The 72,089-nt window shown below is 31.8% G+C and overlaps 4 protein-coding genes and 1 non-coding gene across 7 annotated transcripts; 4 read left to right on the top strand and 1 right to left on the bottom strand.

The window, feature by feature from the left end:
* Positions 1-275: 275 nt before the first annotated feature.
* Positions 276-346, top strand: TRNAG-GCC. Its single transcript has one exon. It is a non-coding gene; the product is annotated as a tRNA-Gly (tRNA).
* Positions 347-463: 117 nt separating this feature from the next.
* LOC106416617 (putative hydrolase C777.06c) lies at positions 464-2,913 on the top strand. Of its 2 annotated transcripts, none has more exons than XM_048750291.1 (10): positions 464-831; positions 1,135-1,270; positions 1,378-1,505; positions 1,595-1,742; positions 1,831-1,936; positions 2,023-2,081; positions 2,186-2,221; positions 2,297-2,406; positions 2,510-2,571; positions 2,662-2,913. In XM_048750291.1, the coding sequence occupies exons 1-9, from the start codon at positions 644-646 to the stop codon at positions 2,565-2,567; spliced, it is 969 nt and encodes a 322-aa protein (XP_048606248.1). In that variant the 5' UTR covers positions 464-643; the 3' UTR covers positions 2,568-2,571; positions 2,662-2,913. The 2 variants fall into 2 exon arrangements, with proteins under 2 accessions (XP_048606248.1, XP_013712995.1); XM_013857541.3 differs by having other exon boundaries at positions 471-831; positions 2,510-2,581.
* An 8,455-nt stretch (positions 2,914-11,368) lies between these two features.
* On the top strand, positions 11,369-14,550 carry LOC106416557 (nucleolar and coiled-body phosphoprotein 1-like). Its single transcript, XM_013857486.3, has 6 exons — positions 11,369-11,608; positions 11,866-12,052; positions 12,547-13,128; positions 13,513-13,921; positions 14,033-14,114; positions 14,192-14,550. The coding sequence occupies exons 1-6, from the start codon at positions 11,576-11,578 to the stop codon at positions 14,399-14,401; spliced, it is 1,503 nt and encodes a 500-aa protein (XP_013712940.1). The 5' UTR covers positions 11,369-11,575; the 3' UTR covers positions 14,402-14,550.
* Positions 14,551-22,511: 7,961 nt separating this feature from the next.
* Positions 22,512-27,703, bottom strand: LOC106418427 (auxin response factor 6). Of its 2 annotated transcripts, none has more exons than XM_048750292.1 (13): positions 26,824-27,703; positions 26,600-26,712; positions 26,409-26,507; positions 26,274-26,330; positions 26,028-26,183; positions 25,861-25,945; positions 25,256-25,346; positions 24,894-25,181; positions 24,745-24,820; positions 24,529-24,676; positions 23,277-24,247; positions 23,020-23,210; positions 22,512-22,947 (listed from the first exon to the last, which is right to left on the bottom strand). In XM_048750292.1, the coding sequence occupies exons 1-13, from the start codon at positions 26,864-26,866 to the stop codon at positions 22,731-22,733; spliced, it is 2,535 nt and encodes an 844-aa protein (XP_048606249.1). In that variant the 5' UTR covers positions 26,867-27,703; the 3' UTR covers positions 22,512-22,730. The 2 variants fall into 2 exon arrangements, with proteins under 2 accessions (XP_048606249.1, XP_013714592.1); XM_013859138.3 differs by having other exon boundaries at positions 26,600-26,718; positions 26,824-27,702.
* Positions 27,704-59,330: 31,627 nt separating this feature from the next.
* LOC125583195 lies at positions 59,331-61,473 on the top strand. The gene has a single exon (XM_048749821.1). The coding sequence runs from the start codon at positions 59,331-59,333 to the stop codon at positions 61,287-61,289; it is 1,959 nt and encodes a 652-aa protein (XP_048605778.1). The 3' UTR covers positions 61,290-61,473.
* The last annotated feature ends 10,616 nt before the right edge of the window (positions 61,474-72,089 follow it).

Consider the following 72,089-nt stretch of genomic DNA (forward strand, 5'->3'; position numbering starts at 1 on the left):
ATTGTGAAGGCAGCAAACAACAAAACACTAAAGTCTATAATGAAATTATTAAGAATAATCAAAAGTGGTCAATACACAGTGAGGCATGCTGAGCATTGTCTGAGCTGTGAAGTTTCAAGTCTTGCTATAAAGTAAATTAAATACAAGTCAAGAGGCAACTTGGTTTAGGCCAATCTTTAACGCAGAGAAACAAACCTGCCTTAGTCAAAGTAGGGAATAGAGGCTGAGTCTGTAACTTATTTGAAAACTTATTTTAAATAAACAAGTTCAACGAAGCACCAGTGGTCTAGTGGTAGAATAGTACCCTGCCACGGTACAGACCCGGGTTCGATTCCCGGCTGGTGCATTCTGAGAGCTATGAAGACATTGGCTTAGCGTTGGTTGGGTCCTTCGCACACATCTGAATTGAGATGATATTGCCGCATCCTGAGCTCTCTTTTTTTCTTCACCTTTTCAACTAATTTTGTGTGTTTTTTTTTTTAAATAATCAATTTGTTTGTCTATTTATTTAATTATATTTTAAAAAGCTATATGTAATTATTTTTTTTCTCCTCGCTTCGTTCTGTTAACTGCGTTTTTTTACTCGAGGTTCCTCCTTCGCCGGAATATTCCAGATTTAAACGGCGACACTCGTATATCTCCGATGATGGAAGACGGTTCGATTCCGGCTGAGAACGGCTCGGATCGCGATGGATCGGCTCTGATATTCCTGGGAACGGGATGCTCGAGCGCGGTCCCTAACGCAATGTGCTTGATCCAGAAATCGGATTCTCCCTGCCACGTCTGCTCTCAGTCTCTTTCGATCCCTCCCGAGAGAAACCCTAACTACAGGTACATACACTCCCCCTGTTCTCCGGTGATTTACAGGTTGCGATCTTCGTCAGATTCGAGATTCGGAATTTTCATCTTTAATCGGAGCTCCGATGTTTATCGGGTTTGAGCTCACTTCCTTCCGTTCATTTGATCTGTGTAGCACATTCAGTTAGTCGTAAGCTCTACTTTGTTCAGTTGAATCATATTATGAAGGCTTTATGATTGTGTGTGGGCGCTTCGATCCGATCCATCGTCTGTTTCCTTTAGAGAGTTGGAGATATTATTCTCACTGCTAGAGATCTCGTTCTTCTTTGTTGGCAGGGGAAACACTTCACTGCTCATTGATTACTGCCAGAGTGATGGCAATCATAAGTACATTCAAATCGACGTTGGCAAGACGTTCAGGGAACAAGTCCTTCGTTGGTTCACTCTTCACAGCATTCCTCAAGTTGACTCTGTAAGTTAACATGCCTGAGATTATTATGCATGAAGAAAGCTATCTTTAACCAAAGTCGAAGTCTTTGATCGTAACTTTTGAGGTTTTCAATTTTCTATGTACTGCAGATCATTTTGACCCATGAGCATGCTGATGCGGTACTCGGCCTCGATGATATACGTTCCGTGCAGCCGTTTAGTCCCACCAATGATATAGATCCTACTCCCATTTTTGTTAGTCGTTATGCTATGGACAGGTAGTAAAAACATTTATCTTTATGATCTTGTCGAGACTTTGAAGCTCTAGTTTCAACTATCACATGCTTCTTTTATGTACTGAAAACAGCCTTGCTGTGAAGTTCCCGTATTTGGTTCAGAAGAAACTTAAAGAAGGCCAAGAAGTTAGGCGAGTGGCGCAGCTGGACTGGAGAGTCATCGAGGAAGATTGTGAGAAGCCTTTTGTAGCTTCAGGCTTATCATTCACGCCACTTCCAGTAAGTTTTTCAAAGCTTCTGTACAAGTAGTGAATCATGTCTTCTTGCTTATCTATGTGGAGACTCAAAAATCTTATTTATGTTGTAGGTGATGCATGGAGAAGACTATGTCTGTCTTGGTTTCCTTTTTGGAGAAAAATCAAGAGTGGCGTATATATCCGATGTCTCACGCTTTCTTCCAAGCACCGAGTATGGTAGGTGTAACGCTTTTCTTAGTGCGTGTGTGTTTTGATATTCTGAAACAAGATATCTTAGACTCTGTTGGTTTTGGATTATACAGTTATATCAAAAACTGGCAGTGGACAGCTAGATCTCCTTATCTTGGATACACTATATAAGGTGACACAGATCATCCTTATGCCTAAAAGGTCAAACATTTTATGAATACTGTATGCTGATGCTTCCAACACTCTTTCTCCATCTTTCTTTTATTTTGCCTGCAGACAGGATCCCACAACACCCATTTGTGTTTCCCGCAGGTTAGCTTAATTTGAAGGTGTTTTTTTATCTTTTCTTTTCATATGTCTATGTATGCTTACTTTTGTTTTATGTAGACACTAGAGACAATCAAAAGACTGAGTCCGAAAAGGGCTCTTTTGATCGGAATGACTCACGAGTTTGATCACCACAAAGACAACGAGTTTCTTGAGGAATGGTCTAAAAGGTAGAGAACTCTCAATTACACCATCATCTATCTGAAGAAACCATACACAGAAGAGAGGATTTATCTTATTGTATTTGTTGCAAATTTTTTTTGGTTTTGTTAGGGAAGGGATTTCAGTAAAACTTGCGCATGATGGCTTGAGAGTCCCTATTGATCTATGAAGAGGTAAAAAAAAGTAAGTATTACTTGGCCTTCTCATTTATAGAACTAAAATTATTTGCATTTGATTCACCTATGTTCATTAAATCTCTTTAGGCTGAACATCTAAATTTGAAGATGAGGATGCTTATGTGGGTCTTCTTTTCTTAAGATACAGAGAGAGCTTCATATCAAGATTATCACTAAAAGGTTTTTGTTTTGTTATTTGTTATCTTAAGTTGGATTTTTTTGTGTATTCTTTAAGTTATAGTTTAGGATTTAAACTTTGATTATTATCTTGATGATTTTGTTTCAGATATACCTGTTAAAATAATAAGTAAAGAAAGAACACAGTTCATCTTAAAATTACTTTATGCTTGAAATGTTTTGATTCATCAATCATATTTCTAAATAGAAAACTGCAGAAAAGATTAGCACAGCTACTTAACTTCTGTGGAAGTTCAAAACTGGTTATTGATTTGACTGTATGAAACATGATTGAAAGTTTATGTCCGAAGATCAAGGAATAAAACAAGAATATTTCACAGGTCACTCTCAGGGACAAAGTCTTATTAAGCGTACGAGATCACGGGACCGTTAAGACATGTCAAACAAGTTTGAATATGGAAAACATGTATCGGCTTCTTAATATTCAAACCCTTTATAAAGATATATGAAATTCCCGATTACTACATTATCAAGTCAAAATTATAAGAGAAACTCAAGGTATAGTACGATGATTCCACTTCTTAGAAAACAGAAAAGTGTCTGATATATAGGTGTGGAGACCAAAATCATTTAGTCTTCATAATCTTTTCATTTTTGACTTGAGAGAAAGCAAACAAAATCCGGATCACACAACCTTCAATGAGTTTCCTTCGTGCTTACAAGCTTTGGCCTACATCTAATCCTCACAACAGAAAGCTAATCTAGGTTCCACCAACTACCTAATTAATCAATATCTTTTTGGGTAGTAACTTCATGGACCCACTGGTGGGGAATGGTTTGTGTCTCCACATCTGTTTTCAACTCTGGTAGTCAAACTCATGGGTTTGAACCTTTGCAAATTAGATAAACGTTCTAAATTATTTGATTAAATAATATTAGCAATGTGAAATGGAAAAAATGTCATAAAGTGTGCGAGGAAATGAACTAGTGGCTTCTTTGACGACTTATCTCGTACACCGACCACTAAAATGAGATTGGCGCACAAGTTCAACAAGGCCATTATGAAAGTATCGACATTTTACGTTTATATATGTTTGTTTGAACTTTCTTTTAGTGAGTACAAATCTTTTCGCTGTTGACCAAAAAAATGGCTACAAGCTTTTCGTTATTTATTCAATTCAGAAAATCAAATAAATTAGCGACTAGTATGTACATCACGATCACATCAACGTTGATATGGAACAATATATCTAAATATGTTCATGTCACTATTTGTGAGAAGAAAATAATCTTCTATTTATGAACGTAGAAAAGAATGTTGGATGCGTGTAAATTAGGCAAAAAATCTCCACAGTCCAACCAGTATCATTTTCTCTGAAATTCATACATAGACAAACGACAAAAATCAACCATATGGCTCAAGTTTGTCATCAACTAGAGCCAAGAACCATATATATATTTATTTTCCTTTAAAGGTTTTCATATTTAAATTTCTAATTTTTTTACAAGAGACAACTTAAAAAAATTATATAAAAAGAAATAAACTAAACCACAAAATCGGTCCTATCTAGACCGGGATGGTCCGACTCCTAAACCAACTAAAACTGAGGACAAAAAAAGACCCAACGCTGAAACATATTATTAAAACCAAGAACCAAATAACTATCACAAAAACATATTATAAAGTTACGATTTATATTATAAATTAATGTAATGTTCTTTTGCATTTGTAATGACACTAAATCTATAGCACAGCCACAAGAGTAAATGATTAAATGTGTTACATCTTAGTCTCGTACTTAATTACTATTATTATAGACCTAAAAAAACTTAAATTTATCTTAATCACACCATTGTAGTTTAGTGGTAGACGAGCTTTTATTAACTGAGTTTGAAGATATTCTACTACACTTCATCGTGTGGTTACGTAGATATAAATCTATTGATTAAAGTTTATTTATATATCCGAAGAGATGGTTTGTTCGTGGACTTTACTTCCATTTGAGTATTAGTATGGATCATCCCATAGGCATGTAATATCATCATGTTAAACAAAACAAGAAAACATAATTTAATTTTGTTTATCTTACAAACTCATATGTTTTTCTTTCCGCTGTGAGAAAAATGTACACTAATATATTTTCTGTGTAAAAGCATGTCATTGAGAAAATACTAATTAAAAAAGATATCTTTTGAGGAAAACAAGGTTAGTCTATAGGAATCTAGCCGAGCTTGAGCCTCACAATACGTGCACGGTGCACCCTCGCCAATTGTTTATATCATTCGCATGTTTTGAATTTTATAAGCCGATAAAAACTATAACGTACCTAAAGTTCTAATTAAAGTTCACAGATTGTTTATACTCCATTCCACATAGGTCAAGCCTCTAATAGATTGTTCACGTGAAACGCAGTGCCGGTCCAACATTTTCTTTTTTTTCTTGATGCTTTATGCTCAATTTAAATTTTGTACCCTTGTTATTTTGTAATTTTTTTGTATTTTATATACAACTAAAATTTTCACTTGAAATTGGCATGCCCTAAACGGTCGATTTCTTTGCCTATGCTCTGGACCTGCCATGCCAAGTTAATATATAATGAGTTGTGGCATTGGCATGCTCGGTAGGGCACAGATCCTCCTCAAATTTACGTTGCTAAAACAATGTTATTTAATTTTGTTTTCGTGGTAAAACTTTTAGATACAATTGAATTTTGAACCTAAGTTAAATGTAGTATGAGAGACGTAGTCAACGGAAAATTTTGATTCTGGTTACATGTATAATTGGAACTTTTATCCATAAACGAAGATTTTCCATGATGAAAATATGTACAGTAATACTATTAAATACAAATTTAAGAGAACGAAGAAGAAGAGAGCTAGTCAACGGTCAAAGTGACAGAGAAACGTAATGCCCTAAAGTGGAGAAAGTGTCAGTTCGATTGCTTACGTTTCAGTACTGATTTACATTTGCATTGCGAATCTACACACCTTCGCTTCTTCGGTTTCTTCTTTAAACAAAACAAAATAAAGTTGGGGTTTTTGCCAAAACTAACCCACAACTTGATTTTAACCCCAAACCTATACCCAAACTTGAATCAAATGCAAAACTAACCTAAAAGCCTAGTGAAATTACATCTCAGCCCCTTGTGACCAAACAAAAAAACAGAAGTCATTTTTACGAATATAGCCCTAGTAAATCGTCTGAGTCGTCTGAGATGTTGGAAGTCGTCTGGACGACTGAAGTGTAAGTCGTCTGGTACCGGTTTATTTTAAAAATAATTTATAAATCTTGTAAAAAAAATTTTGATGCGTGAAAAATAAAAATCAAGTAATTATAAACAGTTTTAAGTGATATAAATTAAGATATGATAAAATTGATTTGTTTTGAAGATAGATGAGTGGAAGTAGTGAATCATGAAATACTTTGGTTTAGGAGTTTGGCAAACATATGTTGTAGTATTGTATGTATTGTTAGGGTTAGATTTTGGAAAACTAAAATGTTTTTTTCAAAAATTAGTTTTCACCTATATGTGTTTATTTATGTGTATAGTAAACACTTTTCAAGTTTGATTTGATTTTATGAAGTCTTTAATTAGATAATTAAGTTTAGGGGTTATGTTTAGGGTGTGGACGACTTATATTTCAGTCGTCTGTTGAATAATTTACTTGGACAACGTATATTTTAGTCGTCTGTTGAATAATTTACTAGGACGACTTACATTTCAGTCGTCTGGTGAAGAAATTAAAACAGATGACTTACATGTAAGTCGTCCAAATATTCCCGCCTAAAATTTTTTTAAAAAATTATTTTCCCGCTTAAATAATTTAAACCAGACGACTTACTTGTAAGTCGTCTGGAAAGTCTTCTATTTTAGTTTCCCGCTAAAAATATTTAATTTCCCGCTAAAAATATTAAACTCTTCTGGACGACTTAGATGTAAGTCGTCTATTTTAATTTTTTCACCAGACGACTGAAATGTAAGTCGTCCAGGAAGTCGTCTGAGTCAAAAATATTTAACCTAATTGGATTTTTTGTCTCCCTATATAAAGAAAAATTTACACATTCTCTCTCCTCCTCTCAAATGGCTGCAACAAAAATGTAATGTTCATCATTCTAAAACTCTCCAACCTCTCTCTAATCTCTTTGACTTGAAAACACCAAACTTTATATGAATTTTTCAGTTTTGTCTCATGTATTTCTTACTAATCCATCTCTTTTGCAGGTTTTTAATCAAATGGTACTCATCTTCCATTAATTTAAAGGTAAATCTATTAATTTTAGATATGTATTTTTGTGTATTCTATAAATGTAGATTTATCTAATCTTCCAATCATTTTCTCTATTTTTAAGTCATTTGAACGTTTTTGGATATGCAGGTTTTTCATATCTGGATTTGATATGCAGGTTTTTCAGATCTGGAAGACTTCTTGGACGACTTACCTGTTAGTCGTCTGGAAGTCGTCTGGAAGTCGTCTGGACTTCTTGGAAGTCTTCTGACAAAGTCGTCTGGACTTCCAGGAAGTCGTCTGGACTTCCAGGAAGTCGTCTGGACTTCCAGGAAGTCGTCTGGACTTCCAGGAAGTCGTCTGAACTTCATGGAAGTCTTCTGACGAAGTCTCCCTTTCATAATAGATCTGAGCGTTTTGGTAAGTTCTTATGTCTGATTTTTCTTCATTTGGTAACTTCTTGTTGTATAAAGTTCTTACTTTTTTCCCAAACTAAAACTCTTCAAACCCACTCTAATCTCTTTGACTTGAAAACACCAAAATTTATATGAATTTTCCAGTTTTGTCTCATGTCTTTCTTACTAATCTATCTTTTTTGCAAGTTTTTAATTAGATGGTACTCATCTTCCACTAATTTAAAGGTAGATCTATTATTTTTATATATGTATTTTTGTGTGTTCTGTAAAGGTAGATCTATCTAATCTTTCACTCATTTTTTCTGTTTTTAAGCCATTTGAACGTTTTTGGATATGCAAGTTTTTCAGATCTGGATTTAATATGCAGGTTTTTTTCAGATCTGGAAGACTTCTGGGACGACTTACCTGTTAGTCGTCTGGAAGTCGTCTGGAAGTCATCTGGACTTCTTGGAAGTCATCTGGACTTCTTGGAAGTCATCTGGACTTCTTGGAAGTCATCTGACAAAGTCGTCTGGACTTCCTGTAAAGTCGTCTGGACTTCCTGTAAAGTCGTCTGGACTTCCTGTAAAGTCGTCTGGACTTCCTGTAAAGTCGTCTGGAAGTCGTCTGAACTTCCTAAAAGTCTTCTGACAAAGTCATCTGAACTTCCTGAAAGTCGTCTGGACTCCTTAGAAGTCGTCTGGACTTCTTAAAAGTCGTGTGGTCTTGTCTACTCAAGTGGAATCCAAGCTTGTCTTTGTAGAGGAATGATCTATAATAGTTTTGTTTGTGGTCTGTTTTGTGAATTGCATGTCTACTCTTTTAGTTGTGAATTTTTTGTAAAATCAGTAATAATGTTTTCCAAGATGTATTAAATGTGCTAACAATGTGTTTACACATTTACAAATTAAGAAGCATTTTAACCCTTCTTCCAACTCATAACAATAGTCATCATTATTGTCTATAACAATAATACTTAAGAGATGAAAATAAACAATAGTAACTAGTCAAAGCATATCATATTTTATTATAAGTTTACGTTGAAAAACTTAGTCAAATTTAGTAAAACTAAGGGAGAGAATATATTTTGTAAATATGAGTTTTACATATCTTGAAGTTACTTATCACTCTTAAAAATACAAGTTATTCAAAAACTAACGTAGAAGACTTAAAAACTAGCGGAGAAGACGCGGATGACTTCAATCTAAGTTGTCCAGACGACTAAACTATACGTCGTCTGGTCAACGCAGAGGTTATTTTTGCAATTGACTTTGAAATCTGTTATTTCGGACGACTGAAAAATAAGTCATCTACTATTGTTTGGCTAAAAAAAAACTCCAAAAAAGCTAGACGACTTACATTTCAGTCGTCATAGGTTAGTTTTGCATTTGACTGGATTATTTCAGAAGTTTGACTTTTCTGGACGACTTACATTTCAGTCGTCTAGTGAAAATTAAAATAATAATATTTTTTTAAAAGTAGACGACTTACAGTTAAGTCATCATAGGTTAGTTTTGCAATTGAAAAAAAAAACTTCAAGATTTAATTATATACAGACGACTTATAATCCAGTCGTCCACGAGACGACTGAAATGTAAGTCGTCCAGGATTTACGAGGTTTGACCAGAATCTCGGAAAAAAATCCTGGACGACTTACAAGTAAGTCGTCTCGTGGACGACTGAATTATTAGTCGTCTGTGTATAATTAAATTTTGAAGTTTTTTTTCAATTGCAAAACTAACCTATGACGACTTAACTGTAAGTCGTCTACTTTTAAAAAAATATTATTATTTTAATTTTCGCCAGACGACTGAAATGTAAGTCGTCTGGGGAAGTCAAACTTCTGAAATTATCCAGTCAAATGCAAAACTAACCTATGACGACTGAAATGTAAGTCGTCTAGGTTCTTTGGAAATTTTTTTGAAACCAAACAAAAACAGACGACTTAACTTTCAGTCGTCTCAGGTTACAGATTTCAAAGTCAATTGCAAAAATAACCTCTGCGTTGACCAGACGACTTCCAGGTAAGTTGTCTACAGCCAGACGACTTCCCAAGTAAGTCGTCTGACGAACAGATCTGGAAAAAAACTCGATGTCATACCTTAAATTGGTGAGATAAGTTCCTTAGCATACATAAGGCTTCTCCAAGCACACAGAATCACAAACGAAAGTAACCCACCCAGAATCGTTAGCTTCTATGACTCTATGAACCATAAAAAATTTAGAATCAAAATCTTGGGTTTTTTAGCTCATTGTGGAGAAAAAAGTGAGAGATATGTTGTGTTTAGTTCACAAGAATGGAAAAAGAAGAAGGGTAAATCGATTTTGGGAGCATTAAGAGCTTCAAATTGGTTGTTCATGGTGGTTGTGGTATTGATGACAATGGCAATCTTGTAATTACTTGAAAATGACGAGGGTGAGAGAGTAAAAATGTTATTTTCGAAAAAAAAAAGAAAAAAAAAATTGATGGCATTTTCGTAAATTATATGAACTTGTGGGGTGAATAGGGCAAAACCAATTTTCAAAAAAAAAGAAGGTTAGTTTTGTGTTTGACTTTAAGTTATATGTCATTTCTGCAAAAAACCCAATAAAGTTTCTCTATTTTTTTGTCACTGTCATAATTTTTTTTTTTTTTTTGGTAATCCAGGGTTCCCCGCTTCGCGGATCATTCCCTGGGCCCGGTCAGACAGCGGACCGGCTTCACCCGGGAGGGTATGTTCTGAGCCCGAAGGCCCAGTACCCGCTTCGTGACATGGATGAGCAGTTCGCCTCCGGTTGGCGTCGAACCCGGAAGCATGACAATTAGCCCCCAAGGCTCTAACCAGTAGAGTTGACTCATCCCGTCTGTCATAATTACTAGGTCGATAAAACACATGAGATGTAGTCTATATACTGTTTACCAGTTAACAAAAAGAATATCATTTACCTTTCATTATATTTTGTTTTTTATGAACCTTTTTTGAATGAAAATTATCAAACTGATTAAGTTCATTATGGCGAGTGTCGAGATTCGAAAGACGTAAATAAAAGATCGATTTTCACAAATGTACTTATAGACTTTTCAGATATCAGGTAAACAAATATAATTAGTATCTTAATTTTTCTTTTTGGCATGTAGTATTTCAAGTATATTATATTTTGTTAATTTTGTAAAAATCAAAACATTTTTCTTTTAACATCTCTAAAAGCAAAATCATTGCAACAGGAACTTCACTCAAAAATCATAATCATTGCAATGATTTTCTTACTTAGATGAAATAGTGTTGTTATGTACAATGCCAACTCTATACATCATTTTTACTTTATGGCTCCACCATATATTTGTTTTTATTCTATTTTTCAGTATTGCTCAATACAAATAAAGTGAAGTTTTTCTGAGTTTATTAATTCTATGGAAATAAAAAATATTCATTACGCAAATACAAAAAAAACCAGATCGATTCCAGATATATGTATAAAAATCAGTATTTTTAAAAGAGTTCTATACAACCACTTAAACGATTCTAAATACTAAGACACCAGTTGATCAAAAAAAAAAAAAACAAGATACCTTAAACCATTGTAATAATCTTCTAAACCATACAAAAATAACTTATTCCGGTCTAAAATAAATGACGTTTTGAAGAGTTTTAATGTTTCAATAATGAAAATTATGTCCATTGATGTTTTATAGTTTTTGATGATTTGTCTAATTAGTTTTACTTTACATTTTGAATGCTACTTTTTAGATAAAGTAAAAATATATGTTTTAATTTTTGTTGATTCAACCAAAATATTAACTATTTTGAAAAATAAAAAGTATAATAATAAAATAATAAATAATTATTCATAAAAAACTAATATATTACTTTTTAAATTTCATGAAAATATTTTTATTTATTTTATTATGTATAAATATACTGTTTAATATAGTGTATTATAAAATTAGTATATTACTAGTAATCTACGTAGTCTATTAAATATTTTAGGCGTTAGTCATTTAATGCCTATGCACTTTCTTGACAACGGATAAAAAATACAAAAAAAAAATCCCTCTTTGTTCAATCATTATCTAAAAATTCCCAAAAACTCTAATAAAGATAAAGCAGCTACAAAACATCCATTTGTCTCTCATCTTCTTCTCGAGAGGAGAGAGGATTAGCGAGACAAAGCTGGTCTTGTCTTACTTCAACCTCATTCATTTATATAATCTGTAGAAATATATATATACATAAACAGATAGAGAGGACTTGGCATTGGCCATGGAGTACGAGAGGATTGAGAAGGTGCAGCAGGTAATTAACTCTTCTCTCTCTCTCTCTCTCAAGTACAACATCCATTACCTTAACAGTGAGTTTCCTCTGTTGAAGAATTTTTGGGAGGAAGATATGAACTTTTTCTTTCTAAATCTATGTTCACTGTTAATTTTCATCCTTTTCCTCCTCCCTTCAATCAAACAGTTTTGCTTTATCTGAAAAAGGTTTATTTGTTCGTCCTTTAAACTATTGACGCCATGAAAAATGCAACACAAGTTTCGGTTTATATCTTGCAGAAGAGCATACTCTCGCCGACTAAGCTGAGAATGAAGCTAATGGGTCCGCACAATAACAAAAAGAGAGAAGGATCTAACAATAACTCTTCAAGAACATCTCCTGTTCGTCTTGAAGTTTCGGACGGCACTGAATTCTCCAAGAACAGCTTGCTTGCTTCTAAATCTGATTCATACGAAGATGATAATGGTTTTGTCTCTCGTCTTTAGTCTCTCAATTTGTCTTAGAATCGCTAACTTCTCTGTTTTTGCTCTGTTCTTTGCTAAAGTCTCTGTCTACTCTTTGCTCTGCCCTTGGCTAAAGTCTCTGTTTTTGCTCTGTTCTTGACTAAAGTCTCTGTATTTGCTCTGTTCTTGGCTAAAGTCTCTGTATTTGCTCTGTTCTTGGCTAAAGTCTCTGTATTTGCTCTGTTCTCGGCTGAAGTCTCTGTCTTCCTCTGTTCTGGGCTAAAGTCTCTGTCTTTGCTCTGTTCTTTGCTAAAGTCTCTGTCTTTGCTCTGTTCTCGGTCAAAGTCTCTGTCTTTGCTCTGTTCTTAGCTAAAGCTTTTCTCTTTTTGCTCTGTTCTTGATTTATCTCTCTGCTCCATGTTACAATTGAAGCCTTTAATTCAATTTAACTTGGCTAGAGTTTGTCTTTGCTCTGCTCTTGGCTAAAGTTTGTCTCTTTTGCTCTGTTCTTGTTAGTGGCGGCTTCAAAAACGGACAAAGGAGTAGCTAAACTGTCGGTTTTGGACCTAAGCGATACTCAAGCCTCGAGACATCGGTCTGAAGGTCTTACGAGAGAAACCAATCAACCGAAACCTCAGCAACTGAAAAAGGCTGACTTGAGTATGGCTCTGAGACCACAAGAAGATGAAAATGTTGATTATGACAGTAACGCCAGCTCATCAAGCTTCGAGTTTCACGGTGGTGTTCGTGGAGAGCGTTCGAATCAGAATCATGTCTCAAGAGCATACCCTTCGAGACAGATGCCATCCAAGTGGAATGATGCTGAGAAGTGGATAATGAGCAGACAGAACATGGTGATGAGGAAGAACGGTCAAGGGAACCGATTGCCTGCTAGAGTTGTGACCGATAATACAGTTTACGAGCATAACAAATCTAGGATGCAAACTGATGGGTTCGAGAAGTTCCCTAGGTATGTTCCCACGGTGCCACATCCAATTCCAACTCAAGGTTATGGAGGAAACTTGTTGATCGAACAATCAACACAAAGCAATGGTCTTGTGGACACAACAAAGGATTCATCACGTGACGAAACACCAGGTAAAAATGGTGATTAATTGTTTTTTTTTTTGAAAAATGCCCTCACATATCATTAAATCATATTTTATGACAATTGTATCATATAAGCTGATTTAGAAAAATAGCATCTATTAAAAATAAAAAAAATAGCAAATATATATTTTCTATTTGAGTTTAAGGTTTTGTGATTAGGGTTTATAGTTTTGTATTTATGGGTGGAGGTGAGACTAGAGTTTAGGAGTTAGAGTAATTTAGCATTCAAATGACCGAGTGTTATTTTTAGCAAATTTTATCAATGGATGCTATTTTTAGGATAAACCTTTAAATGTACTAGTTTGAAGAGTTGCCCTTGTTTTTTAGTAGAGTTTTGAATATTGAATCAGCTTGATTTTTTTTTGTGTGAAGCTGGTCCTGTGATACGCTCTGTATGTATGAGAGATATGGGAACTGATATGACACCAATACCGAGTCAAGAACCGTCAAGATCTGTAACACCATTTGGTGCAACAACTCCTCTTCGCAGCCCGACTTCGTCTCTGCCTTCTACTCCTAGAGGAGGCCAACAAGCAGAGTCACAAGACCTGTCAGCAAACACAAAAAGAGAACTATCTGAGGAGGAAATGAAAGCGAAGACGAGAAGAGAGATAGTAACCCTCGGGGTTCGGTTAGGGAAGATGAACATCGCGGCTTGGGCAAGTAAAGAAGAAGAGGAGAACAATAAAAACAATGTAGACGCAGAGGAGACACAGAGGATTGAGTTTGATAAACGAGCGATTGCTTGGGAAGAAGCAGAAAAATCAAAACATAATGCAAGGTTTGTGTTCTTTAACCAAATAGTACTAAACTTGTCAGTGAAGAAACATAAAGCAGAATACCTAAAAAAACTTGTTTTCATTTCTTTTTTAACACTCAAAATTTTCTTTAGGTATAAGCGTGAGGAGATCAGAATCCAAGCTTGGGAAAGCCAGGAGAAAGCCAAACTCGAAGCAGAAATGCAACGTATTGAGGTATGTACGTGAGGCGTTTTTTGGATACTTTTGCTTGATCACTTACATAAAAGTCACTGATAAAGCATTGTTGGTAGGCTAAAGTTGAGCAGATGAAGGCTGAAGCTGAAGCAAAGATAGTGAATAAAATAGCAATGGCTAAGCAAAGGTCTGAAGAGAAACGGGCTTCCGCGGAAGCTAGAAAAGCCCGTGATGCCGAGAAGGCAGTGGCTGAAGCCGAATTTATCAGGGAAACTGGTCAAATACCGGCGTCAGGATACAAGATATGTTGTGGTTGGTTCTCATGAGGCATTGGAATGACTTTTTGTCTTTTGAGTTAATCAGGATTTGCTTCTCAAATCCCTTTGTGTAATATATTAATCGAATGCATCTTTTTTTTTTGGAATGCATCTTTTGTTGCTTGGGTTCAAAAGAGAATGGCAAAGATTGTGTCTTACGTTGGGGCTTGCTATTGCCTAAGGCCCTAAAGGAACAATTTAAACCTGAACCGATAAAAACAGAAACCACTTGTAGGCCGTATAAACCACTGGGAGTAAAAGCTTGGCGTTATGGTTACATGTTCACATAATGTTTACTTGCTCACCAAATAACTGTCACTAGTGGCCCTTTACACTGATATATTTGGGCTTTGAGCTATGGGTCCAATGGTTAGAAAGTTCATGAGTACTTTTGGTCCAGTTAGCTAATGATCAATCATCATATTTGGGGCTTGAGTGTGTTTTCTTTGATGAATGGTAAATATCAAATAACTAAATGAAAATTAGGAGTTAAAACTTGTGATTACAACTTGGTTACCCTAAAGCATCAGATAAATGTAAAAGATTGGTAAACTTAGATCAGTTTATTTCTTACATCTAATTATTCTTGATACCCAGATTAGTTAAAACTTCGTTACACTTTCCAATCTCTGGTACACAGCTTACGGAGAGAACGAAATGCTCGACGCCAAAGAGAGAAGCCAAGGGATGTGAAGGTTCTGATCAAATGTGTGGACAAAACTATTGGCCTGAAACTGTTACCCGTCAAAGGAAAGGCGATTGAAATCTTGGGGAGGGGTTTGTTACCATGTCCTAACTCTATATTATCCGATTAGTACGATATTGTTCATTTTGGGCCTAAGAGGCTGGCCCGCGTGTATTTATTTTTGGGCTCATTCCCAAAAGGTCTCGTACTATTAGAATTGGATAGCTCTTTATATATTAGATTTTTTCTTTGTCTAATTTCCAATGTGCGACTTAACTTGTTATTTCATATTCTCCCCCCAAGCTAAGGACCACATTTATCTCATATGTTTCCTTCGGCGAATTATCTTCGGTACCACCGTGTACCAGTAATCGCAGGGCTTCCTTTGAGGATGTTTCTCCCACTGCATCACAGGTTTCATGATTTTCTGACTAATCTATGCCAAACTTAAGGATCTCATTTTTATTTAAAGGGTATTTTGGTCTTCTTGCAGATCTTCGTCAACCTGGCTCTGATACAAATTGTTGGGATTGTGAAATCCCATGTCCAAATCTATATTATCCGATTAGTACGATATTGTCCACTTTGGACCTAAGAGGCTGGCCCGCATGGATTTATTTTTGGACTCGTACTATTAGAGTTGGATATCTCTTTATATATTAAACTTTTTTTTGTTTAATTTCCAATGTGAGACTTAACTTGTTATCTCACATGTGGATCAAGAACGCAAGATTCCTCTCATATTTGAAGTTCAAAAGAATTGAATTATTTGTTTAATTTATTGATTATGTTCTCTAATCAACAATAAAAGCATTTGATGTAAAAAAAAGTTTGATTGAATAATATTTTACATTCATTCGAAAATAATAATATTAACTAATTAGTAGGTCCATGGCATAAAAAACAACGAAGGTTGATTGGTTCTTTCCTTTATATAAGTCCTTTTTTTACTTTGCCTCAGAAAAGTATTTCGACGACCATCATTAATATCTCATTTGACGTTTTCTGTTCGTCGTTTCAAATGAAGATAAATGAGAAAAACTAGTCGTACGGTAACAACTTACATATCCACTCAAAACCCTTATCTCTAAAAGCTTATTTTGGTTATATTCATTTGTAATATTGTATCATGAATCATGATACTTCAATTTGACTACGGTAGTACCGCTCTTTTATCAACTTTGATTTATCAATTTCTGAAATCTTCTTTATCTCATACATTTAACATAAAATCAAACCATGATCTAATTCTAGTTCACTTAGTCAACAAAATAAATAGAAGATATATACAATCAGGATTGGTCTTTGATAAAAAGACAAGTAAAATATTAACGTAAAATTCCCCGTTTTTTAAAGTAAAATTCCCGGTTTTAAGTAATTTTTTTAATATCATTACTTTTTAACTAAATTGTCTATATTTCACAAAAGTTCAGAGTAATCATGTATATAACTAAAGTTCAAAAAAATCATGTATACAACTAAGGGAATTTGCATCCAGTAGCACAAAAAAAAATATAATTTACCGACTATTTGCCCTAATTTCCACCAATACGTGTTGTATAATGTGTAATAATGTAGTTTTGCCCTTTTAATCAACCGGGATAACCCGTAAAAAAAATTAAATATATATTAGATATTATTTATTTGAATAGATGGACGTAGCTATTTGTCTGTCACAAACTTTTCACTGTATTAAGTTTTTAACATATAATAACTGAGGAAGCTTAACAATTTTTTTCTCCTTCTTCAGCGATTACGAAGCTTTCAAGTACATCCGTCGACGGATTTTGGAAGAGCAGGCCAATTATGAGGACTCTTTCTAAGAAGAGAGTCAAAGAATTCGCCGATTCTGAAATCTAAAGTTGCGACGACAGTATTGCGGCTCTGTGCATCCATTTTATGTTGCATGTGAGATTAGATATGGCGAATACGAAAAAAAATTGAGGAAAGAGACTTGAATACATGATTGTAGAATTGCGTGTAACAAAGAAGAGGAAGGAGTTGAACACAAGATGTATTTCTATACTATTTTATGAAATGGAATAGATTGTCTTCCTTTCAAATTCGACACTTCTCTTTTTGCCATGTTTATTAATATATAATGTACTATTTATCATGTTATATATTTCATTCGATGCTTGAAAAAGAAGATTCAATCTTGTTTGCAACTGTAGTTTACAAATTTTATGTATTGGTTGTTGTTCCATGTTTCATTGATATTAGTTTTGTATCAGTATGTATATGAGTTTTATTGGTGTGTATATGATTTGTAAAGAAAAATAATATAGTTAACATAAATGGAATAAAATTTATTATACCATCAAATAACATAAAATACAATGTGATGTCGAATGGAATAATAATCATAAGTTATATTTGGGTTTATAGTGTAATGATTAGAGTTTAGATTTACTAATTAGGGATTTAGGTGTAATATTTAGTGGTTGTGTGAGAGTTTACTATGTAAAGGTTAAAGGTTAGATTGAGCTCATATACTATTTCAACAGTTATATATATGTTATATTTGGGTTTATAGTTTACCGATTAGGGTTTAGATTTACTAATTAGGGGTTTGGGTGTAGTATTTAATGGTTGTGGGACGGTATACTATATAGGGGTTAGAGGGCAAGTTGAGATCCTATACTATTTCAATGATATGGAATAGAACACGCACAACCTTTCAAACTAAGAGAATATGCATTCCTGGTTGTTTCTGGAACAATTTAGTAATTAGGAATTTGTCTTCGGCTGTAGTATTTAAGCTGGTGTATAATGTTTAAAATTTATGGTCCATACTATAGATGATACATTAAAAAAAATATAGGCAAAACATTTAATTATATTTGGGTTTATATTTTACTAATTAGGGTTTAGCTTTAATAACTAGGGGTTTGAGTATACTATTTATCTGATATGTGAGAGTCTAATCTGTAGGAGTTAGATGTTAGGCTGGTGTCCTATACTATTTCGTCAAATTGGAATAATACACCTGTGAGCTTTCAAACCCAAGAATGTAAACCGTATGTAGTTATTATGAATATAACGTAGCTTACTTATATTTTTTCATATGTAAATATTAGCCATACTTCACTTTATCTACATCATCTATATATTTCTCCTCCACCTACTACTTATAAGAGATAAGGTTAAAACCGGATCAATAGAAGCATAACTGTTACTTCCCTAATTATGTCAAAATCAATTTCATACACTAAATTTTCTTTGCAAGCTTAGACATTTGGCAAATTGTCCATACAACTAATTGATACAGATTCTCTGAACTTCTTGTTGAAATAAATTTGATTTTTTTACATGTATCATTTAATTATTTATAATTTATCTACTATATGAAGTTAAGGTCTTCAACAGCAAACTTAAAAGAATTTTTTTGCATTCCTTTAGAGTTTGAAAAGTTTGTATTGAAGATCGAATTCCGGCTTAGGTTTCTTCCAAATTTATGTTGATTGATAAAATAAGTACAATCAGTTATGGATTGATGCATGTTTTAAATCAAATGAATTTCATATGTCACTTTCTGCTTCTAAAACTTAAAATAAAAATGAGAAAATTATTATATCATGAACTAACGTCATGAGAAAAAAATCAATAAGTTTGAAAGAATAGTTTTACGACATCTATCTAGAAAAGACATATGATTCCATGTGTAGTAGACAAAAGCTAAGTTATTACATCTTCATTTTAATCTATTCTTTACCTTGTAATGAATGGCTGCGACATCATATGAACAATTAAAAAAATATTAAAATAACAATTGATTTTCCAACAGGATGAAACAATTTTTTTTTTAAACAAGAAAACTAATTTTAATAGGTAAAAAAGAAAAAGAAAAAAAAGGTGAGAACTTTCAAAATGATGGGTCACCATGCACTGTTTAACTAGGGCTCATGAAAGTGCCCCAACTTGTGTCATCTATAAATGTTCCTATCACATGCACCCAACATTATTTTAAACAATTCCCAATTTTCTTACTTAGAATTCATAGTCCCACCACTAAAGATATATGTGAATCACATTCATACACCACAAATCAAACCATATACTTACAAATATCTCTTTATCAGATTTGTTATTTATTTGACTTGTGTTTTTTATTAACCGATCACTATATCTACTAATAATAGCAATCCTAATTAATTATAAGATATATGTTTTTTCATTATAGTTTTATTCATGGCTGTCTATTGTACATTTTTGTTCGTAATAGTTTTTGGTACCTTTTAGTTTATAACTGCTATTATTTTTAAAAGTGTATTTCAATTAATTCTAAAGAATATGTCTTTTCATTATAGTTTTATTCATGACTGACTGTTCATTGTATCTTTTTGTTCATAACAGTTTTTAATGTCTTTTAGTTTATAACTACTTTCATTTTTTAAAGTTTTTTTTCACAACAATATTTCTTTTTAATCATGTTTTTTTTTTCAATTCTATTAATTTTGTTTTTGTGTGTTTACTTGCGTCACCTAAAACATTACACAAACACAATGTTGATGTGTATAATTGTATTTGTCATACGTAAGTACGACTTAACTTTTCCACAAGTATTATATCAAACATAAAAAGGGTAGAATTGTGTATAATTGTGTATTATACCTTTTCGCTTATAATTATTTTTGTTAATTAAATCTGTATTTTCTTTGTTTTTATATATATATAATGTTTTTAGAGATTTAAGTGAACTGATGCTATTATTTTTAAAAGTGTATTTCAATTAATTCTAAAGAATATGTCTTTTCATTATAGTTTTACTCATGACTGACTGTTCATTGTATCTTTTTGTTCATAACAGTTTTTAATGTCTTTTAGTTTATAACTACTTTCATTTTTTAAAGTTTTTTTTCACAACAATATTTCTTTTTAATCATGTTTTTTTTTTCAATTCTATTAATTTTGTTTTTGTGTGTTTACTTGCGTCACCTAAAACATTACACAAACACAATGTTGATGTGTATAATTGTATTTGTCATACGTAAGTACGACTTAACTTTTCCACAAGTATTATATCAAACATAAAAAGGGTAGAATTGTGTATAATTGTGTATTATACCTTTTCGCTTATAATTATTTTTGTTAATTAAATCTGTATTTTCTTTGTTTTTATATATATATAATGTTTTTAGAGATTTAAGTGAACTGATGCAACCATTTAAATGAATGGTTGCAATTGTTTGGATGAATATTTGCAACTGTTTAAATGAACCATTATAATCCTTAATGGTTAACCATTGCAAGTTTTGGTGTTCAACCATTGCAACATTTGGTGATCAACCATTGCAATCTTTGGTTGTTAACCATTGCAATATTTGGTCTATATATATATATATATTATAGGTTTTAGCAATGAAAAAATACAACAAAAAGAAACATCAAAACAAAGAAAGAAATAGATAAAGAAATGAAGAGAGATTCACTACTCCAAAGGAACATAAAAGATCTTTGTAGAATCACATGTAAACCTCGGAAATTTCTGTTTGTATCTCTTGTATCCTAGCCTAAAAGAAAAAGAAAATTTAGTTGTCTTATCTTACATTAGCAATTGCATGTGAATTTTAGAACTGAAAAGATAAAATAAAATAAAAACACACAAATGTTATTAGAGATTTTTTTTTCACCATGTATTTTTGGTGTTTAGGTATCTGGCAGGCTTTTTTTTAAAAAATCTTAAAATATATATTTCAAAATTTTGTCTTATAAATAAAAATTGTATTATACTGTTTTCAACAATTCAACATTACAAGAAAATGTTTTGAAGAGTTATATCACTTTCTCAAAAAAAAAAAATCGTTTGTATACTCTATTGATAATATCAAACCAAAATATAGAATTAAGAGATTGGATCTTTTTATCACAGTTTTATATCTTTTATTTACAATTAATTTTTAATAATTTAAAAATATTTTAATATTCGTCCTTTTATTTTTAACTATATTAATTATATAAATATTTTTAAATGTTGACTTCTATATACTATTATTTTTTGGTTCTAAACATTTTAATATATTATTGTTATTATAGTTTTCCTCCGCGACATCGCGGGGTTCCATTCCTAGTTCTCTTAATAGCCAATCAACACACAAACCCTAATAGTTTCTAAAAACACACACACACAAGCCCTAATCATAAATTCTTCTATGTTGCAAGATATTTATGGATATCACGTTCACGTTTCTATGTTGTAACCATTCTACAAATTTCGTTTCATATTCCTTATACTTTGGTGAAAACAAAACTTACATTGATCTTACGTTTGTTTTTTTGCTATTTTGTTTTCAATACCACATACTATTTTTTTTAGCAACTGAATTATATTAAAAATTTAGAGGACTTTATAGCATGAAGCCATGTCCACTTGGAAAATTTTGTTACAAAGACATGCTCATTGAAAATCCTAGAAATGAAAAATGCTTGAAAAAAAAACTAAAGAAAAATGTTTGCTAGAATTCCAAAAAGCTCTCTAGATCGTCAATTCGTGGTAATGGCTTGTACATGCCCTTTGCAGTCTAATCGAAGCTAGATGTGGTTGATGATAAAAGATACCACATGTCCAGAGGCGGGCTTGTACCAAGGCTCACGAAACATTCGTATGGGACCCCCACCTAATGGGACCCCACTCTTAATTTTTGCTTATGCAATGTTAGTATGTGTAATCTTATGTGCAACAGTGCAAGACAAATTAAAAATCAGAGTTTTGGTTTGTGGTGTACAGAATAAAATATTATGTGGGTCTGTAGCATTACCAAGTAAGTTATTTGATTTTCTCTATTTTTTTATTTATTTAAATGATTTATAATATTATAGTAAATTTTTTTTTAACTCACCAGAAGAAACTTACAAAACTGGTTCTTTAGCTTCTTCTTTGTAAACATAAGTTCATAAGAAAACCACATATTTTTTCTTTTGATTCTTAGGTAAAATCAATTTTTTTTTTCTGAATAGGGCCCCGGAAATCTCAGGCCCGGCTCTGCGCATGTCCGAGAGCTGCTCGAATCGCTAATGCTTCCGCCATGAGAGGAGAAGCTACGTGTTCTTGGAAGAAACATCCTCTAGCTTATCCCCGATGATGATTGGTCAGTAAAAATCCAATACCATATACTATAAACGTTAGGGTATATCTTAATTGATGTACCAATAAAAGTGTATTACGAGTACGAACTACGGATCGATACGTGTCAAGAAAAAAGGTTACTGCTGACGCAAAACGAGATCTAGTTTTAGTGTAAAGCGCGCCCTGAATAGCGGGTCCGAATATTTCGGTGTTTCACACAAACCAATAAATGAACTGGGACACAAAAATCACTTTCTCATTTCTATGTGGACCAGTGACTTTCAGACAAAAGTCTTAATAGCTCCAAAAGACCAAAACCATCAAGTTGATTGGAGAAGTGGTGAGCAACGAAAATGACATAACAAAAGTTCAGTAAAAATATTCATATAAGTAAAAGAAAAAGACCAAAAGATTTTATAATTACAGTATTACGACAGATATAGTTTTTTTTTTTCTGTTTCCACAAAGTCCAACACAAAGCTCTCTTCTCAAGTAATAAAGAGAGATAAAAAGCTAGTAATTAAACCAAGAGGATCAATACTTAATAACTTGAACACCAAGCAAAAGAGTTTTTTCTTTCTACTTGTCTAGTAGTTGAACGAACCCCCAACGGATGCAATACCGTTACCGAGACTCCTCGGGTCTGACCGGTTCCCCAAGTCATCACAGTTCCCATTGCTCGGGACCTTATCCACATTATTGGAAGATGGAGCAGAGTTGAGAAGCTCAAGGCCTCTTTTACCCATTTGCTGCACTTCTTGTGGTGAGAGTATCTTAATGCACCACACGCTGCTCACAAACTCCCTGTGGTCAGATTGAAAGTAAACCACAAAAGTTAGATCAGTGGCACAATGCCAAGTGAGGGAAGTAACTTACGGCCAAGGGTCATCGCCGAGGAGAAGAACATCGTTCTCTCGGTCAACAAATACAAGCTGCCAGCCTGATCTCACAGGATCTTCTAATTGGCCTTCGAGGCCAAACATGCGAGCAAGCTCGCTTCGCAGCTCGTTGTAGCTGCTGAACTTCGTTATATCTAATGATCTTCCAAAAGAACCCGACTTGTACACCTGCGAGAACATTTGCATTAGGTCATCACTAGTTACGTGCGAAACAAGAAACACACTTTTATTTACCTTGACAAAGGTATTAGACTGTTGATTCTCTGAGGGCTGTAGAAAACCTGGTTCCTCTATACAACTAGAAGGTGTCGTCATTGTACCAGAGAACTCGTTGTTGAAAGTTGATGATGTGAAGGGTAGAGTGGTGGAGTCGCCGCCTTCAATGCCAATGCTTCTAAGGTTTGACATTCCGTTTGGGATCAGAAGGGAAGATGAATCTATGTTGACTCCAAAAAGAAGATGGCTGTGAGGGTCTGAGGGGTTCTCTTCTTGACCACTGGGGAATGGAGGCAACGAGACAGCATTTGGAGAAACGTTACTTGTGTGGGACTGTCCCAACTGCTCCATTACTGATTGGTTGTTGTTAACAGCTGTAGAGTGCTGGAAGGATAAATCAAGTGCAGGGCGCTTTGATGGCCAACCTGAAGAAGTCATTGCAGAGTTTGTTCTAGTGAGGTTGAGCAGTTGAGAAGACTCGTCTTGAGGGAAGTTACTGAGGAGAGTGTGGAGTTGAGTGATGGGATTGTTTCCTCCGTTGGTGTCTGAGAAGCTTTGTTGATGACAAAGAGGTGTCATTGACTGGAGTAGAGACGTGTTTGACTGAGACATAGCAGCACTGGAAGCAGACAGATTATGATTATCCACCACTTGCTGCTGTTGCTGATGCTGCTGAGTGAGTTGCTGCTGCAGCATCTGCGGCTGCACTAAGGAAGGAGGTTGCACTGAGAAACCTGAGGGATTTTGGAACTGAAGAAGAGAAGCAGCAGCTTTAGCAGGATCAATGCCTCTCATGTCTTGAAGTGCAGCTGCAGCCATTGCTTGGTAAGCATCATTCTGCATACCAAGCAAGCCTGAAGCATCAAGCGGCCTCGGCTGCATCCACGGGTTTACTCCCATACCTTGAAAGTTCATAGACTGAAGCCCTCGATCCCACATAAGCGGTGAACTCATACCCATACCCATACCCATATCATCTTCTTTAAGACCTACATAAACAAAAAAAGAGGAGACAAGATTAGAATATACATTTTAGTATTATCTATAAATGAATATAAACACATACATTCTACGTTTTGAAATGAGAACTTTCTCGAAAGTAAAATTAAGAAGTTTTTATATAAAAATATGTTATAAAGTGGTATATTTATTTTTATAAAAATGAGTCTTCCTGCGATATCGCACGGTTACTTACCTAGTATATATATAAAGATTAGACTATATATACAAATTTTCAAGGGATGAATCAAGTTCTGAAATTGACAATTACCATGAAAAGATGGGAGACCTGAAGGCCAGGGACGTTTAAGCCTGAGAGGAAAAGGAGAAGGATACATAGGGAATGTCGTTAAAGGCTCAATCTCCCACAAGGACACCCTCGGTTGCCTATCTCCTGCAGTGGACTCGTCCCATCCGATCTGCACCATGATCAAGATGATGATATATATGTATACAAGAAAGCAAAGATTTGGTTAGAGAAATGAACCTTAACGGACCGCCAATGAGAATTAGCCCACCGAGCAGGATCTAGATCACAAATGCCAGTTATTGTACCCATGTACCTGCCAAGAAATGAATAATCTTGAAGAGGAACGTTCAGGTGCTAATAGATAAGAACTCTGTTAAGTTACATACCGACGAACACTTGATTCTTCAGTTTCAAACAGCATCCTAAACCTCATGCCAACAGAGACACGAGTGTGATAAACCGCTTTCACGTACTTAGCCAAGGGTATTACAAACTCTGATGGACTCGCCCTTGGGTTATAGAAGATGGTGAAGCGACTGTTTGTGGAGGCTGCATGAGCTGCTGCAGCAAGAAGGCCTAAATGCATACTGTCACTTGATAAAACAGATGAAGGCATGACAGTTTGTGGCCGGTGTGCTCGTCTTATACCAAGAAGTAACTGATTCTTATCGTTCCTGATGTTAAAAACAAAAATGACATGAGCTCCACACCATTCACAACTATCGATATTTGAAGAAGTGGTTCTAACCAGATGAAAAGAACGGAGTCACCAGCGACAAGCCTTTTAGCACTCACAAATACGCTCCAACCAGTAGTAAGAAGGTGTCTTTTCGGTTGGCCTGAGAGGAGATAAACAAAAGCAGAGTCAGTAACTCTCTTTGTTCATTAGTTATAACTTATAACCAATGTTAAAAAAATCGGTAGGCGGATTAACAGATTATTGATTCATTTTTATATATATTACGTTTTACATTAAATATTTTAGTTTTATGGTTTAATTATAAAAGTAACTTAATGAATCATAAAATTACATATGCAAAAAATAATAAAGTAGACAAATTTGTGGACTTTCACTAACAAAAATGTTTAAATTAACAGATTTAGGCCAATTTAAATCGATTCAGACTAATTTAGATCGATTTGAACCAATTTTATCCAATTTATAACTGTTCAAACCGATTTGAGTTTCATAAATCAATCGAATTTAAGAAATCGTTTTGGTTATGACTGATTTGCCGCCTAAACCGATTTGAGTTGCATAAATCGGATTTAAGAAAATCAGACCAATTTTTTTCAACATTGGTTATAAACTTATAATTAAGGAAACTGAACTTTAATTGGGTGAAATCTAACCTCGGAAAATATGTCTGAACTTCCATTCATTATCATGCAGATCTCTTGCCATCAACTCTTGAGCTGGAGGCTGCTGTGTGTAATCCTGAAGAACACACAAAAAAAAAGAATCATTAGCTAAGTTTCAAAGAAAAGAAACTTCAGAGTAAGTAGAAGATGAAAATTACCAAGGGAGGGAAAACTTTCTCAGCAGCTCGGCGAGGGACAGAGAAACCTCCATGAGTGCTGGTATCACTAGCCGTCAGAGTTTTACAGAAATAGTTTGTAGGTTGTCTACTCGGGACACCTAACTCCGCCGCAAGGTAAGGATATTTTTGCTCTTGCTGGCATTCAAACAAGAAAAACTGTTCATAACACCGACAAAATCCTCATAAAAAGTAAAAAGTATGGATTACATGTAAAAAGTCTCATACCCCATTCAACGGCTGTAAAGTCATCTGTGCATATACTTCATCAGTTTCAACATCTGCCTGAAATTTTAAGAAAAAAAAAGTCCCGAATCACATAACAGAATAAACACACTATTCTCATAAAAGAATATTTCTCACATGCATTGTGACATTGTGAAGCTGACAGATAAGCTGTGGTTGCAAGCTCGGATAGTTTGGTGTATGGGCATCCACTTCTTTATTGGTTGAAGCAGCGACCTGAAAGTACACAAAAATGTTCACAGATTCTTCAGTAATCTACTAATCTGTAACAAAAAGAATTCAAAGTAGCATAAGGGAAGAAGACAGACCTGTTCACTGTGACCTTGAGGGAAATAAACAACTCTGCTTCCAAGAGGAGGTAGTGAGACAAGAGGACCAGCACAAGCATGCCAGAGCTCAGAATTAAGAACTCTTTTCTCTCCTGTAACTTTAACACACACAAGTTATATTTAAAATCTCCCACAAAAAAAAAAAAAACAAAGTTTCTACATTTGCAAGTATCAAGCAATAGAGAGAGATAGAGTAATAATACCTTCATGAGGATGAGGATTAAACCCAGCTGAAGACAATCTCATCTTCTTATTTTTTTTATATGTAACTTAAAAAAGCAAACAAAAATTTCAAAGTTTGTTTCTTCAAAGATCCAAGATGCCAAAATGTAATTATGACTTGGGAGTAACACCAAAAAAAGTATTAACTTTCTTTAACTGTTTCCCTCCACCTCCCACTCATTCACCTACCAAATCTTTTCTCAAATCTAACAGGAAAAAAAGAAACAGAGTAGTTCTTCTGACAGAACAGAACACACATCAACCACGTCTTGATTTGATTTTCAGCCAAATAAGCTCGCAATCTTAGTCTCGCCGACCTCAAAGCTGCTTCTCCGAATCTTCAACTCCTTCATTACTTGTAATTTATCCAGTAATCCCGCTGATAACTCTCATTAAAATAGTGTATATAAAAAAAACCCACCACCGCCAAAAGCTCAGAAGTCAAGAAAGAAACACAGATCTCGAGCTGTAACTAAAACTACAGGAGAAGGTGTCGTTTCAGCCTGGTACAAATAGATCTTCTTTAAGCTGTGCTTTTGGTTTCGTTAGAAGCTTATGACCGGGAACTGAAAAAGAAAGTGATGGGCATGCAACTGCTCAACTGTTACACAACATGTGTACAGAAGGAATAATAATCAGACAAAGAAAGAAAGAAAGAGACTGTTTTTTTTTTTTTTAATTTTGTTTAGGAAGGTTTCTCCGGTAAAGAAAAGTGGCGGCGACGTGGCGGAGCTAGCTTCTGCTATTATTATTATATTCTCTGCTCGAAAGTTTACTAACTTCTCTCCTCTCGCTCTCTTATTTGAATGAGAAGGAAGATAGAACCACAATGGCTGTTTTGACCCGTACCCGAACAGAGCGGGTCTTTTATGTTCTTGCTTAACATTTTTAAAGCAACTTGTTCTTCCCCCAAAGGACACGAATATTACTACTTTACCCCTTACTTCTGATTTTATTACAGTTGGGGGCTCGTGTCTTTTTTTCTTATGTATTGCTCCTCCCGACTTCGAAACTTCGTTACGCCGTCCATGTACCTAAACTATACTATAGTATTTTTTTTTTCTTTCTTGGAGAACTATATTATACTAGTATTGTACTTTCATTTTCTTAATTTTTTTTTAATCATAAGCTTATACATCCAACCTCGTCTCTGTGTATGATAATTGATCAACTACGTTGTACTACAGTCGCATATTTTAAGTACACATACATGATCATGCATCTTATATTGGATTAGATATATATATAGTGTTAATTCCTCACGTCACGGTCATTATTTCTATCATATAATATGTTCTTTGATGATTATTTCGGTTATTAAAAAATCATTTTTCGGGTGTCAGCAAAACTGTATTAGGAAAATAATTTATTGATCAAATTATTTTGTAGAACGTTGACGATTTTGCGATGGATCTAAACTCTATAACCAAGAAAAAGCCTATCTAGCGACGCCAAAGCTAACTGATAATACCACATCACATTCCCTGAAAACATGTCGTGGTTCGTCACTTTTTTTTTTGTCACCTATGATCGTAGATTTAAGATTGATTCTATCCAACTACTAAAAACTTGATCCACGGCTTTCTCATCATTTTTTCTTCTATAAATAGACATGGGCAGAAAGGAAATATGAAAATGAGGAGGATAGAAATCCATAGCATGTTGTTGAGCACTCTACTAATACATGTATATATTTCATATCCATATTAAATGCATTTAAAACTTATTTGGAAGATTCTTTATATCTTACATACGTACTCTTTTCCCGTATTCTTTGGCTTGGACATTAATAAAAACTAAAAAGTTTTTTTTATGAAGTGAAAAAGAAAAGCAAACAGCCATAGTTACTTACATAGAAAATAAAATATATAGATATAATGTAACTGTGTAAAGAACAATATGTTTCAGTGTTCTATATGACCACATATAATTTTTTTTGCCAACATCTATAGATAAGCTTGTATTTGTGTATAATATAAACTAAGATCTTAGTTATTAAACCTTTTTTCAAAAAAAAAAAAAGATCTTAGTTATTATTCCTTCTGGTCAAAATATGATGTTTTACAGAATTTTGATGTTCTAATATATAAGATGTTTTCATTTTTTTAGATAACTTTTACTTTATTAAAAACTGTATACTCAATCATATTTTAATAGTCTATTTTTTAATTAGTTGAATACCATTAATTTATAGTTTTAATAATATTTTCTAGATAAAAAATAGTTTTTTTAATACATGTGATTGTATTTGTACCTAGGGAGAGAGTATCATTAGTTATTAGTTGAGGCGCGCGCGAGTACGCCATAAATTAAGTGCTCCTTCATTTCATTGGGTGTATTCTTTTGCCTCATTATTTGATTGTGTGATGTGAAATGGAAGTGTGGGAGTTATTAATATATATATTTATTTATATATGAAAGAATAGCAATACGTAAGGTTGACAGAGAAATCACCTGATAAAAATGGCAGGACGCGCTTTTAGGATTTTCTTTTCTACATTTTTGCTTAAATGATGCATGCATTAGGGTATTTCCAACTCTATTATATTTTTCACTTTGAAATAGAGTTTATAGTAAAAATATTCCAATGATATTATATTTTTCATTCTATAATAAAATGAAAAATAAGTTTACTTCAAATATAAAGTAACTTGTTTTTTTTGTTCATCACTCTATTTTTTATTCTAAAATAGAATACTATCAAATCAAACTCAAACTCTATTATATAGTTACTTTATTTTAGAGTAAAAATGGAATAAATCATCAAAAATGATTAAATAGAATAAAAAATAGAGTAAACCATGAAAAATAGTTTTACTTGTCGGAATCTCATATAGAAAGGGCAAAATTCTATTTTTACTGCATTATTGAATTAAAAAAAAATTGAAAAAGATTTTTAATTCTATTAAAAGTGGAAAACGAGATTAGAGATAAAGAGTAGGGGAGGGAACAAAAAAAGAGCACAGTATAAGGTTGCCTAGTGGCAATCTCTTGGGACTTGGTGTGTACCCACATCAGTCCTGAGTTCGATTCTCTTTGGGAACTAAATTATCACTACTTGGCCAATCTGAACTTGGGCTTCAGCCCGAGTGGTTTACATGGTGGGCCATAACAGATGATTGGTCTATCCTCTGACATTAGTCGGAAGGTATTCTAAACTCGGGTCAGACAGTGTGGTACGATTTCAGGCTAGTCCACTCTGTAGCACTAAGTGCGTTTTTCCCGGGGCCGACCGGATCAGCCGATAAGATTTAAAAAAAAAAAAAGGGTTGTCCCTACGTAGAAAGAAAAGTTAGAGGAAGGGAGCGGTGTACGATGATAGGTTATGAAATCAAGGTACCAATTACAGCCGTTAGATCAAACGTATATACATGAGTTGGATGGAGATGGGACATGTTATTATATTCTAAAACAGTGGTGCTTTTCTATTGGTCGCTTTCAGAGTACTTGCGGTGTTCCATCGTTACACGCACTCGCCATTTGCTCCCGCCCACACACGTGCGTCACTGTGTATATATACATGTACACGTAAATCCATAAGATATATATATTTTTTTTTTTGATCAAATCCATAAGATATTTTATCTCCCACATATCAGGCATTTAGGTATACAGGGCTTGCAGGCTCTTAAAATCAATAGTATATTATCTTTGAGTGATTTATACTATGAATCAGTTTTTAACTTTTTATCCCGCAAAACAAAATAGCAGTTCGTGCTACTAGGATAGTTTTCTGTGGTTAAAAACATTGTTGGCCTTGAAAAAGTGTAACCATTAGCTTTTTTTTTTTTTTTATCACCCTTATAGATCTATTTAGCTTTTCCTTATATGTGCTCCTAACTAAGCGTAACAACAAGAATTTTTGTTTTTGCTTTTGTTTTAAATTTATTAAAATATTGAAACCCAGAAAACGAAAAAATCAGTGAACTTTTTTGGTTTTTTTTTTGGATTTTTTCTTGGATTAGCATTTTGATCCTAAACTATTTTGGACTACCAAGTCCGGAACATCATGACTTCGCCGCCACCGCGAGTTTAGAATACTCGGCCACAAAGTTAGTTAAAAAACATATAGGTTATGGTGATTTGAGTCAAAAACCAGTTGTTATATCAAGGATCTATCATATTTGAATGGTAATAATAAAGAAACGATGTTGAATCAAAGCAAATCATCCCAAAAATGGTGATTTATGTCTGAAAACAAAAATGGCTGCAAATTGTGTAGAAAGAGAGTGTCGATGAAGAAGAAGAAGATATATAAAATTACAATACTACCCTTCACTATCATAATTTCATATGTCCACAAAAAAAAATTGTGCACATCCGTAAATCTACATGTGTACAATATAAATTGTGGCGTACATGTGTACAAAAAAAACTTGGACGTATGACATAGAAATCTTTTTGTAGGTATGGTAAAAATGTACACTTTAGAATTGATGGACCAATGATTACACACCCTTTCAATAATAAAAAGATTTCTAAAAAAAATAGATAAACTTTCGTATCTCTATCATAATCTCATATGTCGACAACAAAAAAATTGTGCACATCCGTGAGTGTACATGTGTACAATAGAATTTGTGGCATACATGTGTACAAAAAAAGCAAAACTTGCAAACGTGTACACATAATTTTCACTGTCCATGTGTACATAAATTCCCAAAACCTTACATGTACATTAGTTCACTTGTACACCTAATAGGTTTTCTAAAACGATGAGCTTGGAAATACATATTCTCTGGCCTTCTTAACTTGTATCGTTGAGTGAAATCTTGTGCAGCAAGCATATCATCATAAGATGAGAACTCATCTATGTCGGTTTCACCTTCATCCCATATACACAAGTTAAATAAACATAGTTCAAAGACATTACCAGTAAAACCTCACAGATTCTAAACAAATGCTAAATGAACATAATTCAGAGACATTACTAATAAAACCTCCAAAGTATTTTCTTTCTACAGATATACTGATAGACACATCAACAAGCCCTTAAGGCTTACTTGAGTTCATCTTCCTAAGCTGGTAGCTTCCACTTTCCTCAACTACAAAACTTGATGAACTCTGCTTCTTATAATTAGCTAGAAACTCTTTCAAGGAAATATTTGAAGAGTCATAAAGCTTATTCCTTAAGAAGATGGATATTCTTTGAAATGGCTAAAAAAAATATATTTCAAGATCTTGTCAACAGCAAATGATTCTTGTTCAAAGTCTAAAATAGCAAAAAAAATGAAAATAAGAGCACTAAGTTACATATCAAATACCTCAAACTATTATGTTAGAGAGTAAAATAAAATGAACAAAAATAAATAAATTTACGCAAATGTAGCTTAATTTACAAAAAAAAAAATCATTCTCAGGGACATGAGGACATATCTGAATCTTATGGTAGAAGATAAAGATAAATAAATAGAGAGAAAAAATAAAGAGAGAGAGAGAGAAACCATAAATTGTCATATTCAAAAAATTAAAAATAAATATTATTTTCTTATTTAGTTAAGACTAGGATAAGACATACGCAAGATGCATGGTAAATTTATATGAAAATTATTTTTAAAAATATCGTATGAAATTTTTTATATATTATTGATTGAATTAATATATTTGGCTCTTAAACAATTTTTTTTAACTTTTTTTGTTAATTACACAATTTGTTTACTAATAAACCGATCCCATTTTTAAAAATATTTTAGGTCAAAAAATTATTTATCGCATAAAAACCTAACGTTTAGGCCGAAGAATCTCATGTCTACTATTTGGTTACAATGAAACTATGTCATCTCGGTTTTATATCATGATTTAGCAATTTAAAAGTTAATTATGGTTATAAGAATTTTACGTTCACGTGTCAATCCTATTTATATTCGATATTTTTTTCCTTTTTGTGTCATTTTGGTTATTATCTGATATAAATATTGATTTTTGAGTTTATTCTAGTTTTTTTGTTTTATTTTGGCATGGGATTTAGAAAATATTTAAGATTAAAAATTATTAAAGAGATACATACTTAGGTTAAAATCTCCGCCTTGTGCAGAATAAATACTTATTTTATATTTTTTGAATATTATGAAATAATAAAATAATAATTATATATTAAATAACTAAGAAATCAGTTACTATTATGTAATAAATTTTCTTGCACATATAAATCAAATGACCTCTTGTTTATTCGCAATAATTTTAGAATAAATAAATCAAAACAATCAATCTTATCTATCATATATGATATACACTTAAATTTAAACAATATGAAGTATATATATATATATATATACATAAACACCTATTAAAATAAAATTATTTATTTATGTGATTTTATTATCATTGTATCTTATTATAGAAAAAAATTAAACATTGATCACAAAAGTTTATGTGAGACTTTTAACAGTTTTAGTAATTGAAAATTTAATATACATCATATACAAAAAAATCTAAAATTTTAATATATGATTAATGTAATTGTGTAATTTATTTTAATAGTAAATAATTTAACAAAAATTATAGAAAGCATACAGATTATTAGCAAATCTTCATTATTTAAAATCATTAATTACTATATATATCATAATCACATAAGGTAATTCCGTAGGTTTTATTTAAGAAAATAGTATATAATAAATAGACATCTTGCTTTAGTTAATATCATATGATATCATATAGTTGGTATTAAATGTTTATAGTGAGATATAAAAATCGAATTCGACCAACATGTTTTTCAATTTTAATGTGAGGCTGACACGTATGACTAATTAACTACCTAATTGATTGAAACATAAACAAGAGGTTTTTTTTAATTATTACAAAATTGATGTTATATCTTTTCAAATGTTCCTCAGTTAATATATAGGGATTTAGTTAGATTTTAATTGTTTTATGAATTGGAAGACGTTGGAACGTGTATTGTGAGAAAAGATAGTATGTGAGGAGCATAAACTGCCTTATAGTCATGTTATTAGAAAGTGGAAAACTGCCATATAGCGTAATATTTTCTATTATCTTCTGCAGGATGAAGTTGACTTTACTTGAGATACTAGTGCAATATTTACTGAAGATTCTTGAAGACTCAAGTCATAACACAATCGTCAAGAGTTTTAACTAAGGTGATAGGAGCCTACCTCGAGTTTCACTGGATTGTATGGAACGAAGAGCTAAATATTTATCTAGTCAAATGAGATAGTTTATATTGATCATTATAGTTTTAGTAGCTTATAACCATGCTAGATCATGGGACGAAATCCACACCAACCTTCAAAATATGTAGATATTTAAAATTCCTATATGGTGAAAAAAAAAATAATGCAGATTTATAAGTCGTGAGTTTCAAACTCCTTTTCCAAAAAAATAATTCAAACTCTTAACTTCGGCTAAGATTTCAAAAATTTAACCACTCTAACTCAACTACTAGGAGTCTATGATCAACATCACTTGACATCTTTTTCAGCTGCTATACGAGAATAATATTCAATTTACTTTTGCTTTACTTGAAGTTCAAAATCAGTTGATGTAAAAAAAGGGGGTTCAAATTCAGTTTTTTTTTTACAAGAATTACAACAGTTATGAATCTTTCGTTAGTAACAGTATGAACATAACAAAAAAGTGTAAGAGATAAGAACGCACGCACGAAAGGCCATTCATGCCAGTCGGATCAGAGGGTCTGGCCCATCTCACATGCCGTCTCTCTCTTTTTCTCTTTTTCACAAAAAAAAAACCACCTGTGATGGGTACCTGTGTTATTTTATTTATAAGAAATAAATTTTATTTGTTTTTTTTAATATGTTGGATCATTTTAGAAGATGAGATACCCTTTCAATCAGCATCTATCATTCTTAGCTTTGGTTTACAAATTCCAAGTGTTTTGGTCTCATGCAAATTTGGCGTATGGCTTATCCAAATGGTCGGTGCTAATATCGCATATTTATAATTGTGGAGCATATCATTAATTACCAATATAATAATGTTGATTCAATTCCATCTTTCACATTACTAGGTCAGTTCAACGACGCATTCTCTTCATCATTATAAAATGTTGATCAATAATTGTCCTAGAATTTTCCAGTTTCCGTATTAATTAAGTTTTTTTTCTTCTGATTGGTGATATATTAGTATAACACGAAAAAATGTATTTGAGTTAGTGGTCTATGGGCACTACACGTGAAACCTGTCTTATTGAGTATAACTGTATAACAGTACAAGTTACATCGTCTTTGGATTTTATGAACAGAAGTAAAAAGAGAAAATTATTTTGTACCTGACGTTTAAATAATCATTTAACACCAAAAAACAATACCTATTTAAAACACCGAATGGGGGGAAGAGTGCTTGATTAACCCTAGCCGCTCTCTCAGACACGAACATCGAGGAGACCTTGCGATTCACGATCTCCGGCGCCGGTGAGGTTCTTTATCACCGGCGCTGGCCACCATCTCTTTTCTGCTTTCTGCTGTTCACGCTACTGCTTTGTTTTTGCTCTGCTTTGTTTCTCTTCATGTTCTGTGAAGGAAGGAGATTCAGACGAAGCACGCGACGAGGACCATCGATCTGGTTCTCTGTTCTCGCCCTCTTGGTGTCTCTTCCCTATCGTTTGTTCTGTTCACCAGCAATGAGTCGGGAGGATTCTTCCACCGCTGCTGTGCTTTGTTTATGGGGGGTAATCTCCGTTGAACCCATGTGTTACCGCCGACGGACAAGTCACACGGAAGGCTTTGTCCAAGCTCTTCAATCTGCCATGGAGCATCATGTTCATCACTTGTGCTCTCCCTTTTTTCAACAAAGAAAAGCTGAGTCCAAAATCTTCTCGGGTTTTGCTTCCCTCCAGTTCCAGCGCCAGATCCGTAGCATCCTCCGACCAGATCCGAGTTTGTTTGGCAAACTTATACCGTCCTTGACAACCTTACAACCATGTCTTCATCTGTTTGTGAATCTGATGTCCGATGTAGGTGGGAATCCACTCCGGCGTCTAGCTCTGAGCCATTTGTTTGTGAATCTGGTGTCCGATGTAGGTGGGATTCCACTCCGGCGTCCAGCTCTGAGCCATCAAAAACTAGTAAGGTCATGTTGTCTGCGCACAATTTCCATCTCCTCCTCTGTTGCAGAGAGTATTTCACTACCATATCTCTTTTCTATGAATGGAGCAAATATCTCGGATTCTTTTTCAAGCTTTAGTTTCAGTTTACTCACCGGTTTGTTACCTTGTGGAGCGGTCTGTACGGGGCCTGAAGGTGCAATCGAGATTACTTCAGTTTTTCTTGTTGGTGAGAACTGTCTCTCAACGTCACTTGTGACTATCTCTAAGCTGTCCGACTTTGTCGTGAAAGCTTCTCCGACGCATTCAAGCATCGTCTCGAATTCGCTGTCATCTTCGGTTGAAAACTTATCTCGTTTAGCTTATTTATTTGTTGCATTTTATGCTTATGGACAAAGAGGATGGATGATTCTCTCTTTTTGTTGTATGGAAAAAGATTGAGTTTTTAATGAAAGTAAGTTTGTGTTTCAAAAAAAATTTAAAACACCGAATTCTCTGGCAAACTTGTCAACTTCATTGCCAAAAATTTCTCATACATTTTCATAACCAACCCACTTTCATGTAACGAAGAACTCAATCAAAACAATACATTAAATGCCGACATATGCTATTTACTCGTATAGTTAAAAAGCTAAATAAATTAAACATATTTTCAAAATTATAAATTTATATTTATTTGTTGATTTACTTTTTATAACTATTTTAAAATTCATATTTTTACATTTTAAAATATATTTATATTTTAAAATAAAATACATTAGTAAAATTTAAAACTTAATTTTTAATCACAAAACAAGTCTAAAATATGATTTTTAAATACGGAAAATTGTAGTTATTAATGTTTGAAGTGATGATTTTTTTTATAGAATACTCCATATATTCCTATTTGAATTCTTTATGTTACTTATTAACTCAAAACATATATCAAGAGTTATATCTGTATGTTTGTAGACTTGATTTTAGCGTTACATCCTTGTTTGTAATTTTTTTTTCTATTTTTATTGAACTTCTGTGTTATGGATTTAATATTGTAACTGCATCCAAAATTTCTTGTCTCTAAAAAATGTTAACTAATCATTGATTTTATAATATTTTCGTTAAATCTACTATTACTGAGATATGAAATTTATCTAATATATTTAGTTGGCAAAACAAATCTCTCTAATTTTATTTATTACAAACAAATTTTTAGAAACCTTTCCTGTGTCATAGTAGTCAATATCTAACAGTTTAATTTGACTGTTTATTACGTACTATACTGGCAATACAAATTGTGTTTGCTATAAGTCGATCGCATTGTCATAACCCAGGTAAAATACTAAAGTATCATACTAGGAAAAATACTACGTTGTGTTAGAAAGTAGCATATATATGTTGACGCAGGTTAAATAAATCATTTAATGTTGTGGTTATGCATATTCTTCACAGATACTGCTCATGAATAATCCGCCGAAGAGAGAGATTTGTGGGGAAATCAAAATTAAAAAAGCAACAAGTCAAGTGTAAGATTTGGGAGACCCACCATTCATCGATGAAGATTTCCCCGTCCCACCTCTTTTGACATCGTATTTGATTTTATATCTTCCACTGTTATTTCCTTCTCCTTAACTTTATTAATCATTATCTTTCTGGCTAAAGCTTTTGGAAAACAAAATCGAATACATGATGGAAGGAAGTCACGAAGCTGCCTGGAAATAAATAAGAGATGGAAATCAAGAAGCAAAGGTGGCGAAAGTAAACATCATATATATGGGTGAAAATGAAACACCAAATGTATGTTCCGAAAGAAGACGGTGAGTAAAAAGTGGGATGGAGATGAAGTAATGTCAATTTTCATAAATTTTAATATCTTTCCATCCGCCGCACACCCTTTCTATTCGCATTTATAAAATGATGCTTACATATATACATCTTTCTTTTTATTATATCTACTTATTAAGTTATTATATTTTATCTTAGTCAGGAAATAATATTTATATTTCATTATTTGTTAAGTTTTATGATCTTTTTGTAATTTAAGTTTTATAATATTATCCAAATATAATTTGTAATGAGTAAATTTGCTTATCTATCTTATATGTCACTAATATTTCATTTTACTTCCCATGTTAGATATTTTTCACCGACTTATAATATAGTAATTCTTTTGAAATATTAATTAATATCAACTGAATTCTTATTACAGAAGTCAGATTAATTCCATTGTCTAATACATACCAAGTAAGATTGATCAAACAAGTTTCGAATTGAAGCTTCAGATCGGATGAACTCACTTGTTTTGATTGTTATATCATATTAATTTGTTTTAACTTAAAATTAAATAAATAGTTTTATTTGTATTTTCTAATGCTGTTCAAATTTATCTTCCTTCTAATACAAATTATATTATCACTATTAAATACCGGTAATGTGAAATGTAACTGGAAAATGTTCATTGAATTTATAAATTTATAAATATTTGTAGTGAAGAACATTCCCCACACAGAATAAGATATGATTTTGAACTATATGTAAAATATAAATAATTTATTTATCATCAACTAGTTTTAAAATAAAAAGTTCTTAAAATTTATCCATTTCAAAATTTGTTTTCACACACACACACACATATATATATATATATATATATATATATATATATACATATAGATATTCAATAAATATTTTTCAAACGATGTAAAAAATTTAGTTCAAACTACTAGGTCTTTAAGCCCACCAATTTGTTTAAATTTAAACTTGCATAAAGTTCTTTGATAAAGAATTTGCTTATAGAAATCACTACGACGTTTCTGATAATTCATATGTACTATGAAGTCTTAATCACTTGCTGAACAAATATTTATTTACATTTAGCTTTCTTTTTCGAATCTGTTTCAAGAAGATACTAATTAATAATTAAAGAAATTGAAATGAAGTTTGGTCCTACCTTTTTTGTGCTGGTCCTGGTTAACTGGTTTCGTATTTTCCCAAAATTTAAGCCATCGCTTTTCTCAAGTAGTTGTCAATTACTCTAAAGAGAACGACCTCACATAATTGTTTTAATCATCCATGATAAAAAATAATGAGAAATTTTTTTTTTTTGTTTCGAATGGCAAAGACTAATTGATGTTCACCAAATTTTAGCAAAAGAAAGCAAGGTTAATTGATGTTTTGGTTAACAAGATCAAGTGAGTTTGGACTTTGGAGTTAGCATGTTCGTCGACAAAAAATTTCCCGCAATCTTAAACTCATTATAATTTTTGATAGTTAAAGGTTTAGGAGTCTTTACTTTCTCCATTTTTTACCAATAAGAAAGGCCGAGGGTGAAATTGTACCTAAGTATAGTCCCCGTTATTTTTTTATTTTTTTATTTTTTTTAACACGTCCCTGTTATCAAAGTTACATTTTTCTTCGTAGACAATAAATATTCATTTGAAGCTGTGGGATTTGATCTAGACTTGCAAAAATATAATTTCACGTCAATTGTTCATTGTATAAGATATAGATTAATGGGTTGCAAGCCACATAAAAAAATTAGGTGTTGAGTGAATAAACCAAAAACTTCTTATTTTACATGCTCAAGCACATGTGTATTTAAATATATAAATTAATATTTACCTGAAAAATCTTATTAATAACACTAATTTTTTTATATATAAAGATAGCATTTATGAAATAGAAAAATGCTATGAAATAAGCATACAAAAGAAAAATAATCTGAAATAGCATTTATGAAATAGAAAAATATGAAATTACTATAAATACCAAACACTAAACTCTAAATCGATTTTTTTTTCCTTCAAATTTTTCACTTTTCAATTTTTTTTTTAAATATTTTGATAATAATATTATAAGTAATGATATATTATTTATATATTTTGGCAAATGTTAATTTGAGATTTTCATTCTTGTGTATTATTTTTTAAACGATAATTTCTTTTATTGGTATTTGAAAATGTTTTTTTATTGGTTACCCAATTCAAATTCATATTTATTAACCAATTTATTTTGGTATTGTGTTTGAAAAATCTCAGGTAGCTTGAAAGATAAAAGACTGGGTTATTTTGTTACAATTCGAATTATTCTTGAAATTATTGATGTCTTAAATAACTAATTTTCTTATTGCGTAAAATATTTTTTTGAGTAAAATAAATTCTTTTGGATTTTATATAATATATAGTTGTAAAAATAGCATGTATATCTTACCTAATTTATAAGAATCTTATAAAAACAAAAATTGATAACCAAAATATGTTTTAGATACTTAAGAGTGGTTTAGTTTTTAGCACCGATTAATGGGAGGTCTATAATCATTGTTAGAATTATTTAAAAAAATATAAAACATAATATTATTCAGACTTGTTAATTAATAGTATCAAAATATTAATAAAATCAAACATTGGGAGATAACAAGCTAACCCATTAATCTATATCTTATGCAATGAACAATTTTTGGTTATATCGTAGTTTAGACCATATCGTTAATATAAAGTAGCCGTGCAAACTAGAAAAAATGTTGTTTCAAATTAAGTCAATCTTATACACTTATACTATACAGGCTTTTAGTTTTGTACAAGAAAACCTAATAGTTTATTTTATTTCGGTTTTATAACTATGGATGTATATTTACAGTGCCGTGCCTAGATGTTTGGGGCCTAGGGCTAGAATAAATTGTATATAGAATTTTTATATGAAAAATATTTTTAGTCATCGATATGAAAAATCTTTTTAGTTTACTTTGAATTTCTAATGGTGTATCCATTTTCTATATTTGTTTTGTTAGTTTCATTGCTTAGAATTTTTTACTTAGAAAGCTTAATAATAAAATCCAGTGTAAAACAAAGGCTAGAGTAAAAGCGTTTCCATAATTAGTAATAAATATCTATTACATAAAACCTTACAAAACATTATGTATTTAATATTTATAAATTCATATGAAAAATTGAACATATTATTTCTTATAAGACTACAAACTTTATTAAACCAAAAATACAAGATTTAAAATTATCTATGCAAATTTTATAATTATTTAATTAAATATGTGCTTATTTAGATATGTTGAATGATAAGCTTATAAAAATAAAATCATACAAGCTAAAAGAAGTTATAATTCAAAGTCTAAAAATTAAATACAGAAAATAATAGTTTTATGAAAATATATGATAAATTAAATCTAGAAATCTAAAATAACATGAAGTAAATCTAAATAGCATAAATAAATTATTGTTTAGTCCGAAACTAAAAAAAGTTTATATATACATATATTATAACCAATTGAAAAGAAGGATAAAAATAGAACCCCTAAAATGTGTTATACAAATTTGAGCGTTTAAGACAATTGTCTTTCTCGTAAAAAGGTAAGCACGCCTCTCTATATTCACACGTTGAATCTGACAGTGACAGTGAAAGTTCGAGAAACAAGAGGAACAAATAAAAAAGAAATGTACGGGAATAAAATAGCAGGGATGGAAATGAATGGTTGTTCCTTATCAATTTTAACAAGGAATAATTTTGTTCTTTAATTCTCTACAAAAAAAAAAGAATGAAAGAGAATGAGAAGAAATTATTATTCCTTGTGAATTGTGATTTTTTTAGGAACATTAGGGAATGCATTATTACTCGCCGTTCCCTTGTCACCATTCATGCTTTAGTATGATTCACAAAATTGGGATTTAAAATTTAAAAATCAATTTTTTTATCACTTAAAACGTTTACAGATACAAAGTGATAAAACAATTTTAAATTTGAGAGGCAACGAAAAAACAAAATTTATCGAAGTGGAACCAGTCCTCCCCTATCATTTAGTTGTTATCATATTTTCTAAAATAAAAAAAAAATATATATATATATATATATCATTTCTGAGGACTTTTGGAAAAACTGGAACTATAGAGAAAAATTAGCATGGTTCTTGGGTACAGATAACACACACCAATCGAAAAATGATCAAAAGAAATTTAGTTAAAAAAATATATATATATATATATATCGTACATGCATTATGTCTGCTTGAATTGATACATCTTTCTTCGGGAAAATTATTCCCTTCTTTTTAAATTTATTATGAAGATACATCGTCTTATATCTAAAGCGAGCATGCTAAGGATCGTCCACAAGAAAATGATTATTAAAACTTAACATTCAAAATATGATTCATGGTTTAAAATTTTTGTTATGACAAAATACAAATGACTAAAAAATCATCTAAATAAAAAATTTAATTTAAATAATTATTAAGATTAAAATATATATATTGTTTTAAACTACTAAACTATATACCATACAAAATACATAAATATTTTAATTTTGAAATTTACTTTGAATTATTATTATTTTTGATAAAAGCTTTGAACAAACATTGACAACTTAATTTTAAAAAATTATAAATTACTAAAACTATTAATCCTACAATAATTTTTTTTCTTATTAGTAATTTAAATTTTTTGGTATAAATGATATAAATGATCAAAAAAAATTTATGAGTAGGAAACATCATTTAATAGACATTAATATTAAAAATAATATATATATATATATATATATATGTTAACATCATTTAAATTTGACAAGAGACAAGAATCTGAAACTAAATGTTAATTAGATTGTTTTTTAATAATAAAAATGGGCCCCTCACTCCCTTAGTAAGCGAAACAATTTGATAAATTAAAAAAAAAGGAGTTAAAAGGTGTACTTAAGAATATACAGAAGAGACGTTAATAATGATTAATTCTAATTAAAAAGAAACCAAAACAATAAATAATAGATATTAATATTAAAAATATAATATGTATATATGTTAATATCATTTAAATTTAATTATATATCCTATCAAATAGAAAAAAATTACTGTTTGAATAAATAAAATTGATTTATATGTTCGCACCAATTTAATTGTATATGTAATAATTACTGATTTTTAATTATTCAATATGTATTTATTATTTCATAATATATAAAAGCATATAATACATAAAATAATTTATATATAATGATTATTCTGCACTCTAGTTTTAAATTTTAATCAAATGCAATTTGGTCTAAAGATCGTATACCTCATGACTCATGAGCATCCAACTTTTGCTAAAGTATGGATTTTGAAGAGTTTAATATTATGAAGAGTCCATACTATAGTTTAACTTGCTTTTGTTTTGTTGATATGAAAAATATTGTTTTTCTGTTGATATGAAAATATAAAACAGAAATAGCCAACTTTTCTTTAATATTTCCAAATGAGAACTATAATTAACTAGTTATTTTCTAAATGTTGGAAGACAAATAGCCTAGTTAACTAACTATATATTCTATCTATACTATGCTACGTACTTTCTTGACAGGTGGTATTTCTTTCATTTTTAGATGATGTTTTATACACATAAATTAAAATATTTAATTTTATATATTTTCTTAACAAAAATGTCATTAAATATCTACTTAATTATAATTCATCTAATAAAAATAAACTGCAGAATAATAAAAATTCATATAAACTAAAATTGATTAATTTTACATTATCTTTTAAAATGACAATAAAATGTCAAATATTAAAAATGGAAGGAGTATTGTTTATTATGATCACACATGGTTAAACCAATATCAAACTATGAGATTCCAAGAGCGGATGTAGGTTTATATTTAGACGCGGGACATATCACATAGAAAAATTACATAATAAAATCAAATTTGATGTGGAGCACGTGCCCCTAAGATTAGCAAGGAGAACAGCTTGGTAGATATCAAACATGGCGATATAATAAGCTTACCTAACATGGTCTGGTTGACCGGCCAGTTATATTATTTAAAGGAAACTTAGGCAAGCAACGATTTCAAAAGTTTTAAAATTCAATTTCCACTTAGTTTTCAGCATGTCATTACACAACTTTGAAAATTCGTGATAGAGAACTAGTCTGGAATTGTAGTCATATAACTAGCAAAAATATATTCTAATCTCCTATATATTAATCATAGAGCATTGGTTAAATGACAACCTTGTGAATCATGCTTACGTGTCAAGCTGAGAAAGCTCCTCGCTTTTTTTTTGAATGGACCGACTTTACTAGGATAGCAAGGACGGAACATTTAATAGACGAATAAAAACTATAATATATAGAACATAATATGTAACTAACTAGCCAATATAAATCTTTTATTAAATGTTTTGCGAATGTTTATACAGCACATAAATAATTAGAACCGTCCTTCTTTTCATCACGTGAGTCCATTTTTCATATTATTGATAATATTCTTTAATCTCTGCCACAAAACATAAGCTTTAAGCCTTTAACATGAATTTATTCAAATGAGAATATATATAACAATGGTGGCTGTCACAAATTTCAACAAGCAAACGTACAAGTAAATACTCAACAAGCACACATCCATATATTCTGCTTGATTACATTCTTTAATCCATGCCACAAAACATAAGCTCGAACATGAATTTATTTAAATACAATATAGATGGCAATGATTGTTGTTACAAATTTCAACTCACAATAGATAATTCTCAACAAGCACATATAAACATGGTCAATTCTGCATAAGCTTGGACTTTATATCAATGGTTTAATATACTGAATAGAGGACAACGAAGATTACATTAAATGAATCGTAAATCAACTTCGGTTTGGTTTACTATGTTTGTGATTAATCTAACTAAATATAACTACCCTATAAAAATAATGTTATTTTCTTATTTATTCATTTCTTTCTTTATTTCCATAATCATTCCCTACGCTTATTATTATGAATTTATATCGTATATAGCAACCGTGGTCGAGAAGCAAGATAACTTACCTGCAATGAACGATTTTTAATGTGACTTGGTGTAGTTAGAATGCTTTTGGAAAGTTTCAATTGTATAGTAACTTAAATTAAGTAATTTACCGAATTGTTTTGGAAAGAACTTATTATACAGTTAATAATTTCAAATCAAATATATAGGGGAGTAAAGTTATATCTCTGACTTTCTATATGTCTATACTGACTTCGTCTCGAGTTTCTATAGTTAGTAATTTCAAATTTGTGTTTTATCATGCGTAAGAATATATAGAATTAAATGTACCCATATACGTTATTTCCTTTTGTAAAGCCTTCTGGTTGCTATATAATAAACGTAGATCTACTCTATTCCAACATCCAATCACACCAGCCTTACTTTATTTGTTTTTCTCTCTTAGTATAGCTTAGCAAATGGCGAATTTTAACTTTGTTTACGGTTAGAAACCCTATAAGTCTGTGGAAAATAAAGTTTACAATCATACGCCTATAGAAACAATATTCAGGTTCGTCTCTCTATTGACATGGTTCTACTTGATACAAAAGTGAGTGAATCATATGATTAACTTATATACAATGTGTTGTTCATAGATATTGTTGGGGAGCGTGTTTTGGTGTTTGATTTATTTGTTTGTTAATAATTTTGAGTTTATCTTCATTTTAAGCTCCTTAAATCCTATTAGTAGTTAAACATATTTGTGTGTTTCTTAATTAGGGTGATTCAAAATACATCACAACCACTAGGGTTCACAAATATTATTTGATCCTGCCATACAAGATTTTCAATCGATGTAAGCATCAGATAGGAGAAAACTTCTTTTTAATTTCGTATTCATATTGTGTATAATCACATTTCCTTATACTTGTATCATTACATGATTCCAAAAACCTCATTTTGAAGACTTGATAGTTATATTGAAGATTCAGCGAAAATAGAATTTGGCATCTGATGTTAGTTTTAATATTTATATTTTGCAAGTTGTTTTTGTAGACAAGGTTCTTCATTTTTTCATATTTATCTGCTTATATAATATATTTCCTGAATCTATACTAATTGTGAGATTATATGACACAGATGTCTATAAGAACGTATATTCTGAAAAATGAATTCTGGTGGTCCACAACTTCTAATGTTTTTTTTTCACAACTTCTAATGTTGTTCTTTGTCTATTAAGATTATGGTGAAGTGAGTGGGGTGAGGTATTTTTCAAAATATATAAAACTCAATTTTTTTAAGTGTTATTCTGTGTTACTACTAAAATATGTTTTAGTTCATTAGGTGTCTTCAAATATATCACAAACACAAAAAATTCTCAAATTTTATTTGATCTTGATATACAAGAAATACAAGATTTTAAATTGAGATAAACATCTGATGGGAGCAAATTCATTGTGTCATTTCGTACTCAAATATTGTATTTTACATTGGCTAATATTTATACATCACTTGAATGTCTTTCTAAAGACATCCAAAGTTTAATTGAAGATTCACGAAAACAGGACTTTGGCATCCACATTTTATTTTTAGTTTTTACTGAACTATTTCCAACAGACATTTTTCTTCAAAGTTTTTATTGTTATCTCATTCAAAATTGAGAAATTGCACCCAATAGCTAAGAAAAAAATAAAATTCATTATCTAACTAAAATCCCATCCTCTCTCCTCTTTTCTCTTCCTATCTCTCTCTCTAAAAATCTAATTTCTCCTTTTTTTTGTTATTCCCTAAATAATCCCTTCAAAATTTAACGTTTCTTGCTCTATACTAACCATGTCATATATAGATTAGTAACTAGATTATAACTTACTTATATCACACTAAAGTTTTCAGCCATAGTACATAGGATCTACCGTATAAAAGGGGTATAAGATTGTTTACTAACCTGCAATAGTCATTCTCCGGAGATGACAAAAAAAAAAGTCATTCTCCAGGAAGCAAGTTAGCCAAAAATAGGCATCAATCCACCTCCTCTTCTTTCGATGTCGTATATCCGGCGTTTTGGAGCTATTCGTGATCCAATTTGTTTTATCCGAATAATCAATTATCTGAATCGATTCGATCCTAGCCCCCCGAATATTTGTTACTCTGGATATCCGGAAAACTTTAAAATTTTAACCGGATATCCGATTCAATCCGCAAAAATAAATAAAAAAATAAATAAAAAAATCAAAAAATAGTATAAAATAATAATATTTTACTACAAAAATAAAAAGTTACTTACTTTTCTAAAAAAAAATTATAACTAATTTAATAAATTTAATAAATAAAAATATTGTAAAACTTAGGTAAAATATAATATTTATATAACTTATATATGTAATTCATTAAATATATGTATATATGCATGTAACGGACCAGATCGAGTATTCGTTCCTAAAAATATTAATATTTATGATTTTCTTCATTTCTTATGGGTATTACATATTAGTATTTGTTTAGCTTTATAGAGTTACGTATATCCGAACTTTCCGGTTCGAATCAAACAGATAACAAATCAAATTAAAATTTACGGATAATTTCTCCAGCCCTACCCAACATACAGAAGTCATCGTTTATAACTTGAAAATAAAAACAGAAGTCATCGCTTATAACTTGAAAAGAAAAATAACTATAAGTATAGTTCACTCCGCGCAGGGCGCGGGTCATCACCTAGTGGAATATATATAATAGAAACTTTCGAGCCTACAACTACTACCGATAACCAGAGCCGTGCCTCAGTGAGAAAAATTGAAACATTCGCTTACGGCATCAGATTTTCACAAAAAATTAAGGTTTATGTGACTAAAGCACTGTGGTAATTAGAATAAAAAGAAAAAATTGGATTTATGAGGAACACCATGAGTTTCTTAAATAACAAAAATGAAAACAGTTGTTAATTATTAGAAAATAGAATAGTTAGAGTGGTTTTTGAAATATTGTTAATGCTAAAACAACCAAAATTTTACATTTGTTTGAATATTACATAAGAAACATTGACTGATTTAATTATTTTATCTATAAAAATTAATTATAAAATTGAATTATTAATTTTTATTTGTCAAATTAAAATATATATTTTTGTAATTAATATTTTTTTCAGTTTAATTTACATGTTTCTACTCTATAGTAATAGATATTATTATTATTTTTTATGCCCAAGTTTTTTATGAAATAATTTTTCAATCGCTTATGGCATATATAAACGTTCTCACGATTCTGCCGATAATAAGTCAACATTGAGAGGAGGATGTGTATGATTATTTTGACTTTTACTAAGACTAGTTTTGTTATATTTTGCTATTTTCTCCTCTTTCTCTTTTAAAATAGAAAAATTCTATATAAAAAAAAAAGAGTTCTGTGCTAATGTATTATTGTAAATAACAATTTCTAAATATAGAAGAAAATTGAGTAATGCATGTAATTTTTATTATAAAAGAAAAAATATAAATGGATTGGAATAATTTTATTTCTAGATACTATTATGTATGTGAAAATATCAATGAGTTAGAGATGCAGTAACATTTTTTTTTTTTGGTAAACACGGGTTAAATTAGTAATTGGGAATTGGCCCCTATCGTGGATTTGAAGAAAATTATATTTTATTATCATTAATTCTATAATATTTAATTCATGTGAAAAGTAGTTCAGACACACTTTAAGTCAAGTTATAACCTTCCCTTTTTCTTTCTTTATTCAGACAAGTTATAAGCTTGTAGAGACAACATTAAACAAACACACACCAACAAAGATTTTCTTTGTAACCTCGTAAGAGCATTAGATCATGACAAGAGACAAGAATGTGAAGCTAAATGTTAATTAGATTGTTTTTTAATAATAAAAATGGGCCCCCCACTCCCTTAGTAAGCGAAACAATTTGATAAATTAAAAAAAAAAGGAGTTAAAAGGTGTACTTAAGAATATACATGGGAGACGTTAATAATGATTAATTCTAATTAAAAAGAAACCAAAACAACAAATAAAGACATGTTGAGTGTTTTGAAGACAGTGATAACCTCTGACCTCTGTCTAGTGATATTCGAAGCCTTGCGATTAATGCTAATTAAGGATAGTCGTCGTGCTTAATAATGGTTATAGGCAATTAAAAACTTTAAATAAGGTTCTTTTCACTATTTGAGCCGTTCCACACACACACAAACAAAATTTAAAAGGTAGTAGTCAAATGCAATCTGAATTATGATATCTTTATTCTCACTTTTTAAAATTGACATATATCACATATCCTAACAATAGTTAACCAACTCGACATCATAATAGAACCAACTCGATTAAATTAAATTTAAACAAACGGATATAAAACTAATGTTAGACTATATACGATCAACATTTACTTATCATCTAATTTAGTTGAATCATAATACATTAACAACCCGATTTTGTTTCGCTTAAAGATAAAACACATACAATCATTATCTTGGTTTAATAAAATAAACATAAAAGACATAGAGCCGGTCCTACCAAAAATCAAATAAAGGCCGGAATAATATTTTTGTGCTTTGAGGTGGAGACGAACCCAGCTTCTCACACAGTAGAAATTTGTCTCAGAACTGTTACGCTAAAGTCACATTTAGAAATTTTGTGATCTATTAAATAGTTATTCTTGTGCGGCTGGAAGCCATGCTTCATCTGCTTGAGCCAGGGCCGATACCGAAAAGACAAATATTATATTCAATTAAATTTTTTTGAACCAATTTCAACATGATAAAAACATACAATGATTGTCTTGATTTAATAAAATAAAAATAATAGAAAAATATTATTTGCGTTAGTTTTAACGCGGATTGGATCCCAGTTTTGAGTTATTTTAAAATGAATTATAGAGAAAATGCAATATTTACTTTAGTTCTATATTTATAATGCAATTTTGCCTTGTTTCAGTAGTTTACGTACTGACAATAACATGAATATGTAACATCATATTTTCTCGAAACTGTATGTAACATCATATTCATTCGAATATTTGGTTCAGTTGATATTTATATATTTAAGCACTTCCTAATGAGAAAATGTGTTCATAATTGCAAAAATGTGTTACTGATCATTTTGAATAGTGATAGTGAAAATAATAAATGAGTTAACCATAAATTTTTTTGAATTTCTTCCTTTCTCTGGGTGGTCTTTCAATTTGAAAAATATGCTTTAACAAAATTCCAAACACAGAAATTTCTCTGTCATATAAAAAGTGTATAATATAATGTGGATTCTAGTTGATATACTCGAGAGAAATGTGAAATCCAGGAAAGAGTCAAATGCAATGTGCTAGAGAAAAGGTTGCGTTGAACCAACGGTGGCCCTGTTTATCATCTCAGATACCTACTACAATTAAATGCATTTTATTTAGGCGATTTATTTAGCAGACTCTAATACCATCTCCAAAATCAACACTATAACTTCAGATATATAATTTATTTGCTCTTCAGAGCATCTCTTAAAAGCAAAACATCAAATTTAATTTCAAAATTATTTGTAATTTACACTATGATCCTTATATATGTCATAATTAATATAAATCCATAAAACTTTTATAAATAACAAGCACATATATATAAATATTATAGTAATATTAATTAATAAAATTTAACACTAAAATATAAAATTATAAATAGAAATACATAATTAAATATTAAAGTAATATTAATTAATAAAATTTAATACTAAAATATAAAATTATAAATAGAAATACATAATTAAATATTAAACTGCAATCAAAATATTAAAGAAAAGTACAATTTAACACTAAAATATAAAATTATAAATAGAAATACATAATTAAATATTAATCTACAAGCAAAATACCACATTATTACATAAAATCACTTTCTTAGTACTCCATTTTCGGTTACACAAAATTTGTATGAACAATATTTTAGAAGTTCCGGAGCAAATTTACTATATTATTAGTGTTGTTATAATATTTAAATTTGTGTAGTAAAAATTATTAAGTTTCTTTTGTAATATTCTTGTCGTCTAATTTTACTTTTAAAACATTATAAATCTTATTTTATTTTATTTTTAATTTTATGTGTAAAATTTAAATTTATAAAAATAAATTTGAAATGTTTAAAATATACAAAAGTTTTAAAGATTAAAACGATGAATGAGAAAATACTTAAGAATAATAAATGTGATGTATAAGTAATTATAAAGATCAAAATGCATATAAAAAGATTAAACTTCAAATTTAGAGTTCCGAGTAATGAAACTCACTTCTTAAAACTCTAAATTTGAATTTTTGAAGTTTCTTTTTGGATAGCAAAAAATTCTATATTTGAAGTTATAGAGTTTCTCTTGGAGATGCTCTCAAAAAAGAATTTCAAAACTTCAAATTTAAAGTTTCACTACTCAAAACTCTAAATTTGAAATTTTATCTTTTTATTTGCATTTTGGTCATTATAATTAATTACACATCATATTTGTGATTATTATGTATTTTCTCATCTATCGTTATAATCCTTATAACTTTTGTATATTATTAGTATTTCAATTTATTTTTATAAATATAAATTTTACACATAAAATTAAATTAATTTAAAATAAAATAAAATAAGATTTATAATATTTTCAAAATACAATTAGACAACAAGAATATTACAAAAGAAACTTAATAATTAAAAAAGAGATCCATGAAGACATAATTATTTATACAAATTTAAATATTACAAAAATATTAATAGTCTAGTAATTTTGCTCCAGATCCTACAAAATCTCTAAAATATTGTCTAATCAAATTTTTTTGTAACTAAAGATGAAGCATTACGAAAATAATTTTATGGAATAATGTAGTATTTTGATTGTAGTTAAATATTTAATTATATATTTTTATTTATAATTTTAAATTTTAGTGTAATATTTTATTAATTAATATTACAGTAGTATTTTATGTACGTGCTATATAAACGTTTTATGGATTTATATTAATTATGATAAATATAAGGACCACAGTGTAAAATACAAATAATTTTGAAATTAAATTTGAAGTTTTGCTTTTGGAGAAAAATATCTTAAAACTTCAAACATAGATTCAAATATGAATTGCTTTCCTTTCCAAAAAAAATTTTCAAATTTGAAATTTTTATGAATGAAACTCTATATTTGAAGTTTCACCACTCAAAACTTCAAATTTGAAGTTTCATATTTTTGTTTACATTTTGGTCCCTACAATTACATATAACAATTATGATTCTTAAATATCTTTCGTTTATCTTTTTAATCCTTGAAAATATTATATATCATAAGCATTTCAATTTTTTTTTTATAAATTCATAAACTTAAAAACAAACTTTAAAATAAGATTTAAATATTTTAAAACAAGATTGAGACAATAATAATATACAAAAAAAAATTAAATTTTTTTACATGAAGACATAGCTATTACAAAAATTTAAATATTATAACAACACTAATAGTTAGATAACTTTGATCTGGAATATCCAAAATTTCCAAAATATTGCCAAAACAAATTTTGCGTAACCGAAGATGGTTATTGTTGTTTTTGATGTTTTTCGTACAATTCTTTTTTGTTCAGATCGAATGTATTCACGAGTATTAATATTACCGATAGAAGTTAAGTATTTTCTTTTTTACTTTCTTGTTCATATCTAATGTATTTACAAGTATTAATATCACCCGATTCAACAATTTTTATCTCATATTATACAAGTTAAAAAAATAAAGTGAGTCATTTTAGTGCAAAATGCACTAATTAATCATACATACATTACGTAAATAATTTTATAGAATAATATAGTATTTTTCTTGAATTTTAATATTAATTATGCATTTCTATTTAAAATCTTATATCTTTAATGTAACATTTTATTAATTGATATAGTTTTTATATTTTATATATGTGCTAGTTATTTATAATTTTTTATGAATTTAAATTAATTATGACAAATACAAGGACCATAGTATAAATATAAATAGTTTTGAAGTTAAGTTTGAAGTTTTGGTTTTGGAGAATAACACTTTTAAATTTCAGATATAAAGTTTTAATTTTTTTAAAATTGAGTGTTTTTTTGGAGATGTTTTAAACAAATACTATTTTTTAACAAGTATTATATTTCCCTTAATCAAGTGGGCTTTGGCCTAGTGGTAATGGACTCACAGCTGTGAGTACTGCTATGGGTTTGATTCCTCTTAGCCATCCGGAGCGTCTTAAATGGTAAGAAAACGCGGATCCTGCGGATCTCATGGTAATTAGTCATTGAATCTAAAAAATTTTTGGGATCATACCACGGTTATAAAAAAATAATATACATTCCCTTGAGATTACTTCAAGATTAGTTTTATAACACACTCGTAGTCGGAATCCTAATATATTGGAACTGGAAAACACTGTAGAAATAACGGGATGCACTAAACGGTGAAAATCCAAAATTTAAAGCAGGCCGTTAGTGCCTAATATTCGTACAATATTACGAGAATTTGTTAGAAAGGTTATGAATCTTAGAAATGATAGGTTGTGTGTGTGTGAATGCGTAGAATTGAGATAACAAAGTGATACATAATTTAGTTTGACAATAAATAAACATGAGCATGCACTTTTGAGATCTAGTAATGGAATCATATCGATGATGTAGGCCACAAAAGAATAAATAAACGTTTAATATCTGGTTCGTATTTGTGCAGTGTTATAATCAATTCCAAACTATTTAAAGCATATTATCCTTGGTGGGGTATATGATTAAATTTCATACATTCTTTTAAAAGAAAATAACCTTACTAATATATTTAAGGCTTTGAATGTTACGATTCACCCCGCACCGCACTGCAGTTGATGGTAACAAAAATCTTTACATACATCATATATCTATATGTTTTTATTACTATCAGAACCACATTGCACTTGTACCGTTTGTTCTGCACCGCTCAATTCGTTGTTATCATTCGGAGCATAATACATATTCCCTCTGTGTTTCTTAAAAAATATCAATCTGACTTTTTTACACAGATTAAATAAATTGATAAAAAAATATTTTTATCCATCATTAATACTTTAACAAAAATTCACTTTTCAGTTAATATATTAGATTATAAGATTAAAAATAAAATATTATTCATAAATTTGCATTTAAAATGTAAAGCGAAACTTTTTATAAAATAAAATTAAAACGTTAAAATTATTTTATTTAAGAAATGGAGGAAGTATACAATAATTCGACGAAGATATTGTTTACACGCCTGCAGCCTCTTTCCAATAAATTTAAAACATTCCTTGTATAATCATTAAAATTCACAAAGTTTAGATAACCAAGCTAACTTTTTTTTTTTTTTTTGACACTAACTAACTTTACAGTATGTAACAAATATCTTACTTAATAAATAAAATTGATTTATCTCTCTTCTCCTGCGTTCACATCATCATGGAAGCATATGCTTTTTGTGACACCTGTCAACTCCTTATTTTCTACACAATCCCGTGTTTTTTCTATCTCAGATTGGGCCACACTATTTTCTAAACCTCTTAATCCAAACAATGAAGTTATCTGGGCCTAACATATCGCCAGTAGGTTTTTTTTTTGGAACCGTCTTTCAGTTCACCGTCGAGTAATGTTATCTCTTGCATTCAATCGGCTATTGTAATGCACATTAACAGCCTTTATACCACTCTCTCCACTCCTTCGCATTCATTATCTCAGATCCCTTTGCATGATAACACCCGCATTGGAGATCTACAAAATAGAATTGGCGAGAATACACTTTTCCCTATAGAATTTACCTTTTCCTTTTGTGAACTAAGCCCTCAAGAAAAAAAATACATGTGGAATCTATTGTTGGAGGCCCATTAAGACAATGAATTAGGCCTACTTTGTTTGGAAACCCTATATATCTTTTTTTCTATAAATAAGAAGTTACTTCCTTATTAGAAAGATCTTCTCTTCATTTTATACAATCTTTGATCAATAAACTCTTTTTGATGTTTATTTCTCATTTGATTCTTTCAAGATTTCTCCTAAACCTCAAAAATCAAATCTTTATATTTAGATTCTTTATTGTATGATTCCAACAAACATCACCAGCATAAACACCGTTTTTGGATCAAACATCCATTGGTTTGATTCACTTTCGTACAAAATTTATCCATTTTCTGTGGATTTGAAGGTTTTTTTTTGTTTGGTTAAGCGAAGAACCTGATCATAGCTTTGTTTGGGTTCCTTGGTGGTGATACTACGGTTGATGCTTTATTCGTTGATCTCGAGCCCACTGTTCTCAATGAAGTCTGTGCAGGAACTTACCGTCAGCTTTTCCCTCCTGGGCAGCTTATCTCTTGGAACAACTTTGTCGAAGGCTATTATACTGGTGAGGAAACCATTTCCTTATCTCTTCTTCTTACTGATTCTTCAGATGGTTATTAAAATTTATGTGGTTGCAGTTGGAAAGGGTATTGTTGACCTTTGTCTTGATGGTGTGATAGAACTTGCAGGCAACGATAGTCACTTGCAAGTGTTCTTTGGGTTCTGGTTTAGGATCTCTGTGTTCGAACGTTTGTTTGTAGATTATGGACACAAGTCTAAACTTGGAACCACCTCTTATCCTCTGGTACTTTTCGAGAGAGAAACACATTACTAATTACATTGAAACTAGAGCCTTCCCAGAATCTTGGTTTTTATGTAGTACATTTTGATTTCAGGTTTCTACTGCTGCTATAAAGCCTAACAACACAGTTCGCTTGCCGCATTCTCTACTTGGAAAATCCCTCCATTTTACTAAATTTTGCGAGCTCAATCTTGCGGTTGTGGTGCGCTGAAGTTTTACCTAAAGATCGACCCAAAAAAAATGTCTCCATTTTTTCTTCATTTCTCGAAGTCACCACGGTCGTTTTTGCAGGTGAACCTAACGAATCTGGAACATATTAATGAGAAGCACATGCATGAAGGAACATAAGGAATTGGTGATGAGGAATCTGCCGAGCCCGCCAGCAGCACGAAGAAAGGAGCAAAATGCAGTGGCGACGGAATCAAAGCAGATACCTGGATGTGTCACACATGATGTGTGATCTGTTTGGATGATTTCGAAGTAAAAGTCTTTAGGATTCTGGTGGGATGCAAGCACGTGTTTCACGTGAGTGTATAGACTCATGGTGTTTTTGCAAGTTCATGTGTCCAACTTGCAACGTATCATTCCAGTGATCGTGCGTTTTGATAATATCCAGCGAGATCTGTTTCAACTCTTAGCTTTTACCACTCATATTAGTTAGTAATAAACACTCCAGTTGCTATTTCTGTGGTAATTATTTTCTACCGTTTAGGTCATGACCTACCCTCAGTTTGGTCTTTCATATTTTTTTATCTGTATGCTTATAACCTTATACAAAGGTTGGTGATTTTTTTTTACTTCAAGATCAATATATACTTTTGCTTTTGTATTTTTTATATAGTGTTCTAAATTTATAAATCCTCTCATAAACAAAAAAAAAACAATGGTTATCTTAATAAACTAAATGATTCTTTGAATCCATATCACAATTTTCATTGAGTTTCTATAAAAAATACAACATTATCCTACTATCACATTTCTTATATGAATTTGTAATTTATAAATGATAAACTCATGCGTATCCCTGAAAATACCCTAACGGGATATACCGACAATGCAAAGTATATGCAGCTCCTTCACGTCAAATTATGCATAAAGAGGATTCATTCATGGGTCGAGTGGAAGTTGCATTACGAATGATGTTCATTATTATTAAAAATGTATACTCTGAAACTTATATAAAAATACAAAAAATGTGTTTAGTATTTATAGGTTACATTTGGTTCACAAGTTTTCGTTGGATAATAATAAATAATTTAGTAAAAAAAAAATGAAATCATGAGAAATATAAAACTAAAACTTCACGACAACATTTTTAGCCATATATTATTTTGTTTACGCTTAATTTTGTCAAACATTCTATAGCATTTTGATAGAATATTAAATATTATATATTTAATATATAGTTTTTTTTAAAGAACATACTTAATATGTACAAATGATGAATTGAAGAAAAAAAAATGCTTTCTTTAAATAAAAATTTAAAAATAAATGATAATAATTAAAAAATAAAATGTCAGAGAACATATTAATAGCAAATAAAAACTAAAACACATCAAAATGTAAACAATCATCAAAGTTAAACAAATATAATATTCCTGCCCGAAGAGCGGGTAAACCACTAGTATTATAATAATGTAGACTTAAGTACTTAGATAAATAAATACGGTTTATCGAAGTAATACTAATTTATAATTATTGATACGGTTTGGAGAATCCCCTATATATTATTTGAGAAGTATTGCAACATTTTTTGTAGCCACATGTCATCACTATAATGATTCTTAGAATCCGTAGAGAAATATGTTAGTCCATCTAAATATATAATAAAGTTTTTATTAAACTAACCATAAATACATTATTAATGTGCTTCATTATTTCCTTAAATAAAATTACGAGATGGCCTAATGTGGCTAAAGTATATATGACAATTAATGATTTTAAATATTAAAGATTTGATAAAAATAAGTGTATCTTATATTATATTTGTTTAATTTTCAACTATTACAATAAATTAAACAGCCATATTAACCATATAATAAAAATTAAAATTTTTCTTTATACGTTATCTTTTGAATTTTTAAAAACGAGTATAAAACACTAAAATTGTTAAAAGTCTCACATTCAAATTTTGTGATCCATGGTTTAAATTTTTTGTTATGACATGATAAAAATACATAAATATCTTAATTTTGAAATTTACTTGGAACAATTTTTATGATAAAATTTTGAAAAACTATTGACAACTTAATTTTTAAAAATATTATAAATTACTTAAACTAATAATTCTATAGTAAATTTTTTGTTATCAGTAATTTAATTTTTTTGCTATAACAAATACAAATGATAAAAAATATATGAGTAGAAAGCATCATTTAATAAATAATAATATTAAAATATACTATATATATGTTACTATCATTTAAATTTAATTATATACCATATTAAATAGAAAAAAATATTATTTGGATTAATAAAATTTATTTATATGTTTGCACCAATTTAATTATATAAATAATAGTTACTGATTTTTTAATTATTCAATATATATTTATTATTTCATAATATGTTAGAAACATATAATATATAAAATAATATATATATAATGTTAATCCTAATTCCGCGCAAGGCACGGATCTTTAACCTAGTGTCTTATTGTATCCTAAGCAATTACTATTATCGTAAATAATAAGTGATCCTTTCTATATAAATAATTAAGGTCCTTCGAAATTATAAACCTCTTACTAGTAGGTTTGTATACAGTTTACTTTAGAAATACGAATTCTGATCGTTTTAAAACTTTTTGCAAAAGAAAAAGTTCATTCGAATGTTGATTATATATCTGCCTTTACTTTTTGGTACATCTTTTAACACACGTAAAAAGGGAAATATTACAGATTAATATAAAACTATGTGAATAAATCTAGAAATAATTATTCAGTTCAATGTCTTCCAAGTTCTAACATGCTCTCCTAACGGGATATACTGCTTCCTTTGGATAAATTTACAGAAAATAAAATGCTCAGAAAAGGTTACGATATGTATTTTTAGAATGAGTAAAATCGTAGTAGTAAGACCATCTGCGATTGGGGTTCTCTCCACTGAGGTTTTTAATATATATATTATGTATATATATATACATGTATATATATATATATTATATATGTGTAAATAATTGTAGGATATTGTGGATATATGTATATATATATATATATTATATATATATGTAAATAATTATAGGGTCCACAATTATTATGGAATCCCATAAATAAAAGATTTTAAGGATTTTTAGAGCATAATTAACGGAGCACCTATAATGGTGGGGTCCGTTAATTTTGCAAAAACCGATCACAAACCATATCAAACTAGGATCGATCTTATAGGGGTTTTTGCACTGTTCACGGGCTCCACGGACACGTGGCGGTCCGCAATGGGTTCGCCTATAATTTTTTTTTTTTTAAGAACCCCTCAGCGTTAATGGTGCTCTTAAAACCGTCTTTTAAGAATCCTTACTTGTGGAGTTCCAGAAAAATTATAGACTCCACAATTACTTATACATATATCTATACTATTAAAGCAGGATCCTACTGTCCTTTTTACCTTAACCTGCCATTTTCTTTATTAACATTGCATGTTTCATTAAAGGCAATCAAGTAATATTAATAACATATCTATATTGGGTCATTTTTTTTGGATCCAGTCCACATCAGATCTCTCTTGGGCCCTTTGGGCCGATTAAGAAATCAGATCCAATTCTCACATTTTTTTTCCTTTGGGCCACTGAGTCCAAGTTCAAATAATTTTTTTTCAACTATTCTTAATTATTATTTTTTTCTTTTCTTAATATAATTTAAGCATTCATAAAAAAAATTGAATTTTTTCATTGAAAAGTATAAATCTTTATTAAAAGTATATAATTTTTTTATTAAAATATTAACCACATAATTAAATTAATTTATCAGTATTAACCACATAATAAAAGTATATAATTTTTTCATTGAAATGTATAAATTTTTATTAAAAAGCGTTTCTCTGATCTTACAATGAATAATTGACTAGCGAAGTAGTATAACAATAGAGACAGGAAGAGTCGAGAAAAACTCACCGGTGCTGCTTTCTCGACGTTGCTCCGGCGCGTCGCCTATCACGAGCACCAAATCTGGTCTCGTCTCAACTCAATGACCTCGGCGTACCAACCTCAGCAATCTCTCGTGCTCTTTGACATGGACCTGAAACCACCATTAACCTCTGGTTCGCCGACGTCTTCTCACTCCGATGTATCTCCAGATCCTTGTTGGCCAAGTATGAGTGGTTTGTCAGTGAAATCTCCACAGACGGCGAAATTGACATCATCTACAGTCTCGATTGAGGAAGAAACTGTTACCCAATCAGATTTGCCGTCTTCTCTTCCGGTAGTGAACAATGGTCCTGCAGATACAAGCCATCAAATAGAAGGCTCGGTTGTGAAGGAGAACATCATTAGTCTTCCAGTACCTCCATCTAGCTCAAAATCAGAGGTGGCTCCTTCCTCTAATCTTCCCAACTCTCGTCTTGGAGCTTGGGCTCATCCAATCAATCTCAATTCTCTTTCAACATCAAGGGTTCACTCTTCAATCCATGAAGTTGACGGAAGAGTAGCTAAAGACGGATATGTTCTAGAACTCTGGCCGTCTTTAAAAGAATCGCAAAATGGTCAAGTGAGAAGGGAAATACTTGAAGCTCCAATCTCCAAATCTTTTCCAGCTGTGGCACAAGCTCAAAACCCGCAAGACAGGAAAGAAGATGCTCTTCGATTTCCATGGGCAGCGAAAATGAATCCTGCTTGTAGGAATCTCTACCGAGCAACAGAGCCTGAATACTTAGAAGATGGTACTCCTAAGGTAACTATTCCAAGGCATGTTCTCTTGCAAGGATTACAGAATCAAAAGGAATATATTTTGGGTCAGTTCTATAGATGTTTGCCTCCGCCTGGAGGTTTAATTTATGCAGTCTTTAACAAGTTATGGGGAAGAAAGTGTAGAATCACTATAAAGAAGTTGGGTGAATCTAATTACTTGTTTCATGTTCCTGATGAAGCGACTAGAACTTGGATTCTTCAAAGGGGTCTTTGGCATGTTGATGACTGTCTAATGTTTGTTGCTTCATGGAAACCTGAAGCATCCTTAGCTATCCCGGAGATCAAAACAATCCCAGTGTGGGTAACTCTGAAAAAGATACCCAACATATGTTACTCTATTCCTGGAATAAGTCATATAGCCTCTGGTTTAGGTGCTCCAATGGCAACTCACAAACCCAGGTTAGACCCCATTCTAATGGGTGAAGCTAAGATTTTGGTTGAGGTAGAGTTAAGCAAAGCATTTCCTTTGAGAATCGCTGCTAATGATGAAAACGGTTTCATTTCCATGGTTGATGTGGAATACGCTTGGCTGCCTTCGAAGTGCGGTAGATGTGGTCAGCTTGGGCATAAGGTCAAGCGTTGCTTACAGGATGTCAATGACTCGCATTTAGTTGCTCCCGAGGTGATTGAGACGGCTGCTATCATTAGCGATGTGGTTACGACCACTTCGTTTGTCACTGTTCTTGAATCTCCTCAGCCCGACACTACTTTAGCGCCGGTTTCAGATATTGAGGTATCTCCTGACATTCTTCTGGATACACATAATGAACTGAACTCGGTTGATCCAACTCCTGTTGCGAAAGTGGACAATCTCATCACACTAGCTACAATCTCTGTTCTTGAAGACATGTATGCTTCCATAGCATCTCAACCCGATTCTACACCAACCGACATCAAAGATACCATTGAGTCTCCAGTTTTGGAGTCTGCCCAGATTTTATCAGTTACCAACACCTCTACTGCTCATGCGACCTCTACTGTCCAAAAGGAAAGAAGTAGAATAGCTGAGTCCGACCTTGGTTCTAACAAGTTTGCCTCGTTAATCACTTTGGAAGAAGAAGGAGATTCAACAGATTCAGACAAAGAAATTGATTCTATGAATCTGTTGACACCTTCAGGAAAAAGGATTCTTAGAGAGAGACCAGTTAAACCATCCACAAAAGCTAAGGAGATGCATTTGTATTCTTCGGCTCGTGGAAGAGGAAACCGAGGTCGTGGAAACCGAGGTGGACGCGGCTAGAATTATCCTCTTCATAGTATTCTAAGTCGATCGAAGCACATGTTCGATTGTTTTCTGGTTCATTTTATGTTTTCCTCTCTTGTTATCATTTGTTAAAACTGTATGACTTTGGTCGTAGCATGTATCGTCTATTTTTTAAAAAAAAAAAGTAGTATAACAATAAAAAAAAAAAAAAATTAATTTATCAAAGTTATACCAACTTAATTCATTAAATAAATAAAGTTTAATTTTGTAAACATAAATAGACATTTAAAATGAAATACGATAAATAAAGATAAAAAGTTTAATTATTTTATAAAATAAAGCAAAAATATATGAAAATATGACATTTACTAAATATTTGTCAATTGAAAAAAATAAAAAATCTGCGCTTTTAAAGCGCGGATCAAAATCTAGTAATATATTATATTAAGAACTTCATGGGAAGAACCTAAGGTGCTCGATTATTGGGGGTTCTTAGGATGGAGTTGTTAGCGGAATATAAAAATCCGTCTCTTAACTTTTAACTAAAAAACGAAGAACCGGTTCTTAAATAAGAGTTTTAAGAGCTGGTTCTTAATTTTTTTAGTTAAAAATTAAGAGACGGATTCTTATATTTTGTTAAGAACCCACCCTAAAAACTCCCAATAATCGTGTGCTCTGGACGAAAGAAAAATAGCCTTTAAACTAATTAACGTGCCGAACTCTGAAGAAGTACGTTATAAGGCCCATAAACCCCAGAAAACATTTATTGCTAAATGGACCTTTACCATGAGATGCAACACTACCGTCTAAGCATCTGTTTTGCGAGGCCTGATAAGTGCATGTCAGGTTCACATAACGGATTTGTTTCTTTTTTTTTGTGAGACATCTACCGTGATAACTGAAAAGTTTAAATTTTCTTTTAGAATATGGTGTCATGCAAGTCAGATATTAACATAAAATTCATGCACATTTTTAAAGTAATGTACTTTGATATATAACTTTAAAATTACTAAAGCAAACTTTTATTAAAATTCATAAGAAATTGTCTATAGTTCCCAAATTTCACAAACAACTCCATTATATCTACTATCAACTTTGTAGCATCAGGTTTTGTTTTATATTCCCCTTGTCTGGTGCTCCTATGTTGCTTGGTTTTATGCTCATGATGTCTCTATCATCATGTGGTATTATCGTCTTGATCTTTTCTGTCTCATTATGTTGATGCAGAGATCATCTGTTCTTAGCACTATTGACTCTTCTGTTGCTGGTCCTATAGGTTCTCCAAATGTCTTGTACGAAATCAAAGGTCGTGCCAGAATTTCTTTCAACCCATGAGAAGATGTAGCTCTGGTGTAGAAACTCCCTTGAATGGCAATACTTCCACAACATAATTTGCCTAGCAAACTCTCAGGTTGTGGGATTAGACGTTAGCTATATTTTCTAGCAAAGCATATCATTGAAGATTAATCCAGACTTATATTTCTAATCCCGGCCTAAGCTTCACTAACTTTCAAAACTGGTCACTGAAAAATATCATTTTGATTATAAAACGTTCCCATTTTTTGTCTTTCGAGTCTTGCAAAATAAATTGCTTGGGTCAGGCATTCCCGAGCTAAACTTTGAAACCTATAAATCAGGTGAGTTTAATATGTTTGACCAGAATCACCAGATGAATCATAAAGATAGCTACGACGAAGTTAGATAATCATAATAGTATTCTCATAGAATAAGTTATGGTAGCATGGAGATAGAAATGATATAAGTATAATCTTGGAATAATAACGATACTTGATTTTGTGTGATTAAATATTCCCAGACCAACTCAAGCTTACCACTTCAAGCTTGAGTAATAGAATAACCGTTTACGGCCCAAAAAAAATAAAAATATTGCCTTTGATTTCAAGTCATGCCAAATAATTCAAACGAAAAAAGTTTACTAGTAGGAGTCACGTCTCCCCTACAATGATTGTGGGAATAGTATAGTTTAGAGATCTTTATATATGTTTGATTATATTTGTATAATCCACAAACCACACGATTAGAGTATGCCGTTCTTATGAAGCCTAAATTAATCAGTTGGAATATTTTGAGGAAGATTGGAGTTCCATACCGTTTGTACCTTTAAGAGTTTTAGTCATAGAAGAGTCATTCTTTTACTAATTTACTTTTGCACTCTTTTTTCAAGCAAACACAAGTTTATGGGTAAATGTAACATATTCTTTGATATAGCGGCGAAGCTTACAAAGTGAAATGTGCTGTTATTAGATTCTAACTATATATATGTAAGATTTTAGTGACTTCAGAATTATGAGTTTTATATATTTTTCTTAAAAAGTTGGATCAAATATTTTTGAATTTGGAAGAACTATCATATAACATTGTGTCCACACAAAGTTAAAAATTATTTTGGATATCAATTGAAAGTTCAGATGATAGATTCTAACTCTTAATTGATGGGGATTCATGATGATTTCTTAACTTTGTGTTAAGGAAAATTGTTCGTTTACTCCTATGATTTTCTTATGATTTTCTAATGAATTTTAAAATTATTAAAATAATTAAAATATGGAATATGCAATGGGTTAAAATAGATTGTAAATTCACATGTTTTCTAGAACCGCTTGGAAAATTAAACTCTGCCTCATGACGCAAGTCGCAAGCTTATATCTAGATAATTCAGAAATAGAAGAACGCTAGACCGTTCTCATGAAATCGTGATCTACTTCTCTTCTTATATCTGAGTTCTCTTAAACTATTGAAATTCGATTGGATCCTTTGCTTGTATCCATATTGATGGGGGCATTGAATCGCTGATATCACACATAAGATGTCATGAATATAGTCGACTAGTGAGCGCGTACGAACACGCGCCCCCAAATAAACTCTCCCAACCCTAGTTTCATCGAGCCCTCGTCTCCATCGTTCACCTTGCCTCTCCGGTGCCCCCAAGGCGCTGCGAGAGGGCCCATGATACTCCCGCCAAATCCAACTTCCTCTCCGTCGTGGTTCTGTTGGTGATGGGTCTCTGTTTTCGGCGCCGTCGTTCGCGAGTCTATGGCTCGTCTGTGGTTCGTGTACGAGTTGGAGATGCTTCGTATCTAGGCTTCTCTAGCGACTGGGCCGACAGTATGAAGCTTCTCTTCGCCGATGAACGCGCCTCCTCTCCCGACGTCAAAGCACCTCGACGGCAAGGTTCATAAACGTCGCTTCTTGCTTTTTCGATTCAAAGGTAAATCGGATATGCTCCGCCTGAGATAGAGGTCCCAGGACCTCAGACTTCATTTACTGAGATTTCTCTTTATGGGTCGAGATTAGGCGTTCTTGCTATTGAGTCGTTGCTCTAGTAGCTCCTCGTTCCCCCTTTGATATTGATTGGCGTTGCTTGTGAGAATGGGTATGATTTGTAGGCTTAAACGAATATGGCAGTGGCGTCTCTTGGTCTCTTAGATATTGGGGTTGCACCTTGCAGCTCGAGGAGGGAGTAAGACCCAGGAGGTGGTGATGCTGCCCCTTACCCTTAACCGACTTAGAGAACGAGTTTGGTTGGGTTTGTTGAGCGCTATTAAGCACCTGTGGTTACGTGTTGTCCTGTCTATGCTGGAATTTAGGATCAGTTCTTGCCCAGCCCGGACTTAGAGGGCGGTCCTTGAGCGGGCTTGTCTCTGTGTCTCAGAGGAAAGTATTGGTTCTGGCAACCGTATGAAACAACTTCATGTTAGCGTCGTGTCCCTCAATCTCTGGTTATCCAGTCTCTCCATATGCCTATCTCGTTTGTGCTCTTTCTCCCTGCTCTTCAAGTGTTGTATCGATCCTTGTTGTCCTGTTCGCTCTAAGGCAGAACGGCTTGAGGTTCAATTGTCTTTTGATTACATGTTTTTAAAACTTTTTTACCATGTAATCAATCATATAGGTTTTACAGTTTGTTTCAACATTTTGTAAACCTCAAACGTTCATTTTCATAATGATATTTACTGTTGAGCAAAAATAAAAATCGCTGATATCAATTTCAATGGTTACACATTTCACAATATTGACTCCATTACTTTCTTATTGAAATATTTTTCTTTGTAAATCTCGATAAATAGTTTATATTATGTTTATCCAGAATTCTCATTTATCTATATAATTAATTATTTTAATATTAACAAGACTTTTTACACACATTCTGATAGGGGTGTTCAATCCGGATATCGGTTCGGTTTAGGTTCGATTTTTTTTTGGTTTTCGGTATTTCGGTTAGTAAAATATAACTATCATTCTAAATCCATATTTATTTCGGTTCGGTTCGGTTTATATACCGTCGGTTTTTGGTTTATTCGGTTTTATACCAAAAAAACATAATTATTTAGTTTGAGATCATATTATATGAATTTTAGAGTCATATTGTCAACACAATCATTTATTAAAAATATATTACATGTTCAAATAAATGAACAAAAAAGTAAAAATGCTTCTACCATCAAATAAAATAATCAAATCTATAACTAAAATCAAAGCTTGAAATTTTGAAAATAAAAATATGAAACAAAACAGAAACATGAAAAAAAAGTTTTTCCACTCTTCCATATTTAGTGTTCATTAAATTCATGCTTTTTCAATTGACCACGAAACTCTGTTTGTTTACAGATAAGAAAAAAAGTTGTTAAAATTTTTCATTAATTATTTTCCATCAAATTTATAATCTTCATATTAATTTGGTGAAGACTAAAATAAAGTAAAAAGATCAAAAGAAGACTTAGAAAATAAGATGTCTAAATTGCGATGTATTGTTATTTAATTATAGTTCAAGTGTTTTACAAATTAAGGTTCTTTATTACTATAAAATTATGGTAATAGTTATTAACACAAATTTAACTTACGTAACAAATAGATTTTCATGTATTGTTATAAAATAGATACATATTTACATGTATCTACTTTTAATCGGTTTTGTTCGGTTTATTCGGTTTAATCGGTTATATACCAAACCATATCTAAATCCTACGGTTTTTATAAAATTATATCCATTCGGTTTATATGGTATATACCAAAACCAAACCATATTGTCTATTTCGGTTCGGTTCGGTTCGATTCGGTACGGTTCGGTTTTACCATATTGAACAGCCCCACATTCTGAACTAAATGTTTTACTAGTGATGTCTTTTGAACTCACTGACTAGATAATATTTTTGTTTTTGTTTTTGTTTATGAAAAAGTAGTGATCATATGTTTGCTAAACTTTAGTTAAGATATTGGATCAGGCTTCAGAAAATAATTATATTGTTTTTTTTTGCTGATACTTGTTTTTTTTTGCTGATACCACGTATTAAAAAATTCACTCATTTCATTTGTATCTGAAATATCATTTATTCATCTCGATCCGTAAATGCAAAGCAAACCATTTAACTGAACATACCCATCATCACTCAGCAGACTCGTTAGAACAAAAAGAAGTAGCAACTTGATGACGTGGTGGGGTTGTTTATGTATATGTCGACGTGAACATAAAACATTTATGCCAAAAAGGAAATCTACAGTAAGACTTTGGACCAGATCAACAAACCTACCGAATCTGTGTACAGCGTTACTTTGAAAATAACAAATAACTGAAATATTGTAGATAAGCCTTTCGAATTTCAATAATAAAATAAAGACAAGGCATGGAACCCACACTAAGTTTTTTTCTGTGTCGGCAATGAAGTTCATGTCGACGTTGCAACAAGTGGACAACGGCTTTTTGTTTCGTGCCTTGTGAAGGACTCGACTTTATCAAATTCGCATATCTTTTTAATTTAAATTTTGATTCCACCCAAAATGATGATTTGTTAGTAAATTATCCACTGATTTGTCTAATAAATGACTAATGAGCCATCCATTTGATTCAGTTGGATGCCAAAAGCTATTTTATTAGCATTAATTTACTTGGTCTACAATGACCCAAGTGGTATTGGGACCAAATAGTATTGGTCGCTTAAAAAAATACAACAAACAAATCAGCAATTAAATTAGGAGCTAATTTTATAGCGGCAGATCATTGTCACATTCACTCTTATCTTGAACTTCAAGCATGTCGTCGACGTCTTTCGATTTTCGTTTTCTTGACTTCTTGATATTGTATCGACGATTTACTATATACACGCGTATATATTACACGTCATGTACACATAAAACCATACACGTGCATTACAAGAGAGATTTTATCTATTTGTCTAAGACGTTTAACAGAAATATAGAAGTATATAGTATTATATAGAGGGATAAAATGCAAAATGTTGATGAATAAGAACAATAACGGGATAAAAATCCAGCACAACTTAAGTTTGAATATAAAGTTTACAAATGTTCAACTTCAGCTGTGAGCAATTTTATGTTTCTTTTTAATTAGAGGTATACTTTGAGTTTTTTATTACATGACCAGTTTTTTTTGCCAACATAAATTTTTATATCATATATTCACCATTCCCGTTTTTGTGCTATATGATATCAATTTTTCGCGTTCAAAAATTTGATAATTTCTACTTTCTTTCTCTAGAAGATCCTCTTTAGAGCTTTGGATTTTTTTTTTTGTGGTTTCCTCAACCAAAAATAGCTTTCTTCTTTAAATCCTTCGATCTTCTATTCGATTAAACTCCTAAACCTTTCATCTTCCCTTGATCTCGTCCTTTCTCTATTTATCTCTTTTCTCCATGACTTCTGAAATGAACAAAGTAATGCTCTCCTTATCTCTTAAAGATGATGAAGATGAATCTTTCTCTTTTCCAGACCTTCCTCAGTATTATGCTTCAGAGAGGAATGCATGCAGCATCATCGGCCGTCTCCTTAATCCCGAATCTCAAAGAATCTCGAAATGATCTATGACTTACCGAGAAAATGGCAAAAATCTAATTGGGTCCGAGGGTTCGCATTAACTAAAAAAAGGTTTCAATTCGGATTTAATCATGAACATGATCTTCAAGAAGTCCTATACAAAGGCATGCAAACCTATGACTAAGGACTGGCCATTGAGAGATGGATTGAGAAGCCTCCGTCGGGCTACCTTGATTATGTGTCTATCTGGGTCAGGATTAGTAATATTCCAGTTATTCATTATACCAAGCAAGCTATCTCTGGCCTTGGCGATCTTGTTGGCCATGTTGAAGAGGTTGCTTTCGATCCGAAAAAACCTCAAAGCCATGACTATGTCAGAGTCAAGATTCGGTTCCATGTCTCCAAACCCTTGAATAAATCAAGAACTTTAAACCTCCATGGTGGTGGCCAGACCAATCTATTACTACTATGAAAAGGTTCAAAAGCGTTGCTACCATTGTCAAAGTTTAACGCATGCAAAGGAAAAATGTCCATTTCTACAACATGCTCAAGCCTACAATGATCGATCTATTGGTTGCATGTCCATATCTCAGTCCTCTCAAACTCCTAAGGTTCTATCTGAGAATGATCCCCTGTTTGGTATTCTAAAAGAGGATCAAGTTGGAATCAATCCCCTCTCTGGTAGGCCTCGTATTGCTCCTGAGATTTAGATGAAATGCGTGGATATCTACTGGCCTCAAGCAGAGAAGACATATATGTTCGTGAACAGAGGATTATCTCCTCTGTTAGAGAAGCAGAACAGAACCCCATCACTCAGAAGTCTGTCCTCCAGCTCATTCCATCTCCGAGCTTCACTAAAGATCTGAACAAAGGAAAAAGTTTAGTCAATGGATATGATAAAGCTGATATGGTATCTCAAACTCTTCCCTCTAGCTCTCAACCTAAGCTAATGGCGTCAGCAATATCAGCGAGACATTCTTTGATCAATCCCACTACAAATGTGTGTTTGTAGTCTAACCCTGCAAATCCCACAATCCTCTCCGGCGCAACAATCAAGCTCTCCTCTGATCTTCTCTTCTCAAGCTACGGCTGCTAAGCCTAAGAGTAAAAGAACTCCAGGAAGATACATGAAGATAATCAAAACTCTGAAGAACTCTCAAGGAACTCTAGAGACTTTGATACTCAAGCTCGACCTGAAGGAGGTATGCGGAAGAAAAGGAAAGCGGTAGATGATTTGGCGGGTGCATCCATGGCTGCTAGGAGCAATGCATCATTGATGGACCCATATGAGGGACCGTCCAACGCGTAATATGTCTATCATCAGTTGGAACTGTCGGGGAGTGGGATGTCCTCAAGATCTGACAGTTCAAAGGCTCACAAAATTGAGACGTACGTACTTCCCTGAGATCTTTTTTTAGTGGAAATGATGAATGCTCGGAATACTCTAGTTGATATTCAAGTATGGCTTGGATATGATCGGTTATACACTGTAGACCTTGTAAATACTGTTGGTGGTCTCACCTTTTTTGGAAAAACAATGTAGATGTTCATATATTGTATGCAGACAAGAACATTTTGGATGTACAAATATTATATGAAGATAAGCAGTTCTATTTGTTATGTGTTTACGGTAACCCTATTATCAGTCTTCGCCATATTGTTTGGGAACGCCTAACAAGATTTGGAGTCAATCGCAAGAGTAGTTGGTGTATTTTTGGAGACTTCAACGAAATTTTAAATAATTCAGAGAAGACTGGTGGACCTAGAAGAAGCGATAACTCTTTTATACCTTTTGCAACTATGATTGATTCTTGTGGTATGACTGAACTTCCTAGCTCTGGAAACAGTCTTACATGGGGTGGTAAAAGAGGAAATCTTTGGATTCAAAGTAAACTCGACAGAGCTTTTGGTAACAAAGAATGGTTTAACCAATTCCCTGCATCAAACCAAGCCTTTCTAGCTAAGAGAGGATCGGATCATCGGCTGGTGGTGATAAAATTACTCTCTTCTTTTGTTTATTCTCGGCTACGTCAATGTAGGAAAGCTCTCAGTCGATGGAAAAAAGATAATTCAGAAAATTCTCAAGTTAGGATCATTAAGCTTCAAGAAGAACTTGAACAAGAACAATCCTCCTTTAATCCCTCAACTCTTAGACTGGCTTGTCTCAAGAAAGATCTTCTGATGGCATATAGAGATGAGGAAAATTTTTAGAACAAAAAAAGTAAAGATGATTGGATTATCTTTGGTGATGGAAATACTAAATTTTCCCATGCGGCAGTTAAGATATCAAGATCAAAGAATGAGATTGTCAAACTTATTGACAAAGAGGGTAATGCTCAAAGATCTGAAGCTTCTAAAGGTCAAGTAGCCATCCAATATTTTAAAGACCTTTTTAAATCTTCAAACTCTGAAGATTATAGGTTCCTCTTGACAGATCTTCCACCAAGAGTCTCTGGAAGAATGAACCATTACCTTAAGCTGTTTTTTCAATAAAACCGGATAGTGCCCCTGGAGTGGATGGGATGTCAGTTTTTTTCTTTCAATCATATTGGAAAATTGTAGGTGATCAACTTACAAAGGAAATTCTCTCTTTTTTTGAAACTGGTATCATGCCTTCTGAATGGAACTATACTCAGATTTGTCTTATACCTAAGAAGACCAACGCTACACTAATGTCTGATCTTCATCCTATTAGTCTCTATTCGGTTATGTACAAGACAATATCCAAGATCCTCGATTTTAGACTCAAGGTTTGCCTTTCTGACATAGTCTCTCTAACTCAATCAGCGTTTGTATCAGACAGACTCATATCTTATAACATTATAATGGCGCATGAAGCGATTCATAGTCTTTGTACTCATGATTTTATATCCAAAAACTTCATGGTAGCCAAGACAAATATGTCCAAGGCTTCTGATAGAGTTGAATGGAACTATTTGGAAGCTCTATTATTTTCTCTTGGTTTTGATGGCAAATGGATATCCTGGATAATGGCTTGTGCCACTACTGTTAGGTATTCGATCCTTCTCAACGACCAATCATTTGGCTTCATCTCTCCAGAATATGGTATGAGACAAGGAGATCTAATCTCTCCGTTTTTGTTTGTCCTCTGCACTGAAGGTCTTACTCACTTGCTTAATCAAGCCTCAGATAATGGATCTTTGAAAGGTATTCAATTCTCCATTGATGGACCAGCGATTCATCACTTGTTTTTTGCGGACGATAGTCTGTTTCTCTTCAAAGCAGAGTTGTCTCAATGCCTAGTCTTTCAAGAGATATTCAACAAGTACGAAGAAGCCACATGTCAGGTAATAAATCTTGCAAAATCTTCTCTCACGTTTGGGAAGAATATTTAGCCGAGTTTGAAAGAGCAGATTCAAACTACATTAGGAATTTTCTCAGAAGGTGGAGCTGAAACTTATTTGGGCCTTCCTGAATGTTTTAGTGGTTCCAAGGTTGAGCTTCTTAACTATATTCAAGACAAGTTGAAGGGTGGAATGTCTGGTTGATATAGTAAATTTCTTTCTCAAGCAGGGAAGAAAATTATTTTGAAGTTTGTAGCTCTTGCAATGCCAATTCATGCTATGAGTTGTTTCAGACTTCCAAAGACAACTTGTAAGAACTTAACATCAGCCATGGCTACTTTTTGGTGGTGTTCTCATGAAGATAAAGGAAAAATACACTGGCTTAGTTGGGATAAGCTCTGTGTTCCTAAAGATCGTGGAAGTATGGGTTTTAAAGATATAAATTTTTTTAATCAAGCTCTTCTGGCGAAGCAAGCTTGGAGGATCCTTTCAGCTCATTCTTCGCTTCTCAGCAGATTTTTAAAAAGTAGATTTTTCTCAGAGAAGGATTTCTTAACTGCTCCTTTAGGATCTAGACCTTCTTTTGCTTGGAGAAGTATCTTATTTGGCAGAGATCTTTTAGTTAAAGGCCTCAGACACATGGTTGGAGATGGCAAATCTCTTTCTGTTTGGTCGTCCCCTTGGTTAGTGGATGGTGATAGGATGCGTATTCCACTTACGAAGAACTCTCTTATTGATTTAAACC

This window comes from Brassica napus, chromosome C3 (genome assembly GCF_020379485.1).
Source record: "Brassica napus cultivar Da-Ae chromosome C3, Da-Ae, whole genome shotgun sequence".
In the NCBI taxonomy this organism is placed as follows: Eukaryota; Viridiplantae; Streptophyta; class Magnoliopsida; order Brassicales; family Brassicaceae; genus Brassica; species Brassica napus.

Bases quoted from the DNA above. Each gene is read 5' to 3' on its own strand.
- LOC106416617 (XM_048750291.1), top strand. From the start codon at position 644: ATGATGGAAGACGGTTCGATTCCGGCTGAGAACGGCTCGGATCGCGAT. The intron at 1,506-1,594 runs GTAGTAAAAACA...TACTGAAAACAG, and splicing joins AGTCGTTATGCTATGGACAG to CCTTGCTGTGAAGTTCCCGT. The intron at 1,937-2,022 runs GTAGGTGTAACG...TGGATTATACAG, and splicing joins TCTTCCAAGCACCGAGTATG to TTATATCAAAAACTGGCAGT.
- LOC125583195 (XM_048749821.1), top strand. From the start codon at position 59,331: ATGACCTCGGCGTACCAACCTCAGCAATCTCTCGTGCTCTTTGACATG.
- LOC106418427 (XM_013859138.3), bottom strand. From the start codon at position 26,866: ATGAGATTGTCTTCAGCTGGGTTTAATCCTCATCCTCATGAAG. The intron at 25,347-25,860 runs GTTAGATTTCAC...ATCTCCTCTCAG, and splicing joins GTTCAGACATATTTTCCGAG to GCCAACCGAAAAGACACCTT. The intron at 24,248-24,528 runs GTAATTGTCAAT...TTGTTTATGTAG, and splicing joins AGGTCTCCCATCTTTTCATG to GTCTTAAAGAAGATGATATG.
- LOC106416557 (XM_013857486.3), top strand. From the start codon at position 11,576: ATGGAGTACGAGAGGATTGAGAAGGTGCAGCAG. The intron at 12,053-12,546 runs GTTTTGTCTCTC...TGTTCTTGTTAG, and splicing joins TTCATACGAAGATGATAATG to TGGCGGCTTCAAAAACGGAC. The intron at 13,922-14,032 runs GTTTGTGTTCTT...AATTTTCTTTAG, and splicing joins AAATCAAAACATAATGCAAG to GTATAAGCGTGAGGAGATCA.